The sequence below is a fragment of the Cynocephalus volans genome, chromosome 11 (genome assembly GCF_027409185.1).
Source record: "Cynocephalus volans isolate mCynVol1 chromosome 11, mCynVol1.pri, whole genome shotgun sequence".
Classification (NCBI taxonomy): Eukaryota; Metazoa; Chordata; class Mammalia; order Dermoptera; family Cynocephalidae; genus Cynocephalus; species Cynocephalus volans.
Window position 1 is genome coordinate 86,588,305 of NC_084470.1, and position 72,089 is coordinate 86,660,393.

Here is a 72,089-nt window from a genome sequence, read left to right on the forward strand (position 1 = left end):
GTTCCTTGGCTTGTAGAAGCATCACCCCATCTCTGCCTTCATCTTCATATGACATCCTCCCTGTGTGCGTGTCTGTGTCCAAATCTCCCCTTTTTTATAAGGGCATCACTCACATTGGATTAAAGCCCCATCCAGATGAGTGGATACGGAAAATGTGGTACATCTACACAATGGAATGCTACTCAGCTATAAAAACGAATGAAATACTGCCATTTGCAACAACATGGATGGACCTTGAGAGAATTATATTAAGTGAAACAAGTCAGGCACAGAAAGGAAAATACCACATGTTCTCAATTATTGGTGGGAGCTAAAAATTAATATATAATTCACACACACACACACACACACACAAAAAAAAAAAAAAAAAAAAAACGGGGGGGGAAGAAGATATAACAACCACAATTACTTGAAGTTGATACGACAAGCAAACAGAAAGGACATTGTTGGGGGGGAGGGGGGACGGAGGAGGGAGGGAGGTTTTGGTGATGGGGAGCAATAATCAGCCACAATGTATATCGACATAATAAAATTTTAAAAATAAATAAATAAAAATAAAGCCCCATCCTACCCTACTATGACATCATTTTAACTAATTACATCTACAACAACCATATTTCCAAATAAATTCACATTCTGAGGTACTGGAGGTTACAACTTCAACATATGAATTTGTAGGGGACATAATTCAACTCATAACAGCAATTATATCTAAATAAAACTGTTCAGGACAAAAAAAACAAAAACTACCAAATTAGTTAAACTCAAATTCTATCATCAATGTTATGTAATAGATGATGAACTTTTTCCTTTTTTTCTAAAATTAAGTCACCCCTTAAAATGTGAATGTGGTACTTATGTCCCTCTCTCTCTCTATCTCTCTGTCTCTCTCTCCCTCTCCCCCCTCCCTCTCTCTCTCTCTGCATGTTTAGACTACTCAGTTCTCTTATCCTTCCCCCCCTTTTTCTTCTCCCATCACTTTTAACTCATGGAATTTCTGTGGAATCTTTTTTCTTAGAATGTACTAAAATATCATCTGGCTCTCACCTGGTGAGAAGACATCATTTATACATTAAAACCACCCTATGTTTCTCTCCTTAGCTCCAAATAATTGACATGGTATTGCTTGGCCCCAACATTATTATAAACACAAATGTAGACACTGGCATCAGATGTCATTTATCTGCATTTAATTATACAAAGGGCACCCAGATGATTCATATGAGTTTTTCAGATTATTATGGGAATTAGAACAAATAAAATTTTCTCTCTATATACCCAGTGTTAGGATTGCCGAATCATTTGGTAGTTCTGTCTGTAATGTTTCGAGGAACTTCAGCACTGTTTTCCATAATGGCTGTACTAATTTACATTCCCACCAACAGTGCACAAAGGGTCCCTTTTTTTCACATCTTCCCAACACTTATCTCTCATCTTTTTGATAACAGCCATCCTAACAGATGTGCAGTGATATCTCATTGTGATATTAATGGGCATTTCTCTGACAATTAGTGATTTTGAGCATTTTTTTAATACATCTGTTGGCCATTTGTATGTCTTCTTTTGAGAAATGTCTGTTCAGATACTTTGCTCCTTTTTAAATCAGATTATTTGTTTTCTTACTGTTAAGCTGTTTGAGTTTCATGAGTATTTTGGATCTTAACCCCTTATCAGATGTATGGTGTGTATGAGGTATATATTTTCTCTCGCTCTGTAGGTTGTCTCGTCACTCTGTTGATTGTTTCCTTGACTGTGCAGAAGCTTTTCAGTTTGATGTAGTTCCATTTGTCTATTTTCATTTTTGTTGCCTGTGCTTTGGGGTTCATATAGCAACCTAGCAGACTCTAAAGCGTATATCCACAAACTTATGGGAGGTCTGAGGGTCTCAGTTAAAGTTAAACTTATATCAGAGAAAGATGCCTGGTCTGAAAGTCAAGAGAACCAGATTTTTGGCCTAGCTTTCCTAGTAACCAGTGGTGAGAACCCGGGTAAGAGTTTAAAACCAGTGAAATTTCCCAGAGCTCTGAAGTGCATGGAAGTGTTAGCCTCCTTCAGTTTTCTCTTCCATAAAATGAAAGGGCTGAGCCAGATGATCTGTAAGGTTCTTTTTGGTTCTTTTTGGTTCTTCTGGAATTAAATTGTAATATGACCTTGCTTCTAGTAACTAGATAAATTATCATTTATATATCACATATCTGTCTGCAGTTTTCTTTCTCCAAAGTCACAAAACTCAAAAACTAAGTCTCTTTTCCAGAAGATAGCCTGTATGTGATGCAAGGCTTGGGCAGGGATACAGACTCAAGGGTACAATGTAAATTGAATTCAAGAGAATAAGGTTTCAACAGATGCTTCGTATGGTAGGTGAGTACTTAGTTATCCATGAAAATGGAAAATGGGCAATGTTTTACTCAGGAGAGACTGTTAACATGATCTGAGATAAAAGGTACAAGAGTCCTTTATTATAAAAATAAAATAAAGCACTGGCAAGATGGAGACAAACTTGACAAGAGAAGGTGCTAGATGAAATGTAGAGGCAATTCTATGAGCTTCAGTGTTTCTGCACAATGTGTATAAACCGGTTGTGTCTACTCTATCTGCCAATCTCTCTTTTACAGCCTCATAGGCCCCTAGGACTAAAAGTAAGTGTGGATATTAAATTTATGATAATAAGGGCACTGAATTCCAGTGCAGTAGTCTCTAAGCATTTTCTTATGAGGAACGATTCTGAACTTCCTTAAAGTCTTACCGTTACTGAAAGAAAAGGGAGTAGAAGCTGCTGACAGGCGCAGCTGACAGTCCTCTACCTGCTTAAAGTCTCTGGGAACTTCAGGAAAGCAAGGTGTTGATAGAAATTAGGTTAGCAATCAACCAAGAACAGTTTTAAGAGGAGTGAAGAATTGGAAAGTGCTGCTCTAGTAGCTGTTCTGTACACGTTTTTTTTGTTGTTGTAATGATGTCCTCTTACTTGCAGCATGACTCCGAGCTAGTCAAGTACTCTCTTCTACTTTGTCAGACTTGTAATGAGGACTAAGAAAGATACTGACCAACAGTAGGAGAAATGGCTGTATCTCCAATACATGTTGCTATATTTCTAATACAGATCACTCTATGTTGAAAAATTTCTTCCTCTACTTTCTAGGCACACAACTGGTCTACATTTCCCAGCTTCCCTTGTGATTAGGAAGCTATGTCACTGAGTTCTAGATGACAGAATATAGGTGGAGGTGATAGGAGTCATTTCTTAGCCTGGCCCACAGAATTTTCCCATGTGATCCTTTGTTTTCTCTTTCCCTATCTTCTGTGTGGATGGAAAGGAGTCTGCAGACATAGAGGAGGAAGAACCAAAAGATGGAAGTCATCTGGGCCTGGAATGACCAGGTGGAAGCCACCCAGCCAGGAACACACTCTGTCACATGAATGTGAAATACACTTGCCTTATGTGAGCCACTGAGGTCTTTGGTTTATTTGTTCCAGCAGTTAGCACTATATTAACTAATACGTTAATATTTAGAGAATGCTTGCTATGTGCTAGGCACATAAGCACCGCTTTAGTACTCATAAAACCCAGTGATACAGGTGCTATTACAGGCACAGACAACCAAGTAACTTGCTTACTTTCACAAGATTGTGTTGAACTGGTATGTAAACCCAGGTAGCCCAAACCCAGAGCCCTGGCTCTTAACCATCACACTATAACCACTTCTGTCAATACAGGACACATTCCTGGGTGCAGTACCTGGCACAGAGTAAGTACTTAATTCATGTTAGCTACTATTACACAGATGAAAGAGAATCAAAATGAAGAGCAAATAATTGAAATTGAAGAAACTTGGTTCTAAAATTCTCTTGTCAACTAAAATCTTTACAATACAAAAGCAAAAAAAAAAAAAAAAACACAAACCCAAAATGAATTTTTTAGTAAAGTCTGGCTGGTTAAAGGTAAATAATAATGAAAATAGAAAAGTTGAATATGTTAAATTGATAATCCAAACTGTAGTTTGTATCTATAGTTCAATAACCAAAATGACATTTCTAATCAAGTATGTTTATTAGAATATATGTTATAGCAAATTATCGGTAAAGCCCCTATTTCTCACCAACAGAAGGTTGGTAGAATTATGCAGCCATTAAGCATTATAGTTTCAAAGATGTTTTAGTGATATGAAGAAAATGCCTATGATATAATGTGATCCAATTATATAAAGACATTCATTTATTAATCGATTCAATTCATTCATTCAAAACATGTTTCCTGAGTACTTATTACATGCTGGATGCTGGACTAGGAGTTGGCCGTATGGTCCCTGCCTCCAAAGAGTATATGGCCTAGCTTTTCAGCGCAGGCTTTGTCAACAGACTGGCAGAGTCACTTTTCTAGGGCTTAGTTTCCTTATCTGCAAAATAAGCAGGTTGGATAAGATGATTGCCAAGGTCTCTGCACCAATTAAGTTCTACAAGTGGATGTAGGATTTTCTTATTCGGTCAGGCATAAGCCATTATTTCGTATATCTGCAAGGTTGTGACTCCACTAAAATTGTAACAGTACCATAAACGTATGAATGTTAGTTCCATTTACGGCAACCAACCACCTTGGTTTACCCAAGCCTGAGGAGGGTCCTGAGATGTGAGACTTTTAGGACTGAAACCCGGAGCATCTCAGACAAATCGAGATTGTTGGTCACCTTAGTTCCATGTCAAGGTATTAGACTTAAATGCTAAAAACTAACTTTAATTACAGAAACTTCAATTAGCACCTTTTTGTTGCTGTTGTTGGAATGATTACCTATGCAGAACGAAACTGGAAGAACATGAACTACACATATGCAGCAAACCCACGGAATTGTCAGAAAACCTTAGAGAAACAACACATTTGGTATAAAAGTTAACAATGATCACAACAGTTACATAAGTTGCATAGTAATCAACTTCTAAGAGCTTGGTGGTGACTGTTTTAAAACTATAGTATTAGTCCAGAGATTGGAGAGAACATTGACTACTGCCACTCTATTAATATTTCAATTACAGAGAGACATATTTTCAACTTTTAAAAATTGTGGTTTTAAACAGCATCATTTTATTCTCAAATACAGATGTTTCTTTAAAGATTATTCAAATATGATCATGCTCTAAAGTTTCACCTTTCTTTTTCCCCCTCATTTACCACATAGATCAGCACAATTAGGCTAATACCAATTATAATGTTCCCTCACACCAAAGCTAAAGAACCTCAAGGGGACTGTGGGGGAATCCAGAGGGGTTTGTAGTGTCGCAATACAGCCAACTCTAGAGGCAGGAACTTCTCCTTACATCAACCGTAAGATCTGGCTCTCTTGGGAACTTTTGGGCCCTTCTCTCCTGTTCCACTCTCCTTCAAAGACTCCAAGGTCATCTACAGTGTCCTAAATAAATACATATTAAGATAAAGTGCTTTTTTTACTAATAAATTCAGGACCCCAGAACTGGGTGAGCTCACCGGGAATAATTCACATTAGATCTGAGGACTTTAAGCAAGAAATACGTGAATTTTGTTTAGTTATGCTGGCTCATTGACTGGGTGTTTCCTCTTCATCCCAAGGACAAGGGGCTTTTAAATGTCAATTCATAAAATATTCTTGAAACCTCCTTGCAGAGTTAAAAAATGGCAGTTCCTAAAATGTGGACCAATTAACCATTTAGGCAATTCATCAAATTTTCAATAACTGGACTAAATTTCAGACTCATCATTGTTACACCTCATTCAATTTCTTCTGTCCCACAGCAATCGTTCCAACACACAACAATCCCCATCCTCCCACCAAAGCCCCCTCCCCCATCTCTAACACACACATTTCTTCCTAATGATAATGCTCCTTCTGTCTGGAGCCAAATGAATGCAGTGGTCAAGTAGAAATGGGCAAAGCTTTCTTTCTCACTCTTGCTTTGGGGAAGAGGGAGATTAATTTCAATGAATGATATGCTGATTTAAAAAGAGATGAATTGAACAGCAGGGAGACAGAGCCCATTTCTTTCACTGGAGCTACTAGTGCCTTTCAGATATTCTGACACATGTGTCAGTTCTGTGGAACCATCATCCCACCTGTCTGACCTGATGTCTTACTTTAGTCTTCAGTACTTAGCTAACAACGCTAGTGCTTACATTTGTCCAATGCTTACTATATACCAGGCACTGTCCTAAGCATTTTACAAGCTTACTCTCACTTAACCAGCACAATGCTTTGTGATAGGTACTGTTATTATCCCCACTTTAGAGCCAAGGAAACTAAGGCTTAAAGTGACTTGCCCATTGGGACACAGCTCACAAATTGCGGTACTGGGATTTAAAGTGGTGCTGACCCGGTTTCAAAGCTCATATATCAGTGCCTGACTCCTACCATTCTCATGAAATCTCTTCCAAAAGCTGGAGGCTGTGATAGATCTTGCCTCCTAGGAGTAACTCATCACCATAATTAATTGCTTCAACTGTCCAAGACCTTCCTCTCTAAAGCTCCACCTGGCGGGATACAGCATCCTCTCCCTTCTGCTCCCAGGAAGATAGGCTGGAAAACCTAAAAGAGACTAAGAAACCTGCATTCTGTCTTTCCCTGGTCATTCAAGTATTTCCACCAGAGGCCCACCTTCTTTCAGACAAAATCCATGCTACATACAATCTGCACGAAAAAGTGGGAAAGAGACAAAAGCAAGTTATGAAACATGGGTAAGGTTCTAGACTCAACCTATTTTGAAAGTTCTTAAATCTTAGTTATTTACAGGCAGCAGTGGGCCTTTTTGTCTAGCCGTCCCTCTACTATTCAAATACCTTTAACCTGAATCCTAATATCATCTTTCCCTAGAGCCTTCTAAGACACACTGTGACCCACTGGGATCTACATGACGGTTTGGGGATACCATAAAGCAGATGAGCATAAAATATTTATCAGACTCTTACGAAAGACACCAAGAAATGCACAGGGATCAGGACTATAAGATCATTGTTATTGAATTTATCCCGTGGCTTCAAAGAATTGAAAGGATGCTTCTGTCATAATGTACCTTTCCTAATTCCTCAGAAGTTCTAAGCTTGGACATCATGAGGAAATGTCACCACATTCTCTTGACCAAAATTGTTCAGTAGTGAGGGGCTAATGATGCTCTAGCTTAAAGCAGATTCCCCCAGTACTGAGTATTAAGGGCTTCTCTTGAGCCCTGCTCTAGGCTGGCCACTTTGAAGTTGAGACTCGGGTTCACCTGCCGTTTCCAAAGACTCATTTCCGCCCCTTTCTCCCACCCTTGCTCACAGACACCCTCCACTTCCAAAAGACTGCATTGTCAATCCTCCGCGTATTTAAACACAACTTTCATACCTAACAAATCAGAAATCTGTAATTTAAAGTTTCAGAAGTGTTTTCTGAGAGCCTCCCTAAATCGGAAGTGGCTCGGCCATTCAGTTAAGTGTCCGAATACCACCTCCCGCGGCAAGGGCGCAGACCAGTTCCACGGCCACGCGTGCACGCCCACCCGGGCACGGACTCACAGCCTGCAATCGTGCAATCACCAAGTATTTTAAGACAAAGAGTCACATTTCATACTAAAACTTGGCTCTCTCCTGGGTTGAATTTGGTCTGCTTCTCAGCCGGAGCCCGAGTTCTACGTTGCGCAGAGCTGTGACCCCATTGTGCCTAGCTGGCCTCCTAGCACGGACATTTTTTTTTTTCTTTTGGTCTGTCCTTTGCTAAGACACGGCCCTGTGCCTTGCCTCCCTAACCCAGCCTCAGCCTGTCGTCCCCCAGACAAAAAGCGGCAGCGGCCCGCTGCTCCCTGCGGCGGCGGCGGCGGCGCGGCCAGGCCACCGAGGCCCGCGGCGCTGCGCCTTTGTTGGGCGGGCTACAGATGGTGCCCCCTCGCGGGGCCGAGCCGGGGGCGGGCGGGGGGGGCGGGGGCCGGGCGGGGGAGGTCGGGAAGGGGGTCGGCGGGAGGGGAGGAGACCGCGGAGCAGCCAATCGGCGCGCAGCCCGTCAGCTGACCGCTTTTGCTTACACCAGGTGCACGCCGGCTGCGGGGAGCACAAAGCGGGGCGCACCGAGGGCGCCGGCAGCCAGCCGGGAGCGAGGCGAGGCCCGTGCGCCCGCGGCTGCAGCGCCCGCCGGGCGGGGAGAGGAGCCGGCGGCGTTAGCCCGGGCGGCGGCATCCCTAGGGCGCTTCCCTCCGGACCTGGCGCTCACTGCCCCGCCCTCTGCATCCCACTTTTCCTACCCTCCTTCCCAATCCTCCTTGCCTCTGCCCCGGCCCCCAGGAGCCGGATTGAGCCCAGCCCCGCGCAGCAGCTGTTGCTCGTGTCGCTCGCTGCCTCGCCTCCAGTCTTGGTGCTCTGCCGGGGGTCCCCCGAGGAGCCAGTGCGCGCTGCGGGCTGGGAGGGAGGCGCCGCTCAGCCGCTGTGCCTTCTCCTCCCGCTGCCGCTGCCGCCGGTGCCCGGTCCGTGCGCACCCCAGCATCCCCGCCAGCCGGGCCTCGGGGTAAGTGCGAGGGCCAGCGGGGCCGCGGCGGGAGGCGTGGGAGGCAGCCAGGGGAAGTCGAGGCGAACTTGGCGGGGCGGCGTACCCTGGAACGTCTGGGGCCTACGGGGCACGAGGGGGCGCGGCTGGTGGAGCTGGAGAAAATGACGAAGTCGGGGAACGGGAATCTAGCACCCCCCCTCCAAAAAAGAAAGAGAACAGGGCGGGGAAGAGCGATAGTTCGGAAGGAAGGCCAGGCAGAAATGGGCAAAAGGCAGTGAGTGGAGCCGAGCCGCTGGATTTCAGGGACCGGCCGCGGCGGGGGGTGGCGCCTGGGGATTGGGAGGAAGCAGGGGTGCTGGGATGTGAAGAGGGGGAGCCGGCCGGGGACGGAGAAGAGCGAGGTGGGGGCCCACGGAGTTGGAAAGAGGGTCCAGAGAAGGGAATGAAAGGTGGCAGGTCGTGGGGAGAGAAAAGAGGAAGGCTGTCTTGGCGGTGGCCTTGTCGGTAAGAGGAGAGGGCGAGGGTAATTCACAACGAGCGTACTGAAGTCAGGGCGTTAGGAAGAGTCTGCTCAACTACTGCGCCGCCTCATCAGGGGGAGAACCTCACCCGGTATGTTTTGAGCCCAGAAAGGGTGGCCGCGGGAGGCTTGCCGGGAATGCTGAAATGTTGTCAGGGAAGCCCTGATCCCCTCCAGGCGCGGAGCCGGCGCTGGCTTCCCGGCTCGGCCGAGGTCAGGAGGGAGGAAAGTTTGCCAGCGAGTGTCCTTTGTGCTGCGTGAGGAGGGGTGTGGGCAGCCGCCGACTCGGCGCTCCCCGGGTTCCCTCCCGGGTGCCCGAGGCGACAGCCTCCGCGGAGGGAGTCCCTGCCTGGCAGGCTGGGGTTGGGTGGAAAAGTCCAGCAGCGGGAGGGGCGCCGCGCACGAGGGACAGGTGAGAAAGCCAGCCCCGGGACGGTGGCGACGTAGCCGGCAGGGACACGCCGAGTGGGAGGCTCGGCGGTGGTACCTGCTCCGGGAGGGGCGGACCTTGCCCGTGTTCACCGCTGGAGCCCCGGCGCCAGGGACAGTGCCTGTCTTTGAATGAATGCATGAACGTCCGGGTCGTCAGTGGTTTTGAGGCACCTGAATCACACAGGCAGAGGCCAGGAATCCAGAAAAATGACTCTTTAAATTTCATCCCGCCACTAGTATTTTCATTCCCAAATCTAGACAATAAAGGAAAAGTGGAATTCGAATTCGGGGAAGGAACAGGTACTGCTGACTTGGGCCTTTGCTTGTAGGATTTTCTGAAAGACAATTTGTTGTTTGTTTTGCAATCTGCTTTGCCACGACTGTCTAAATAATTAATATTACTGGAGTATGCTCATTACTTTGTTTTTAAAAGCTAGGGCTAGCAGAGTGGAAAGTTCAGGAAGGTACTTTGATCAGTATAAATCTAGAGTAAAAGTGGTGTTACTGGCTCCAGGGCCGTGTGTGTCCTGAAGTCTCTGATTTGCATGCAAATGTGAGCGGATCCTGGCAGATGTCTGGCCTCATCCATTCACATGAAGGAATTTGAAAAGACAAGGAGTCTTCAGTTAACAATAGACCTTAAGAAAATGGAATAAAGACGCAGTGTGAGTTTTTCTGTTTGGGAATTCCATGGCTTGCTAACACCTTTATTCAAGAGCCAAATTCTTTGAGTGCTATTGTACTGAAAGCTTGAACTACTGCTTGCTCTTTACCTGGCTGTGTGTATTTCTGCAACATTCAAGCTAGTTAGAAAACTCTGAGCTAGTTAGGAAATGTTATATGGAGCAGACAGTAACTTTAATCTACTTCTGGTGACTTGTGATTTCTGAATTGATCCCTCAACTTTTAGAGTTTCTTCTGGTTTTCTTTTAATAATTCCACTTCTTGCTCACGTTTGCTCTCCATCCTCAGAGATATTCAATACAGGAGAAGATAGTTGCCATTGACCGACATGAAGTCTCACTAGAATGTTCACTGTCCAGTCAAAATTGTTTTGGTTCTTAAGGCACCAGACTTGCAGAACTGCAGGTGATGAACCCACCGGAATGGTTGTCGGCTCACAGTATAGAATGGTGAGCGAGGAGGCAGTCATGCAATGGACCCCAAAGCCGGGGACCTTTCTCCCTTGTCTAACGTTAGCTGATTGTGCACTGTTCACCTCCTGGTGTTGTGTGAGGCTGAACAAAAGGCAGACAGTGTGGGCTGCACGTGAGGCCAGCGATTACACCTACTGACAGCCCAGCACCAGTGGCTGCTTCTTTGTGAGGCTCAAACACTGTTGAAGGAGAAAAGAACCTATTCACTGAACAGCATTTGCCCATGTATTCTATAGATTCACTGAAAGGGACATTAAAATACAACCAAAAAAGAAAAAGACAACATTGTTTTGGAGGGCTCAGTGTTTGAGGGGGAGGGGTGGGCGACAGATGTTAGTCTGCTATTTTACATGTTTCCTTAACTTATTTTTGCTGGTTCAGTGCCTTTTACACATAAGGCAGTATTTTCCCAGGAGGGGAAAAATGATTGAGTCAAATTTAAGTAAGAAAATGTTATAGCCGAGTTTGCATTTTCTGTCTTAGAACTATATAGAAGTCAGAAAATAACAAATCATTGTAATAACCTCTTATGGGACTCTTATGCCTGGGATTCTGTCTTCCTGATGGAATTGATGGATAACTATAAAATAAACTTGACATTTCTAAACTAGACTATAAACCATTTTGTTGTAAAGTTATTATCCAGGTATTTTTGAAACAAACCTGTGAAATTTTATCTTTGGCTTTATCCTGCTGGTGTGAAATCTTTATTCTGCAAATCTAATGAAAGGAATGATTAGAGCACATTTCTTGATAAGTAGAAGTAATAAAGTACTTAATTATTAGAAAAGGATCACTCTGCTAAGTAAGAGAATCTCAGACCAGATCTAACTGCAGACTGTGGTTCTGAAAAATAACCACAGGTAGTAGCTCTGGTTAGAATCTGAAATTCTGAAAAGGCCAGAGAAAGCTCAACCATTGATCTTTCTCTGGTTAGATCCTGCTAGGGCCAGCTTCTTGACCTAAACTGCTAGAGCCATTACTACATATTCTAAAGCAGTGACACTCATGGGAATATACCAGGTACTAAAGAAAATCTGTCTCTAGAGACTTATATTGCTACTTCCCAAGCCAGTTGACTTTAAATAATGATCATAAATAATCAGAATGGTGGGCTATTTATGCCACCATAAAAAAGCCATAAGCCATAAATAAAATATGGTAAATTATAGGTCATGGATGTCATTTTTACTAGACATTCACAATGCTCTCTTAAAATTTATTTTTAAGCTACAAAATAATAGTTCTCGGAATGAGTCATTTGAGCACTAATGTAAGGTTGCTCAAATATTGTATCTAATTTTTAAAAATTATTATGCTGAACATCTATTTTAGGCTAAGCCAATCTGGAGATAAAGCAAATTCCATTTTAGAATTATATTTTGGTTTGGGGAACAATGGAAAGTATCTTTAACTCATGAATAGAGTTTTGATTAATATTTTATTCAGGACGAAATTATAATTATCAGATGAAGTCAGAAAAAACATGTATTCTCTCTTGTTTTGCCTCGAAATACAGAATACAGGCAAAAGTTAAACCTTATCCGTAAAATTTAATACTTATTTATTCTAAAAGTCTTCTTAAATGAAGTTTGCTTTTTAAATTTTTTTGTTTTAGCATATTACCACTCACCGACTTCATGGATATATTGCTGAACTTTATGGATGTATTGCTGAGTGTAGCTTCCACGTCTCAGAACATAGATGAATGCATAATAAATAGTTTAGCAACACTGCATTACAATTCATGATAAAATGATATATGTTTCCAGATTTATGGCCACCCTATAGAACTGTTAAGCATATTATTCAATAATTAATATATGTACCATTTTATGTTACAGTGTTTTCTTGAAATAATTTGCAAGGTTACATATTATTATATTTTTTACTTTTTAAATGTTTTCAAAAGCTCCAGCAAAGGTAGGATGTGTTAGCAATATTATCAGTTACTTGGCTGGTAAGCAAACTATTATCCATTCAGGGCTATGTGATCTTGAGTCAGTTTCTTAACCCTGCCAACCCTCCGTTTCCTAATTTGTAACATGACAGAGTTGGCTGAATAGGGCTGGAAGGACTAACTGCCATAGTCAGTGAGATTGCTAAAAGGTTTATGGACGCCTCAAGTACCACAACTAACATGAACGTTTAACTTGGATGGAATCGATGTACCTAATGCACTGAAAATCATCCCTGAGATGCAAAGAAGCTAGGCTTAAACTTGTGGTGATACACACTGAAGGTCCTGTACACTCTGACTTCGGAGGACCCTCTAACGGTGCTGCTGCATCAGCTTATGACACTTAGTTTTGAAAGCTATGGAGTGAAAACTGCTTTGATCATGGCTTACTGCCTTCCATTTATACTCTTTTATAGTTCAGAGGTTGGAATGTTATTTGAAAGCTCTGATTAATATAAATGAGTTGTAATTTTCTGACCCAGGCCATCCTAGCTCACATCTATTATACCACTGGCAGACATGTGGACTCCACAGCTGTCCCCTCATTTGTGTATGAAACACACACTGGTGGCATTTTTTGGTTACCGTGGTTACATGAACAATGTACATGTGACATGACATCCTTCTACGTGAAAGATTTTGGTGGCAGATAGTTTGTAGACCTGGGAGTAAAGGACAACTTTTGAAAGTTTGGGGAACATGTAATGTCTGCCATTGTCTTCAGGAGCCACGATTTCAGTCATGGCAGGAAAGCCATCCTACAGTGGTGTCCAGGAAAGGGCAATCACTAGCCTTTGGCTAACAAAGATTTCCAAAGGTGGCATTTCCAACAGTGCCTAACTTCTACGGGAGAATGTCTGCTAAATATTCGTCTTGAAATATTTGCTCTTCCTATTTATAACTGCCCTTTGTGAGGTAATGTATTAGCGTAGACATTTTCAATTCATATGGGGAAAATGGACAACACCCATATTAGCATCTATCTCAGTAAGACCCAGGAGACAAAAAAGTCAGTTTGCACTATTAAGCAGTAAGCACAAAGAGAATCATCATTTAGTAAAACTAAAAAAGCTTTACAAAGAAAGAAAGGTGGCTTAATTGGTTTCATGCCTGTAATTTTCCCCTCTAGAGAAAAAAATGTGAGCATGGCAGTAAAGAATATCATTAACCTGCATTGTTATTTCACAATAGTCGTAAGTCTTAATTTGCATTCATAGTAATCAGTGTAATCAAGTAGTGTACAGAGAGTTGGGAAGGCGCAGGCTCCGTTCCCAGCCATGACACTAATGACTCAGTGTGTGACCTTCTAGATGTCCTGCAACCCTCCTGGAGCTGCATGGCCCTGTCAGAGTTGTGTTTTAAAAGATCCAGGAAAGTTAATACATGTTTCTAGTACTACAACTCCAAAGAATTTGATTTCTGCCCCAAATGCTTTGATTATATGGAGAGCTAAATGTCTCAGAGAGCCCCCACCTTTTCTGCAAGGTGATTTTTCTGCTTCCTAATCCCACAGCTGAGAGGCTTTTATTGTCGTTCTTTTAAAAATTTTCTATCCCTGATATTGACAGTTCCCCACCACCTCACCTGGGCACTCCTGAGGGAAAGAGTTTTACCAGGAATATAGGAAGCTCTTTATGATCATCAAATATTTGTTCACCTAATAAATATATATTGAGCACCAGCTGTATGCCAGCTTTACAGGGGGCACTAAAACCAAGAGAAGTTAGCTTGATTTTTCTGTAGCTTATATATCAAATCCATCAAAAGCATTTCATTTTCATCAATCAATATTTATGGGGTGTCCAGTATGAAAAAGGCACTCTGCACAGGTGATTTCAACCAGGGGTGATTTCCCTCCCCCACCCCCTTACACCCAGGGACACTTGGCAATATGTGGAGACATTTTTGTCAGTTGTTGTCACAACTGAGGGCAGAGGGTGGTGCTACTGGCATCTAGTGGGTAGAAGACAGAGATGACACTAAATATCCTAAAATGCACAAGACGATCTTCCACAATGAAGAATCATCTGCTCCAAATGTCAGTAGTGCAGAGGATGGAAACCCTGCTCTGGCAGACATCGCCTGTGCCCTCAGTGAACTTAATTAAGTCCACTAGGGATCACAGAAAGGAGATTGACAAGTACCATACGGGGTACGGTGATGGCCAAAGTGCAAGCTACAGAAGAAGGAGCCTTCATTCTGATACTGGCTGTCAACAAAGGCTTTAAGAAGCATAGCAGTTAAGTCACAGAACAGGCCATCCCCTGGAAGACAAGTGCTCAGCAGGAGACAACTTAGATCTGGCTCCACTGAACATAAGTGAGTTGGACGGTTGCTTGGGAGAGGGTAGACTCCTGAAGTTTGTCAAGAACTCTAAACTGGGGAGGGAGTTCATTCCTGGCAGGACTCGGTCAGCATTCAGTGTGTCTTGAGCAAACAGGAGAGGAGGCTAGAAACAAATAGAAAAGTCAGTAGCAACAAGCATAGGCCAGCACAGACTGTGTGAATGGGAGATGCGGCTGAACTGACAGAGTGAGTTCATAATGCCTCATGTTTTAGAACTTTCAACTTTGTGAAATCCTTAAATATGTATCTCATGTAATTGGAACATTCTGGGATACCACATATGATTGTTCTTTCTTCTTTTTTCCAATAACTAAGGGACCAGAGCCATGGAGAGATTCATTGTGACCCTGGACAAGCCACTTAATATATCTCTAAGGTTGTCTGTGAAAGAAGAAGGGTGGCAAGCCTCCTCTTTCTAGCACAAGTTGAATTTGTCTAAGGTCTCACATTAGTGAAAGAGTGCAGCTGGGGTGAGCCTCGAGCATCCCTCCCTGTCTCAGACCCAGTGCCTTTCCCACTTGGACTGCGGCTGCTTCCTGGATGTGGAGTCAGAACAGGTAACAAGATGATGGTAACTCAGCTCTTGGTTGCCAAAGAAAGCAAGGACCAGGGATGCATACATTAAAAAGGATCATGCAGGGAAATTTAAGGTGGGTTTCCCATACACCTAAGGGGTAATCAGGTCCTCTCTTCAGCTGACCTTAGCAGCTTAAAAAGCACCTGTGACCAACTGGGAAGAAAGGTTCATAGGAGAATGATGCTAGGGTTAGAAAATGAGACAGAAAATGAGATAACCTAGAACATGTGGAAAGAGTGGAGGATGTTCTGCCTAGGAAACATAAGTAGTGATATGGTTTTCTGGTTTTGTTTGATTTTTGCTTTTCTCTTTGGCAGGGGTATTTCAACTTTCCTACCAGAGAATGATGACCAGTTTATACACACATGCACACACATGTGCACACACACAACAGAGGAGACAGAGTCCATACTGAGAAGTCTATGTTTTTTTAAAAAAATAAGACTTGCACATCAAAGTGAGTTTTGGAAAGAGAGCCTCCTCTCAAGGCCTCAAATGTGTACTGACTTCTCACTTCTCTGGGACAGTGTGATGTTTTCTTATGAGAAGTCGGACCGAGAAGCCTAATGACCACTCAAGGTTCTTCTCATCCTCTGTGATTTTCAAGATCATGAGTGAAACTTACTTAGGACTTCAGCCATCTCCTGAGAGTTCCCAGGACACTAACAATGTCTACATGAACTTGTCGGACATCACAGAATCACTGACAACAGTGGAGTAGCAATAACTAGATTTCTACAGCTTGTTATTCTAGCTGATTAAGGTTCTGTGTGTTGAGAACATGTGAGGTTTAACCCCCCAAAGGACCAGTTAGCTTTGTTGTGTGCTGTGGGGACACAGCCAACCACCTCACGTATACAGAAACTCATTATTTCCCAACCCAGGAGGTCAGGTGAAAAACCTGAGTCACTTCAAAGCCATCCGAAGGGAAAACACAAAGTATGTGGGCAAATGCTAGAGGGATATTTTTCTCTTCATGCATGAAGGGTAGCACTGTCAAAATGGAACCCTAGTGAAGGGTAATGAACCCACGTGGCTTCACTAGCAGGACTGAGCAATGCAGTGAGAGATTAGCTCCATGCAAATGAGATGCTTTAGTAATTGGGAGGAAAATATTATATAAGGCTCTTAAGTTATATCCCAGAGCCCACCATTTTTGTTAACACAGCATAGTAGTAGCAGTAGGAGAATGATCATGATATCCAGCATCATTGTGCTAGGAACCATCACTAACACCCAATGTCCATGAACTCATTTAATCCTTTATACAGCTCTGTAAGGCACATAGCCACTTTATAGCTCAGGAAACTATGGCAGAAAACCATGAAGTAACTGGTATAAGGTCACACAACTAGTGTGTACTTATTAAATATTTGTCAAATAAATGAATAAATGAATGAATATATTTCTGTTTTAGAGGAGAGAGCCCTTTATTCGAATTCTCGATTTATAGAGTTTCTGCTTTCTAGGCAGGGCACAGTCAACACCTCCCTCTGTGACTTGTGAGTGACAAGTGAAGAGCTGGTATGTGGCAGAGCAGAGATGTGAACTTGGGTCTGTTTGACTCTAAACCTGCACTGTTAAAGCACTTGGCTGTGTTTCTCCTCTCTAATTGCAGCTATAAAACAAATGTACTGGATTAGATTAACTCTCATAGCCTATCTAGCTCTGAAAATCCTATAATTCCATGTTATAGTGTATGTAAAATAAAACATTTTTTACTGCTTTAATTTTGCAGTCTATTATTCTTATTTAATTAATCATCATTGAATTATCCTTTAAAATTATATTGGAATTATTAACAGGGCATATTTTAAAACCATATTTAAGATAAATAATTTTAAATGGATGAAAATGCATATTTAAAGATTACATTTCTCCTATTACCATCATGCTGCATATTAAGTTATATCATCATAGTCTAAATTTAGAAGGTTTCTAAAAATTGAAAAGCATCTTTCTGTCACACAGAGAAAAGACAGAAGCAAAATGATTAATTTTGAAAAAATTGCTGTCTTTGATATTTGCAGAGATAAGTAGATTGCTGAATCTTATGGAAAGTATTGAGTGATTCTTACAAGAGCTTCAAACAGTTAGCTAGAAATATAAAAATTACTCTTTGAGATTTGCTTCTAAACATCCTTCTGACATGCAAGTGATGCATCAGAACCATGTGTCAATCACTGCCATGTGTTACAGGATGTACAGCCCAGGGCAGGGGAAGAGAGTGGGTAACAAGGTCAGTCTTAAGAGCTGGGAAGAATTAGTTTCAAAAGTGTATCTCAGCTTTGTGATCTGGAGTGATTTCACCTGAACTTGAGTATCCTCATCTGCAAAATAGGGATAATAATAGAACCTGCCTAATAGAATCGTTGGAATCATTGAATGAGAACAGGCATATAAAGCCCTTAGCACAGTTCCGGGACCACGGTTAAGTACTTAGCAAATAGTAACAATGAGTAGAGGTGGTATTATTGTGTTGACATCTGACATTTCTGCCTACTACTGTGTCTGCATTCTGAGCATGCTAATTCAGAAGCGAGTGGAGAGATTTTAAGAGACGAGAAGATTCAGATGAGATGTTTTATGAAATCAGTTCACATGGTTGTCACCTTTTGTGGTAGACCCCAAGAGAGCTTTATATTTGTCCAAACGTGCAGGAAATCTTGAGTCAGCTGATGTGCTTTGAAAGAACTAGCAAGCATGAATACATTAGAGCCTTTTTGTTTCTAGATTCTATTCTGTATCTACTCCCTCTTTTCTTGCTCTGAAAATACTATAATGTTTCTAGGTTGTAATTCATCTAATCACATTTTCTAACCAGAAAGAATATAGGTCAGGTTCAGATCTATCATTCCACAAAGAGGAGCTGAGTTCAAGACATTGTCACTAACAGACCCCCAAGCTTCATCTCTCTGTATTCCTTGTGATTATAAAGTCATTGGGGCACATAAAACTCTTAGAAGAATGGTAAATGCCTTGTAAGCACTCAGTAAACAGTGCTGCTACCGTTGTTATTGTTCACTCTTAGTATCATTGTGGTCACACAATATGGTCATCTTGCTTCTTGACCAAACCGCATGGCTCCTGGTTAGAGCACCAGTGCAAGGCAACCAAGAATCTTCCTGGAAGTAGGGTCGGTCACAAGGCAAGAGAAAGAGAAGGTCACCAGGCAAGCCAAATCAGGTGGTAGCCCTTAGGTGGACTGACAGAGGGTAGGTTGCTGTGACTTCGTCTCTGCAGCTCCTTCCTACCCTGTTTCAGCTAGCAAATTTTCATGTGCACATGAAGGGGAGAGTTGAGAATACTATTAATTTCATTTCCTTTGAATTCTTGGTGAGATAGAAATAATAATTATTTACAGAGAACTTCATATTCATTGTCTTGTTTAATCCTCATCATCAGTGCTTCCCAATTGGTAGGTGGCCACAGTTACAGGTAATTGGAGATATTCATACTCTGAGCTCTTGGAGACAGCCAGGTACCACCTGGCTGGTCACCTGGCTACCCTTGCAGGCCAATGAATATAATCCTCTAAGCTTGCTGAGAGGAGCACATAGCAATCCTGGGAGATACTATTATTCCCATTTTAAGGATGTGGAAAAAACCTGAGACAAGGAACGTGCCCAGTGTCTTACAGATAATAAGTATGTAGGAGAAAGGAGTGAGTTTATCTCATAATTGTTTGAGATTTGCTTGTCTATTTAGCATTTCTTTTTGGGTCTCAAGATTTATGAAACAATAGATGTCATTTAATGCTGTGCACTATTTTGAAATCCTCATCAGGTTTTAGAAGTGGGATAAAAATACTTAGAAGCTCATCAAACTTGAAATTACACTGAGCAGCATTAAACATTAGTCTGTCCCAGTGAAACAGGTTAAATAAATCACAGCACCAGCAAATTTGCTACTTTGTTTTTTTAATAATAGGGTGTACACATTTCAGTATAATAAATGTTTTCTGATTGTTTTTCAAAAAAATAAATAAGTATGTGGATATGTGGGAAAAATTACTCTTAACTCTGGTTTTCCGCCAGACTGCGTTAGTTACAGTGTCCTTGATTTTCCCACATCTCCTTATCTTCACTTCAGGTATAATTGAGGATTATTTATTTACACAAACAGCTCCTGAAGGGAAGAGACTACCACTTAGTCTTAGGTCCCTGGCACCTATGAAAGCACTTGGCACACAGAAAATGCACTTAGCAGATATTTGGTGAATGAACTAGGAAAGGAGTTTTCATAGTATACATCTATTTCATTTTGCCACCCTGCTTCTTTTAAATAATTTTTACAAAGTTTTCTACTCTATAGAGTGGTAGAAAATGAGTAGTTCAAAAACATGTATTATACTCAAATGTTAGTATGCTACTATTTTAGAGAGGTTATTATAAAAAGTTGAACTCATTTGGAATGCTTTTATAATGTTATTGCCAAGGAAATGTTATTAATCAAAAAGTATTCATTAAATGCATGTAAAATATCAAGTGCTGTTAGGAGGGTGAGACGGGGGATGAATAAAATGTACGTGGTGTTATTTCTGTCCCAAATGAGCTTCCAGACTCATTGAGGAGAGAAGTGAATAGAAGCAAGATAAAATAATTAAGTGTTCATCTGTGGAAATTCTACAATGAAGTAGAAAAAAACAAAAAATGGGCTCAGACAAGACAAGTCTGGGTTTGAATCTCAACTCTGTCACATATTAACTATGTGATCTTGTAAAATACTCAATTTATTGACCCCAAACTCTGTCATCTGTAGAGTGGAGAACTATCTGCCCGCAGGGCTGCTGTGAGGATATATGGGAAAGCACTTAGAACACGACAGTCATTCACTTCAATCATTTGGCGGTACCACTTGTGTGCAGATCATTTTCTCTGAGCTGGGGATACAGTGGCGAACAAAACAGATGATATGTGCTCCGTTCCCACATGGAGCTTTCCAATCCTATGGGAGATAAAAGCAATAATCCAATGATCACACAAGTAAATGTGAAATTATGGCTGTATTAAGTCCAGTGAAAGAGAAGTAACTGATGTGGAGGTTTCTCAGAGAAGACCCCTCTAAAGAAGGAACATTTAAACCAAAATCTCAAGAACCAAGTGAGTTAGGCAGGCAAAGGGTCTGGAGAGGGGAGCCCTTTGGAAGGCAAGGTCCAGAGGATGGAAGGAGCTTGGTGGGTCTGAGGAGCAGAGAGAACACCAGCGCAGCTTAGAACAGAAAAAAGAGGGCCTTCTTTTCCCCCTACTTCCAAACTACACTTGGAGTTCAGAGAGGGCAGAACTTGTACGAAGTTCAGCAAAGGAAGAGTTAGTGTTATATAGAGAAGAGATGTGTCGCATGTAGTCCTGGAAGGGGGAAGATGACAGAAGCCTTGAATTTCTGGAGAGGGGATTCACATGAGCAATTCTATTGAGTCTTGGCTGGTTGTGTGGCATGCCAGTGTCTGATGTGTTTGGACTGGTATATGCCCACTTCCAAGAGCTAGAGGGCAATCCAAGGAGAAAATCTCTCCTTCATTTCTGTGTGGCCTTGAGCATGTCGATTAACTTCTCTGAATCTTGGTTGTATAAAAAAAAAAAAAAAAAAGAAAAGATGTTGCATCACAGGATATGTAAAAGTGACATATAGTTAGTGTCTACTAAGTTAGCTTACCATCTTTTATTTTCAGCTTTCCAGCCTTTTCCACCCAGTAATATATTTTCCTTTTATTGTAGAAGAACTTCTGATTAAAATACTGGTTAATTGACAACACATCACCTGTGTTGCCCGCAGATGTAAACTTTTTTATACTAGTTTGGGGATATCTCAAAAAAAATCTCTGTTGCTTGGTATGCAGATGCTTCATGTGTGGAATATCATTCTTCCTCATGATCTCCATTGTGCACAATGCATTAGTTACATCTGGCTGGTGTTAACATGAAAGAGGTGACTGATGTTGGGTGTGCAAGGTCTTCCATGAGATTTAGATGGTGAGTAATTTCATTAGGGCTCTAAAGACCATAACACTTAGTTGTTATGATTTGTCCTCAGTGGAGAGATCTACTTTTCTGCCTGATCTCAGTTGTTAATGGTTTGTAATACAGAGATCATTTTAACACTGCGTTAGCATTTTGCCTCAGTAATAATTTTAGTTCCATCTTTGTATTGACTTATAACTAAATTCAGACACTATCACCAAATAGTTGTCAAAAGAGATGGTGGAGTTAGAGTCAGTTATTTTTCAGCAAGATGCAGAGTTACCCTTCATACTTGTACCGTGCTTCATAGCAGTTAATCTCTGGCTCTCTGGTGTCCTTTTATCACCCACCTGCTTTTCTTTCGATGCCCCTTGAGGTCTTAAGTCTTCTGCTAGATCTTGATGAGGCAAACTCCCAAATTTCTCTTCAACCATAACCTCACTCCCAAACTTCAGCCCTATATTTCCAAATGCCTGCTGAATATTTTTGCCTTGGAAATCAGAACATCACTGAAGGGGCAAGAGGAAGCAGTGGTTTCCAAGATCCAGAATGAATTGTGGCTGTGCACAAGGAAGCCGTCACCTTCTGCAGAGGAATGTAGCAAAGCCACCGCAAACTGGCCGAGGAGGGAGCAAGTACTCAACCTTTCTCTTCCCGCCCTGTATTCACTCACATCCCACTTACGAAGTGAGCTCTTGCTCGTGCCTGCCCCTATCTTATTTGGGGAACCAGTATCACCACAGTTATCTAGGCGAAACCTCGGCATTATTTTTAACTCTTTCCTCCCCTTTCCCCACATCTAGTCAACTGTACTATCTAGTAGATGCTTCTCTAGTTGTAGTTCCCTGATGTCTCTTACATTTGACTACTCTTTGTTCCTATCACCATGACCCCAATTTCAGCTCTCATTACCTCTTGTTCAGCTTCCTATAAGTGCTTCTTAACTGGTTTTCCCATATCCAATATGTTTTCTCTCTGATCTATCTAACACACAGCTGGTGGATTACTCTTTCTGAATTATAAAAATGACCCCATAGTTTTCCCGTAAAAGGCATTCAGTGGTCCCCGCTGGCTATGGGAATATGCTGGATGTTCTCAGTGCCCCTCGCAATCCACTCAACACCTTTCTCTACTTTGCTTTGTACACTGGGAGTCAGACGTGTATGGACTGTATCCAGGAATGGGTCCCTTGACATTGGGTTTCTTGTAGGGTTCTGTTTCCGGTGGTAGCTAGCTCAGAGGTGCTTGGCCATCTTTTGTGAGTTTACCTTAACCTTGCACATCCCATGTGCAATGGTTTGAATGTATTTGACCCTCCAAAATGCATAATGTTGGAACTTAAAACATAAGCTGGTGGTATTAAAAGGTGGGGCCTTTTGGGAAATGATTAAATCATGAGGGCCCCACCTTCAGGAATGAATTAGTGCTCTCATATGAGGTTGAAGGGAGTGCTCTAGTCTTTTTTTGCTCTCTTTCTCCATGTGAAAATGCAGTACAGAGGTGCCACCTTGGAAGCAGAGTGCACTCAGCAGACGCAGAATTTGCTGGTGCCTTGATCTTGGACTTACCAGCCTTCAGAACTGTGGAAAAATTAATTTCCATTCCTTATAAATTACTAAGTCTGAGGTATTTTGTCATAGCAACAGGAATGGACGAACACCTTGTAAATGGTCCTTTTTAAAAACCTTTCTTTATTCACTCCCTTTTGAGTATACCACCTGTTTTCTTCTAGGTCTCTAACAAGGATAAGAAATGAGAGAAAACTCCATAGCAAAACAACAAAGGCCTCCCACATCTAGCCACCATGCTATCTTTTGTCTCGATTTCCATCCCTATCTTGGCATTATTTAAATCTCATTCAAAACAAAATCATTCCTACTCAATGTACCTATTCCAGGTCTGCTGCCTTAGTGCCTTTTCACCATGGCATGCTGGTAAATATTTAAGAGTTAGCCCTCCAAAAAGACACGCCCTGATTTGTATGACCAGTTTTAAGCTATCAACATGATGTCTCTGAGTTGGATTTGGAAAGAAAAGCTCACAATTGGCTCAGGATACCACTGCTTTGCGTACAACTTTCCATCCACCTGGGATGTGTGGCAGCTCCCCTGCCCTCGCGTGCATCTCCAGTGCTTTACACAGAAGAGATGCTCAGTGAACTATCCTGATTCATTTCTGTCACTCCTGTGAGCATTTGGAACAGTACAATAACCTAATTACCAGCCACATATAATGGTCATATTTCTCTACCCAGAATTTTTTTTTTTTTTTTTTTAAAAAAAGATGACCGGTAAGGGGATCTCAACCCTTGGCTTGGTGTTGTCAGCACCACGCTCAGCCAGTGAGCAAACCGGCCATCCCTATATAGGATCCGAACCTGTGGCCTTGGTGTTATCAGCACCGCACTCTACCGAGTGAGCCACGGGCCGGCCTTCTACCCAGAATTTTTTGGTGTTAACACAGAAGCTAGTTAGATTTTTGAGACTTGAAAGCCCTGAAGTGAAAATAAGCTGCTTGTTCACATTTTATGCCAAGTTGCTGAAGTTTACTGCTTAAAGCTGCTGATTAATTCTCCAAGAAAATAATTCTCAATTTCTGGTCTTGTTTTCAAGTCATGTCTTCATTATCCTCATTTAAATATAATTTGAAGTTATAATAAAGGACAATTAAAATATATTTTCTCACAGCTATAAATATTTGAACATTCTATAGTTTAAACTATGCCCCCTTAAACCTAAAATTCTAGAGAAAATTTCTAAGGTGAATTTTAGTCCCAGGTATGAAACATTGCACTGCAGTTTATTCTAAAATGTATTTTATTAAGAAATAACCCTTCTATTTAGTCAGTCTTTCTAAGAGATAACTTTAATTTTGCATCATTAAAAACAATGCTTCCTATATTTAAAGTTCAAAATGTAACTGCAATTTCTATTAGAAAAACTAGGAGGTAAGTAATAAAGATGATCTGATAATAAATACCATTTTATATTTTAATGGTTGTGAATGACAATATTGATATTCGACTAAAATTATTTTTCCTCTAATTTAATAAAATATATGAATTGAAGAGGAACTATACAGTGCACTATGATTTATAATGCCTGTAGGCATTTTAATGTTCTCAGCTGTTGTTTTACATTATTTGATTTCACAAGGCCTAAACTGTATGATTAAGAACCATCTCACTAATGTGCACTGGTGGGTTTATGGTGTCAGCTCATCAATGATCTGAGCATTTTTAGTATTGGACCATTAGTTTCAAATACACATTAAGATCAAGGAACACATGGCATCAAGGAAAATCTACAATAAGAAACTATTTTAAATTCATGGAGGTAGATTTCACCTGATTCTAATTTACCAAAATAATTTAAAAACCTGATTAGCAGAAATTTTAATTAACTAGATTTTTTTCCTCCCTGGAGTCCACTTTTAGAAGAAGAGGGAAAATTGGAAGAAAATAATTTAATAACCAGGGCTTTGGATTTGAGTAAAGATTTCCAATTTTAGTTCATTATCAGGACCTTGAAGAAAAATGTCTTTTTTTAAAAAAAAGAAAAGAAAACATGTAGCCACCCTTATCAGAGGCAAGAAAATAGATATTAACATTTGAAATGAAAAGCTTTCTAAGAAACCTTCAGCTTACCAGGCAATTATATTTGCAAATTCTCTGAGCCTAATCTTCTGGTTAACCAAGGATTTACTCTACAAGTTAAGTTTTCTTCTATGTATCTATGAGAATGCTGCAATACACTCGGTATTTACTAGAGGTCTAATAAGACGGTTGAGGCAGGAGGGATGGCAGAAGTGGCCCTTAATCTCAGCTCTTTCCCAATAGCTGTGAAAATTATGACAAGTCACTCTTACATATTAGTTATGACTCTCCAGAGAAACCAAACCAATAAGATGCATGGATGGATGGATAGATAGATAGATAGGGAATTTATTATGAGAGTTGGCTCACGTGATTATGAAGACAAAGAAGTCCCACCATCTGCCATCTGCAAGCTGGAAAACCCAGTAAGCAGATGTTCAGTCCGAGTGTTGTAAGAACACAGATAAAGCACCTGCCACGGTTTTTGTTTTGTGTGTGCTCACCATCTCTGCTTTTGGCCATTGTGACACTTTTCTTAGAGAGCCACCATGGCCCCCAAGCCTTCAGAGGGAAGGTTTGAACTTCATTCTCTTGCAATAATTAAGAAAATCAAGTTCTTTAGGTCCTTATTAGAACAAATAGTCATATAAAAATAGTTTAGAAAAGGAATTTGAAACCAAGTTTATTTTAAGAGTTCAGGGACAGATGGGTTTATTTTGCTTCTTTAAAAAAAGACAACATTCAATGTGCTTAAGTTCTATCAAGTCAAAGGACAAACACTGTCATTCACCCAAACACTGCTGTCTTTAACCTTGACTAGCAGGGACTTTTATGCTAAAGATATGTATGTTATATATCTGTCTTCAAATTATAAAGGAACATTTTATTGTGGAAGGGAGCTGTTCTTGACATTTTCTCAATCTAAAGTTTAAACAGCACTTAGTCTTCTAGCTGGCAAATTCTAAGCAGTCAGACTCTTTACAGAAATGTCACTAGATCAGAAGTATGGGCTCCCATCCTAGGGACATTGGATGTTTTATTTTTAAACTAAAAATGTTAAAATGCCAGATAATTAATAAAGATTATTACTGGATTCAAAAAACATAACATGGTAGAGAGCTCTAGTCGAGCAAGGAAAAATGCAATAAATGTTCTGAAATGGATGTGAAAATGTTTGCCATTTTCCTGATGAGGAGAGTTATTTTTACTATTACAAACTAAACCTTAATTTGGTCTGGGAGCAAAAGCAAATCTGATACAGTCTAATGGAATTGCTTTACTTGGTTAGCATCCAAAAATCTAAGGCTTGGTATTAACAGCCTACATATTGTCACTTTCAGTACAGACCGTGATGAGTCTATTTTTTCATTGGTGTCTCTGTCGTGTTGAATGTACAGTCCAGAGTCATCGTAGCAACAGAGTCCTTATGCAACATTTACTAACGCAGCGTGGTGAAATCTATGTCTGAAGTGAAGATACTAGCAATATACTGTGAAATACTTAAAAAAGAGGAATGAAACTGGGCCTTCTAGGCATATTAAAGCTGCGAAACTAAAGATTTACCATTTATTTAACATTTAATCATGCTGCTCATTACAAAGCAATTATTTCATATAGACATATTACAGGAAGAGAATTAAAATAATCTGTAAAGACTAAAATTAATTGATTTCATGGTAGTTTTTATATCACTACAGTCGCTGGTACTAAAAAGGAACAATAAAAATAGCCCAGTTGTTGGTTGATGTTTTATTCTGTTTAGCCTTCTGTCAGTTTCTCAATTCAACAATGTTAAATTGCTACTTTATGATTCCAGCTATGCAAATAGCCTATTCCTTACAAAGAAACAAACAAACTTTCTTGATTCTACAAGTGTTTTAAACAGGAAAAATATTTTTTTCCTTGTCCTACTTCCTTTGCCTGGCATAGAATCTCAGGTTTAAAAGGGATTTGAAACACCAAAGGTTCAAGAATTCCTCACACTGTATCTGGTGTGGAACTTTCAAAACACTGGAGGAAAAATGAATTTGGCATAGAGCTGAGACCGTGCACAAATAATTATTATTAGTCTAGCCTGCTAGATCCTGGAAGCAGCAGCTGCAAAGATCGAGTTTACCACAGCTTCTAAAATTAAGAAATGGGTATCTCTGTCTCCCTATCCATAAGATTTACAGGCAATAGTAGAAACGACCTTCTTCCATGATCAGTTATGTTTACTAGGAGTGCACTGGGGAGAAAAGGAGTGTAAGAAAGTTCAGTGTGTTAAGTATTTAATAAAATAAGCTTTCATAAAAAAATAATTTAGAAGGTAGTTAATACACATATTAACTACTTTAAAATCATATACTTTATTGGTTTCCTAGGGCTGCTATAACAAAGTACCACAAACTAGGTGACTTAAAAGAACAGAAATTTGTTGCACAGTTCTGGAACCTAGAAGTCTGAGACGAAGGTATCAAGTGTCGACAGGGTCATGCTCTCTCTGAAACCTGTAAGAGAATCAGTCGTTGTCTTTTCCTAGCTTTGGGGGGTTTGCTGGCAAACTCTGTCATTCCTTGGCTTGCAGCTGTGTGGCTTCAATCTTCACAATCTTCCTTGTCACACACTATCCTCTGTGTGTCCCTGTCTTCAGATCATCTTCCCTCTTTCAAGAAGACCAGTCATGTTGGATTAGCAGCCCAGCCTGCTCCAGTATGGCCTCATCTTAACTAATCACATCCGCAACAATCCTGTTTCCACAAAAAAAGGTCACATTCTGATGTCCTTGACATTGGGGCTGCAACATATCTTTTTCGGGGGGAGGACACAGTTCAATCCGTAACAAGCACTTTCTTCCAGATCATGGGACTCATCGTGCGTGTTGGGGCATTTTACGTACATTAACTCATTTTATCCTTTTAACAACCCCATGAGGAAAGGACACCAACGCCACTCTCAAAGGCATGGAGACTAGAAAAGTAACGTGTATGCAGAGCTGGACTTTCATCTCAATCTGTTGGCTCCGGGGCCTGTGCTTGTTCTCACATTCTGAAGAGCTGCCTTCTCGGGTATCAGGTTTTCCCATCCTCTTTTCTTCTACTGGGGAGTATAAAGATAATTTCCTGAGTTCTCAAAAACCATTTCCGCCTTTCCCATACCAATATTAATCTGACCTGCTAGCTTTTAGGAATTACTTCTACCTCATATCTTCTGTAATTATCTGGCCCAAGAATATGATTCAGAAATGACAAGTGTTTTTGATGGGTATTAACTAAAATGCCTAAAATACAAAACAAAGAGGTATGCTGTCACCTAAGAAGGCTTACTGTTCATTCAACAGCTGTCTCTGAGCATCCACTCTATGCGCAGCGTTCTCCTAGGCCCTGTGCAGTGAACTTGCCATCAGGAACTCTTAATTTTTAAAAAGCTTCAATCAGCCTTTTCTTTAGGAAATATGCTAAGTCATGACATTTGGTATAGGGTTGGACATTTTTTGTTTAGGTTATTTTCTCTGCAAAGTGTTCTTCACCAATTATTACTTTCAAATACAGTAGTAGGAGAGCAATGGTGCACTCCGATATTTGGCTTAAAAACACGAGCTCTGTTCTGATGAAAACTTGTTTGCCTCATCCTGAGAGTCTGGGCAATGAATTTCCTTCTGTATTCAAATTATGAACTTTTAAAGAGTGCATTGGCTTTTCTGTTCATAATCCTATCTCAGATGGCCTTTGTTGTTTCTGGTGCAGCAGAGACAAGCCCAGTGAATGGACGACTCTCTTAATGTATCTGTGACACACCTTGCTTGTTTCAGCTAACGTTCATTGACCACTTGCAGGCTAGTCACTGTGCTAAAACATAACCTTGGGCCTCAATCATTATATATTAGCTTAGAGTTTGGGTCACCTCTGAGAACACCATGATGAGTGAGTGGAGGAAAGAAACAGAGTGGCTTAGAGCAAAGTTAAATGTAGCTATGTCTTTGCAGTTACCAGGCCCCGGCCAACGTGCTTGCCAGGCCTTTTGAGCCTGTGAGCAGTGGCTGGGCAGAGCCACATCAGGATGGCCTGAGGCTGGAGTATTTAAACCTAGTCTGCATTGTAGCCCTCTGTGGAGCTTAGTAAAATACACACATATTTCCAGACCCCATCCCAGACCTACTTCATCAAAATCACAGTGAGGCACAAAAATTTGCATTCTTAAGTTCCCTGGGTAAATAAAAGCTAAGTTTGAAGGTCCAGGGCTGTACTGCCTCATATGGTAGCCTCTGATCACATCTGGCTATTTAAATTTAATTGAAATCAATCGAAATACAATAAAATGTAAAAAATCCATTTTTCATTTCCTCCAGTCACATTTCGAGTGCTCAATAACCACTCAAGAGCTACCATAGTGGGCTGTACAGATACAGAATGTTTTTGTCATTGCAGGACGTTGTACTGGGTAGGGCTGATGGAGCGATCACAAGTTGGCAGCTCTCATCTCTCCTTTCCAAAGATTCACGTATCTCTTCACTCCTCCCTTTTGACATGAGTCTTCTACAGTCACTTGTGGCCTTGTTGTATTCCCTCCCCATAAGATTATAAACTATGTAAGGACAGGGTCTGGTCTTGTGGCCCTGTGACACAGTAAACACTCACTGAGTATTTGTTTAATTTAAATTAATCTGATCTAATTAGCGTGATTTTATTGGATCTCTTTTGCAGTTAGACTGACTCCAGTTTTCATCAGAATCTAGAGAAAAAGATGGATCAGAGAGCAGGTTTTTCTCAATCACAGCATTAGGATGTATGGGGAATAGATTTATGCTAAATTGAATTTGCTTTTTTTTTTTTTTTTTTTTTTTTTAAGAGTAAGGCTTTTAAAAGAACAAGTTTGTATCACCCCAAATGTAGAAGAAACCCACAGGACCATTAATATTTGCAGGCATAGAACTATTGTCATATTTTGGCACCTGGAAAGCACATTTTAATTGATTCAGTTAGTTACTTGATTTATGTATTGAGTGTCCACTATTTATTTATTTACTGCCTGGCCCTGGGATGACTCACTGTGAACAAGACAGAAGTGGGTTCCTTGCTCCATGAGATTCACACTCTCTTACTGGCAGATGGAAATACTGACAAGGACTCCACCCAGACAGGTTGAGATAGAAGAGGGTTACGGGCTCCGGCATCAGATGCCTGGATTCACATAAAACCTCCGCCACTCTATTGTCCTGGCTCCGAGACCTTCGCCAGGTTATTTCATTTTTCTGAGTCTCCACTTCATCATCCACTAACGTAGGAAACAATGGCACCCACCTCATAGGGTTGTGAGTATTAAATGAAATAATTTATGTAAAGCAGTCAGTGCAGTGTATGCTGCATAATAAGAGGTATTATCCTTATGATTGCTACTTAGCCAAAACGACCCAGCAACGAACACTAATATATAAAAAATGGGAAATCTCTGCAAAGTTGGAAAATACTTTATTATCTGGAAAGGATGCTTCCTGTCTTTCTTGGGCTAACAGTTTAATTCCCTCAGCTTATTATTTATATCTTTGCACCCAGAATAACTGAGATTGATATATAAATGTTTTGCTACATTCCCATCTCCTGGTGTATTTTTCTGTTTCTTTGGTGAGGATTTATCTTGTTTGCAACACTTCCTTTTAAGACAACTAGGGATATGGAAATGCATTGGATGTCATTCAGCCTCACTTGGTAGAGATGTGTGCACTTTTTAACATAGTGCTTGCAAGGAATAATCTTTTATTAAAGAGACTCACCATTAAACTGCAAAATTGAAATCCTAAGTAACCAGAATGCAAAGATTTAATTTGCATTGTCTTCTTAAAGTAAATGTGTGACTTTTTTTCCTTACCTTCAGAAAGGACATTGCCTTTGCAAATACTTTCTGGAAATAAGCTGGGAAGAAGAGGGTCGGATTTCAAAGTCAATCATGTGATACTTGGGGAGTTGGCAAGTTGAGTCCTGCCCATTGTTTTGTCTGAGGGAGAAGGTCACCTGCTTGTGTCCCTTTTTTTTTTTTAGATTCCACATATGAGCAACCTGCCATATTCTTATTTAAGGTTCAGTGAAAACTAAACTGCCTTTGTTTTAAAATCTTTCTAGTATTCTAGGGCTGGCCAGTTAGCTCAGTTGGTTAGAGCAGGGACTTGTAATGCCAAGGTCAAGGATTCAGTTACCCACACTGGCCAGCAGCCAAAAGAAAAAAAAAAATTCTTTCTAGTGTTCTAGAAATCTCCTCTATCCTTACCTGAGGGATAGAGGATGTCTCTGTGGTACCCAAGCTATTGGAAAACAGATGAACCATCCGTCGGTCTTCACCATGATTTGTTACTCTCAAATCATTTGGGAAGAATCTGTATTGCCTTCAAGAGCTATAAATGCTTCCAGGCAGCCTATCTATACTTCTGATACTTCACTGATAGTCTCATTCACTTGATTCAAACTTGAAGATTTTGGGGATGATCCCTTGATGTGTGGGAGGTGGTTCTTACAGCATGCGCTTTAGAACCAGTATGACTTGGTTTGAATCCTGCCTGCATCACTTTCTAGCTGTGTGTCTTAAACAGGTTACTTAATATCTCAATGCATTGGTTTCCTCAGTGTAAAAGGTGACAATCATAATACCTACGTCCTTGGGATGTTGTAAGGAAAAACTAAAGCACCAAGTAAGTGTTAGGTTAAAAAAAAAAAAGCTGTTCCAGATAATTTTCAAGAAACACATTAATTTCCTTATTGGAAGAGTAGATATTAATTTAGGTTTTCAGCACCTGACTCTAATTGTCTAAGGTGGGAACTCCAGTGGAAATTTGTTTGTTGAGATCCTGCTGTGATTCACTGCTCAGGACATGTCCTCTCACTTACTCCTCAGAATATCCAGCTCAGGTAGATATGACTATGCCCTTCTAACAGGAGGAACCCAAGGTTCAGAGAGATGATGTCATTTGTTCCAGCTGCCATTGTTAGTACCAGAGTATGGTGCTACCTATGTACCAAAGGCCCTGTCTGCCTTTTAAGACTTACTTTCTTTTTTAAAAATGAAACAAAACAGTTTCTCTTAAAAAGCCAGGATCAATTGTTTTGCTTGCAGTCACAAGGAGTGCTGCCTACATGGGTGTCTTTAACAGGAGAAATCCAAGAAAGAAGCATCAAATACCCAAGTTCCTGGTGCTGGAGGGGCCCTTAGACATAATCTAGTTTCAGTCCAACCTCATCATTTATAGGAAGGAAAGATAGTTTTGTGTTGGAGGCAAAACCAAAGGTAAGGACTTGGATTCCCTACCTCTTGTTCTAGGGCTCCGTCTCTGCACTATGCTGTTTCAAACCACCTGAGAACCAGGTGGGATTCAGAGCTAGACAGTATTAGGACACAGGCCCTATGTCCATGACTTACTGGCTCACTTGGGAGGAGTGATTTGACCTCTCCATGATCATACTTTATACCATATCCATATAAGTGACTCAGTACAGTGGTTAGTACATAGTAAGTCTTTTATTAAAGTAAGTCTATTAGTAAAGTTGGCTACATTTATATTATTATTATATTATTCACGTGGCCTCTCCTATCTTGAATGCCCCCATCCAACTCTTTCTCATTTTTGAAATCTACTGTATGCTTCTTTCATTTGTATTTCTACGCTCTTACAGAGTTTGCAACACATGATCCATCATCAAATTAAGAGAAGTTTAATTTATGCATTTTACAAATTAAACTTGCAATTTGGCTGTGCTTATGTAGCATAGATCAAACATTATGATCAATTCATTGCTATATTAAAAAAAAAAAAATCAATGAACATTGTTTTGCTGACCTAAATAATTTTTGGAATTAATTGGCCATTAGCATGATCAATTAAGCTATCTACACCACCCCTGATCTACCAAAGGTCAAAATGGAAGTTATTAAAACAGGCCCCTGAACTATCCCTAGATTGAGTGATATTTTCCTATGCTACTGATAAATGGTTGATTAATGGAGCACTGAAGGCCAGTGTCCTTCAAAGAGTTTTAGACTTTGCCCAAGTGGTAAAGAATATGAATTTAAATTAACCCTTAAGTAGAGAAGCAATGCAGGGTTCTGTAAAGGACAGCATGTTTGAAGACTGGGAAGGGAGTCAAGCTAGGCCTTGAAATGTGTGACCTCACCTCTCTGAGTGTCCTGCTCTGTAAAACGAGAAGTTATTTTTGACATGCCAGGAGATCTCTAAGGCCTTCTCCAACTTTAACAGTTTGTGCTTCTGCATATCTCACAGGGCGGCTAGCCTGCTTGCCCTTTGATCACCTGAAGCCAAGTCAGAATCCAAGGTCAATGTTACCCCCACAGCTCTTCCATGAGTCCGCTTTCTGACCATCCCAAACCACCTACTTGGATTTGGATTCATGCCAACTGGCTCTAGGCTTTTGGCTTTTCATTTGTCTTTTGTTTTTTAAATTTCCTTTTGTAATTCTTAAGTCCATCCAGTGCAGCCTGTCCTGTTTACCATGCCTGGCCAACCCTCCTGAAAGAGCTAATGTGCTGTCCATGCCCAGTTCCTCTTAGGAGCTGAATGAATTGGGACCCCAGCTTTTATGCCCAGCTTGGAGACCAGCTGCACCTTTGGGCTTTTCCCAGAGATGCTGGCCGAGACTGCACCTGCGGTGTGATGGATTTGCCCCAGCCAGAAAGAGGAAGGAAAATAAGGAGAAATCAAAAGATCACTGTGTCTATCCTCTTCTTTGTACATTTATACCACCCAAGCACACCAGAGAATTTTTGAGTCTCTAATAATTAATTATTAATAATGATAGCAAACACAAGGAGGAGAAGGAGAAAAAGAAAAGAAAATGGAGGAAAGGACAATCATATTTTCTTTGCAAACCAGAGAAACCACCACAGAAATTTAAAGTGGTCAGATCAAGAAATGCTGAATTGGGGATCAAGACGCTCGGGTTTTATTTTACTCTTCCGTCAATTAACTGGGTCAACTTAGGTCACCTAGGCGATCTCTAAGGTTCTGGTCTTCCAAAAGAAAGGAATGTAAAATGAATTTTCGTGGAGGTAATAATGCTTTTATTTATTTATTTATTTATTTTTAATTTTAACTTCTCAATGTACGTTGTAGATGATTTTCGTGACCCTTTACCCATTCCTCTTTCCCCCCTCCCTCTAATAATGCTTTTTTAAAAAAGCACTAAAGAAGCTTTCTTCAGAGCAAAGATTTATGCCATAATAAACAGAGTATAATTATAGGTTTTCACATAGGGAGTATTTGCCAATAATATCTGAAAATTTATATCTAATCATCTAGTTATCATATATTCCCTTTACCTGAGCATTATAGGTGGTAATTTTATGATGCAAACTGGCCACAGGCCATAAAAGGCCTAAGAACACAGATGGGTTTTGATCAGCCTGCACAGCTAAAACATTTTTGGATGCCTTTTGGAGAACATACCCTTCCCAGCTTTTTACAGGACCACTACTCCCTGCTGTGCTAGACTCAACTGCCTTCACCTACCTAGACCTAGAAAGCATCGAGTTTTGAGATCCTTGGCATAATCAAACTCCATCCCTCTGTACCAATTTCATAAGAAGAAAGGAAAGAAAAGGAGAGGAAAGAAAGAGAAGGAAGAACGCCTCTGAAAATGGCTGGAAGTACAAGGTCACTTCAAAAAAGTTCATGGAAAGATTTGTATTATCTTTGAATTCTATTTCTCCACGAAGGTTTTGAAGTACCCTCCTACAGCTTTCCCAGACACCAGGGGAATGAGTGGATGACTTCCTGAAGTTCCTTTTGACCTGAGAAGCTATGAATACTTTTCTTCTCAGCTCACTTACACTAAGATAAATAAAATAGGACATAAAGTTACATGACTTGTTCAAGGTCATCCAGGGAGTTTGTGGTGAAGCCAAAACCAAGAATCCCTTCCCTGGCGGATATCCTCTTTCTGCTGCCTGGTCCACTCACACACGCTGCTACACTGCCTGCTGAGGAATAATGTGGGCTCTCAGGAACAGTTCCTTATGCAAAAGAGCCTCAGCAAGCTCCATTATGTCCTCGCAAGGGGATACACTTTAGTGTTTCCTTAATGCATTATGGAGACGATTATAGCTCTTTCTCCCATATGGACCTTCCATCTGCAATCACTAACACACACTACAGGGTGTTTGGCTTTGGATAATGTGTGAACCAGGAAAATAATTTTGGGAAATGATTGGAGAAAGAAATCTCAGAGTCAGAAAGGGTCAGGGGCCAGACAGAAGTCCAAGAAACTAATGTCTTTAAAAATAGTCCATGCAGATTTAGTGTTCAGAATATATTTGCAAAGCATTCTTTCTTTCCCAAGAGAAATAAAATATACTCTCCCTAAAGAATTTGTTATAATCTCTCTCTCTGGCTGCACCCACACAAGCCATCTACATTATTTAAGGTTTAGAACTTGTAGTTCATAATACCAAAAAAGGCACCCTCTACTGATTTCAACTACCCCTTCCTTCCTTTCATGGTCAACATGCATAGAAAAGACTCAGATTCAATATGACACATCAAACCTATAAATAATAATAGTAATGTCTATTGGGCACTTGCTGTGTGCCAGGCCTTCTGCCAAAGGCTTTACATTTAACAGCTCATTCTAATTTTTCCACCACCATTGCGAAGTAGGTTTTATAATCTCCATTTTCTAAAAATGGAAACTGAGACTTAGCTTCAATAACTTGCCCAAGGTCACAGAGCTGACTTTGAAACTAGGTCTTTCTCTCCAGAAGCCACACTCTTTTAACTCTATGTCATACACTTGTTCCAAAAAGCTTAAAGCTCTTGTGAGTATAATGATACCTGGTACCTGCAGCACGGACAGGGGATCTTTCTGGGCGCTCAATTCAGAGTGGAGTCTGGCTCCTTGCTCCCCATGGGAGTGGCCTGAGGGAGTATTTGTTGAGGCAATATAATTTTTAACCCTATAGAGACAGAAGGAAAGGTTGTTTCAACAAACATGCCATTTCCCCCCATTCCCAAAAGAAAATAAATTTAAATGCTGCATTAGCCTTGGATCTATTTGGACACAGGAGAGCTAAAAGAGTAATTTTTCTGAACATTATCTGCATGGTATGAACTTGGCCACCAAAGAAAATATGTATAAAAGCACATGTCCTAAGAAGCCATCTTTCTTCATTTTGGGATCAAAATTTTTGTTCTTCATTGCTTTGACTACTATGAGATGATGTTAATTTCTAGGTTGAAGGTTTGTATTTTATAATTTGCTTGCCTGCATAGGGTTTTCATTTAGCTCTAATGCAATACTTGGTCTCTGGATTTCTAACAGTATTAATTCCAATGATACTATTTGAAAATATAATGAAATGATAAGTAATAATGATAATGACTCTTTACCAAACACCTGTGATGCCCAAGAGCCTTAAAGAGATCTGCTCAATCATCACTTCCCAGTAGCTCTCCCAACAGCAGGGTAGACATGAAATTTAATGGCAAACTTGATGAAGTTCCAGAGAGTCAGATAAGTATTTAAGGGTTCACCATGTGATGGACTCTTTTCCAGACCTTAAGCTGAATACTTGCTGGTATGTTATTGTATTGTTATCGAAATTTTCATGTATGAAGCGTGTACAATTAGCCTTAATTTTAGCCATGGAAACTGACACAGAATTTAAATAGTTTGCATTAGGTGACATCTAATAAGTGAAATCAGAATCTGAATACAGATCACTCGATCCCCCAGGACAGAATTTTTCCTACAACCCCAGAGCTGCCTCATTTTTTTTTTTTTTTTTACAATAACAAGAATTCACATAACTATCCTGTTATTATGAGTCTTTATTAACTTAATGCATATGGGTCCTAGCCCTAAGTCCTACCAAATATTGTTGTTTTGTTAAACTAATATCCCATCTAACATGATCCATAGAGAAGATGAGAGTCAGTTCCAAGTTCACTGATGGTGATGACTGTGAAGTCTATTTCCTTTGGAGTTTCATGTTCAGATTAGAGTGTGCCAAACATATCTTGCTGGAAAAAAGAAGCATCAAATGTAATCAAATGTGTAATTGTTTGTGGGCCACTCTTGAATTGCATCCCTTGTCTATTCAGAGACTTTCAAGCCATTGTTTGTTATTTAAGGGATTGTTTATTTATGCTGCCAGACTTGTTTGTGGAACATCATTCTGGTAATTAGCAGGACTTTTTCTTCTCACATTTGACAGATTTAGCCAGTCAGCTCTAGAACCAAGCAATTTCTTTTTTTTTTTTTTTAAATCTATGCCAGTCATTTTTTATTTGTTGCGAATTTCAAATAATTAATTTGTGTGTGTGATCAAAGTTAGTCTGAATTATAATGGACTTGCTTTTTTTATTGTGGTAAACATCACCTGTATTAGTCCATTTCTGTTGCTTATATCTGAAACTGGGTAACTTATAAAGAAATGAAATTTATTTCTTACAGTTCGGAGGCTAGGAAGTCCAAGTCTGGGGGCACATCTAGTGAGGGCTGCCTTCTTAGTGGGAACTCTGTACAGAATCCTGTGCTGACCAGGGTGTCACATGGCAAGAACTGGCTGAGCATTACTCTCTTTATAAATCCATCAGAACCACACCCGTTTACTCCATAAGTGGATCTCTCCATTCATGTGGACACAGTCACCACAATCTTCAAAGGCCCCACCTTTTAATTATTATAATAGGATTTCCCACCCTCTTAACACTGTTGTAATGGAGATTAAGTTTCCAATACATGAACTTTTGGGGGACACATTTGACCCATAGCATCATGTAATATTAAGTTTACTATCTCCCATTTTTAAGTTTGCAGTTCGGTTGTATTAAGTACAAGTATATTCACATTTTTATGCAACAAATCTCCAGAACTTTCCATCCTACAAAACTGAAACTCTATACCCATTAAACACTAATTCCCCCCGCCCCAGCCTTTGGCAACCACCTTTCTACTTTGTGTTTCTATGATTTTGACTACTTTAGATACTTCATATGAATGGAATCATACAGTATTTGTCCTTTTGTGAATGGTTTATTTCAGAATTTTCTCAAGATTCATCCATATTGTAGCATATGACAGAATTTCCTTCTTTTTCAAAGCTGCGTAATATTCCATTGTACATATTCATCACATTTTCTTTATCCATTCATCTGCTGAGGGACATTTGGGTTGCTTCTGCCTCTTGGCTTATTGCAAATAATGTTGCAATGAAAATGGTTGTACAAATATCTCTTTGAAATCCTGCTTTAAATACCCAGAAATAGGATTACTGGATTGTATGGTGATTGTATTTTTGATTTTACTCCATACTGTTTTCCGTAATGGCTGCACCATTTTACATTCCCAACCACAGTGCACAAGGGTGCCAATTTCTCAGCATCCTTGCCAACACTTGTCATTTTCTGCTCTTCTGATAGTGGCCATCATAATCGATAAGAGATGATATCTCATTATGGTTTTTATTTGCATTTCTCTTATGATTAGTGATGTTGAGCATATTTTTATAGGCTTATTATTCATTTGTATGTCTTCTTTGGAGAATTATTTAAGTCCTTTGTCCATGTTTTAATCAGGTTGTTTTGCTGTTGTTATTGTTGAGTTGTAATTCCTTATATATTCTGAATATTAACCCTATATATGAATATGATTTGAAAATATTTTTTCCCATTCTGTACATTGTCTTCTCACTCTTTTGATTGTTTTCTTTGATGTGCAGAAATGTTTGTTTGTTTTTAAATATAGCTTAAGCCTTACATTTAGGTTTTTATTGCGTTTTGAATTAATTTTTGTATAACATGTAAGATGAGAGCCTCACGCTTGTGCATGTGAATAGCCAGTTTTCCCAATACCATTTGTTAAAGAGACTGTCCTTTCCCCATTGCGTAGTCTTGGCACCTTTGTCAAAGATCATTTTACCATATACAGAACGATTTATTTCTGGGCTCTGTGTTCCATTGGTCTATATGTCTGTCTTTATGACAGTACCATGCTGTCTTGTTTTCTGTTACTTTATAGTATATTTTGAAATCAGGAACTGTAAGGTCTCCAAAATTGTTCTTTTTCAAGACTATTTTGGCAATTTAGGGTTCCTTGATTCCACATGAATTTTAGAATTTTTTTTGCCCTTAATTAAGTTTATTTTTAAGTATTCTTTTTGATGGAACACATATTCGAAGTGGGATTGTTTTCTTTCTTTTTTTTTTTTTTTTTTAATAAAAGATGACCGGTAAGGGGATCTCAACCCTTGGCTTGGTGTTGTCAGCACCACGCTCAGCCAGTGAGCAAACCGGCCATCCCTATATAGGATCCGAACCCGCGGCCTTGGTGTTATCAGCACCGCACTCTACCGAGTGAGCCACGGGCCGGCCCGGGATTGTTTTCTTAATTTCCTTTTCAGATTTGTCAAAGTTAGTTTACAGAAACACAATTCATTTGGGTGTTGATTTTGTATGCTGCAACTTTGCTGAAGTCATTTATTAGTTTTAACAGGTTTTTTGTGGAATATTTAGTGTTAACTATATATAAGATCATGTCGTCTGTGAACAAAAATAATTCTACTTTTTTCTTTCTAATTTGGATGGTTTTATTTCTTTTTCTTTTCTAATTGCTCCGAGTAGGACTTCCAGTATTATGTTGAATAGAAGTGGCAAGAATAGGCATCTTTTCTTGTTCCTAATCTTAGAGGAAAAGCTTTCAGTCTTTCACTGTTGAGTATGTTGTTAGCTGTGGGCTTTTCATATATGGCTTTTATTATGTTGAGGTAGTTTCCTTCTATTCCTAGCTTGTTGAGTCTTTTTATCATGAAAGTGTGTTGAATTTTGTCAAATGCTTTTTCTGTATCAATTGAGATGATCATGTGTTTTTTATCCTTCATTATGTTAATGTGGTATATTCATTGACTGAATTTCATATATGGACGCTTCCTTGCATTCCAGGTATAAATCCAATTTGGTCATGGTATATAATTTTTTTTAATGTGCCATTGAATTCAGTTTGCTAATATTCTGTTGAGAATTTTTGCGTCAATATTTACCAGGGATACTGGTCTCTAATTCTCTTTTCTTGTTGTGATAATGCATTTACCTTTAAACACTGTTAGTGAATAGCTCCCAAGAAATGCCCTACATTTTAAACATCTAAAATGGTTTTAAGTACGTGATGAAGCTTTGTTCTATGTATAATGTCACATTTGAAAATTAGGCTGATGAAATATGCTAAAGAGAATTCAGAATGGAATACAAATATAAAAATCTTAAACACCTTTTGAGTGAAGGAAGTTTTATCCTTTGCTCCCAAAAGAGTCAAATTCAGGTTTGGGAGAGGAAAATATCTTACCTCTGTGTTTGTTATGATATTTGACATTCTGAGTTCTGTGATTTGTTTGTTTAAAGAGGGGTATGCATGCATCAAAGATAAATTTGAATATTTCAGTACAATTATCTCAAATTATGTAATTTAAACTAAAATAGGGGTATTACCCATGGTAATATTTAAACTACAACCCACAAAAGTTATCTTTCAATAGTAATAGACTGTTGCCAGTGGGAGTCTTTCATATAACATTAATACATATTTTACTACTTGGTACATTTCCTTAAACTCAATCAAAACATAAAAATTAGTTGAAATCCCATCTCAGAGTTATTAAAGGGAGATTAATTCTTTTGGTTTTCTATTTTGAATTAAGATTAAGAAATAACCTGTGGCCAAAATTTTTTTAACATTTCTTGTGACCATTGCACGTGTTTTTGGATTACTCTAAATAAAACAAGACTGGAATAAATGTATGGAGTTAATAATATTCAGAAAATGTTATTCTCTGAAGTACATTTTCATTTTATAGAATTTCCTGATAAAAGTCAGAGTCGGGGAGTTTTATATTATTGAAAAATTTTATAAATAGATAATAAATGGTAAAGTAACCAGATTTGGGGGGTAGGGGAGAGAGGAATGCCAAATGTGTTTCTCCCCACAGAGACTAGCAATCTTCTGGTATCATGCAACATATTCATTTCCTTCTCCTACCGCAGACCTGCCAGAATCCAGACTGGGTGATTTTTACCTTGTTAGATCAGTAACACGATTTGCATATTTTGTAAAACAAAAAAAAGTTGTTGGACTTTTCTTTCTTTCCACTAAAGTATGACTTAAATATATAACTTCTAGTATTGGCTATTTGGATTATTATATTTTTTGGTCAATCACAAGGATAACCATTTTTACAAAGTAAATAGATGGTGATAGCAGCTAACATGAATTGAGAGCTTGCTATGTGTTGAACACTGGGCTTTTAAGTACATTATATGCTCTATTTTATTGAATCTTTATAATATTTTTATGAAGGTTAAAAAAAAAAAAAACCCCAAAAAACACTAGACACTGAAATTCCTTCAGTACTCAAAGTTGAAGTGCATGATAGCAAGACAAATGTAACGAAACAACTTTTAACACCTTAGCAAGTTACTGGAAAAGCAAGACAAACACTGGATCCATAATGGTTTTTTATACCTGATTAGGATCCAGAAAACTAGAACCATTAACTACCAATATTACCTTTATGAGCAGGTGAGCAATACATATCTGCCCTCAAGGATCTTGTTAAAACCAGTAGAAGATGGTTAATAAAATCAAAGATCTTCAGCTGGCCTTCTTTAGCTTGTCCTCTTACAACCACTATTTAGCTAAAACTAAAATGGATGAGAGATATAAGAAGAAGATAATAAATAATAAATATAATTAACTTCTATAAGCATTTGATATTTGTCAGTCACTATGCTAGGAGCCTTACATAGATTTCTTTAATTCTCTCAACAATTCTTTGAGAGAGGTATTTTAGGACCATTGCTAGTATTATAGTTGAAGAAACTGAGGCTTCAAGAGGTTAAATAACATGACCATGGTCTACAGCTAAGTGGCCAGTGACATTCCCCTGAGGTTAATGAAATCATGTATGTGAGATACATATACATGTTTGTGTTTCTAATGAAGACCAGTGGTATGGTGGAATAGAGTCCTTTTATTATTTTATTCAGTCAAGATTAGATGTGGCTATTAGAATACAGGAAAAACTGATGTTTTCCTTTTGCAGTTATGTTAAATTAACTTTTGCATAGGAATAATTGAGCTAGAAAGGCATTGGCTGAATACATCTACACAGTGTACTATTTGGAAACAAAAGAATTTCTGGAAACAAATGACATATTAATTAAAAAGTAAATAACTAAAAATGAGCTTTGTGCCTTTAATAAACTACCTTTCATGACTTACTTTTATTAGGAATGACTTTTTAATTTTGGGGGGCCAGAAATATATGTAGTTTCTGAAGTCATATTTGTTTTTAAAGAAATGGCATCTATGGGCTTTTCTGAGTGTTCCTAGTAAATGTGTGTATTTGTGTGCATTTGTGTGTATGTGTTTAATGACTTTATCCAGTAGCACATACAGTCCCAATTTAATTGTAAAAGTGAAAGAACATTACAACTTGTTTTAGTGTAGCAAGTGGGGTAGTAAGAGTGTTCTGCAATTTAAATGCTTATTTAGTTACTTTGAATGAATTTTGAACATTTCTGTTATTAGATTTGTGAGTGACTATGCCTTTTTAGTAATGAGAAGAAAGGCTATAATGTAGAAAGTATATGGAATAAGCATAACATCTGTCCTCATCTAATTTTCAGGGACATCTCCAGACTTTGATCTGGTCGAAGTAACTCATGCCACACATCTGTGCACATGCCTGGACCCAAGAGACACAGTTAAAAGACTCCAAATTGCTTCCTGGCTTTTGGAAACTCCAGAAAACCACCCCTTTGGACTCTGGAATTCTACACATCTCAACTGAGACTGCCTGAATGTTTACAATTTCTGCTTGCTGGCCTACCTGTCACCATATAGTGGTCACATTTTGCTAAACCTTACAAGTCAGGAATTGAGTTTGCTCAGTGAGCCAGCATGGCTGGGATGAGCTTTGTTGTAGCAGCCTGCCAGTTGGTCCTGGGCTTGCTGATGACTTCATTAACCGAGTCTTCCATACAAAATAGTGAGTGTCCACAACTTTGTGTATGTGAAATTCGTCCCTGGTTTACCCCGCAGTCGACATACAGAGAAGCCACCACTGTTGATTGCAATGATCTCCGCTTAACAAGGATTCCCAGCAACCTTTCTAGTGACACACAAGTGCTTCTCTTACAGAGCAATAACATCGCAAAGACCGTGGATGAGCTGCAGCAGCTTTTCAACTTGACTGAGCTAGATTTCTCCCAAAACAATTTTACCAATATTAAGGAGGTAGGGCTGGCAAACCTAACCCAGCTCACTACTCTGCATTTGGAGGAAAATCAGATTATGGAGATGACTGATTACTGTCTTCAAGACCTCAGCAACCTTCAGGAACTCTACATCAACCACAACCAGATTAGCACTATTTCTGCTAATGCATTTTCAGGCTTAAAAAATCTTTTAAGGCTCCACCTGAACTCCAACAAATTGAAAGTTATTGATAGTCGCTGGTTTGATTCTACACCCAACCTAGAAATTCTCATGATTGGAGAAAACCCCGTGATTGGAATTCTGGATATGAACTTCAAACCACTCTCAAATTTGAGAAGCTTAGTTTTGGCAGGGATGTATCTCACTGATATTCCTGGAAATGCCTTGGTGGGCTTGGATAGCCTCGAGAGCTTGTCTTTTTATGATAACAAACTGGTCAAGGTCCCTCAACTTGCCCTGCAAAAAGTTCCAAATTTGAAATTCTTAGATCTCAACAAAAACCCTATTCACAAAATCCAAGAAGGGGACTTCAAAAACATGCTTCGGTTAAAAGAACTGGGAATCAACAATATGGGAGAACTAGTTTCTGTCGACCGCTATGCCCTGGATAACTTGCCTGAACTCACAAAGCTAGAAGCCACCAATAACCCCAAACTATCTTACATTCACCGCTTGGCTTTTCGAAGTGTCCCTGCCCTTGAAAGCTTGATGCTGAACAACAATGCCTTGAATGCCGTTTACCAAAAGACAGTAGAATCCCTTCCCAATCTGCGTGAGATCAGTATCCACAGCAATCCCCTAAGGTGCGACTGTGTCATCCACTGGATCAACTCCAACAAAACAAACATCCGCTTCATGGAGCCCTTATCCATGTTCTGTGCCATGCCACCCGAATATAGAGGGCACCAGGTGAAGGAAGTTTTAATCCAGGACTCAGGTGAACAGTGCCTCCCAATGATACCTTATGACACATTCCCAAGTCATTTAAACATGGATATCGGCACGACAGTTTTCCTAGACTGTCGGGCCATGGCTGAGCCAGAACCTGAAATTTACTGGGTCACTCCCATTGGAAATAAGATAACTGTTGAAACCCTTTCAGATAAATACAAGCTGAGTAGTGAAGGTACCTTGGAAATATCTAACATGCAAATTGAAGACTCAGGAAGCTACACATGTGTTGCCCAGAATGACCAAGGGGCAGACACTCGAGTGGCAACAATTAAGGTTAATGGAACCCTTCTGGATGGTAGCCAGGTGTTGAAAATATATGTGAAGCAGACAGAATCTCATTCCATTTTAGTGTCCTGGAAAGTTAATTCCAATGTCATGATGTCAAATTTAAAATGGTCCTTTGCCACCATGAAGATTGACAACCCCCACATAACATACACTGCCAGGGTCCCGGTAGATGTTCATGAATACAACCTAACACATCTGCAGCCTTCCACAGATTATGAAGTGTGTCTCACAGTGTCCAGCATTCATCAGCAGACCCAGAAGTCCTGCGTAAATGTTACAACCAAAAATGCTGCCTTCGCACTGGACATCTCTGATCAAGAAACCAGCACAGCCCTTGCTGCCGTAATGGGTTCCATGTTTGCCGTCATCAGCCTTGCGTCCATTTCTGTGTACATTGCTAAAAGATTTAAGAGAAAAAACTACCACCATTCATTAAAGAAGTATATGCAGAAAACCTCTTCAATCCCCCTAAATGAGCTGTACCCGCCGCTCATCAACCTCTGGGAAGGCGACAGCGAGAAAGATAAAGATTGTCCTGCAGACACCAAGCCAACCCAGGTGGACACATCCAGAAGCTATTACATGTGGTAACTCAGCGGATATTTTGCTTCTGGTAGTAAGGAGCACAAAGACGTTTTTGCTTTATTCTGCAAAAGTAACAAGTTGAAGACTTTTGTATTTTTGACTTTGCTAGTTTGTGGCAGAGTGGAGAGGACGGGTGGATATTTCAAATTTTTTTAGTATAGCGTATCGCAAGGGGTTGACACAGCTGGCAGCAACTCTAGGCTTCCAGTTGCTGTTTGGTTTTTATTCTTATCATTATTATGATTATTATATTATTATTATTTTATTTTAGTTGTGCTAAACTCAGTAATGCTGTTCTAACTAGAATGCTCAATAAAATGATTAATGACAGGTTGGGGTTCCCCTGTGCTTTTAGCAGTAGCATGACCCCTTCTGAAGCCATCAGTAGAAAGCACCATGTCCTCCAAAAAGCTAACATACAGTTTTGAAGCAGCATTGAACCTTTTTGTAGCAATCTGGTCTACAGACTTTTAACTCAAGAAGCTAAGGCCAGACTTGTTACCTTCATTGAATGATGTTAGTTGACTGTACTGTAATGTTGTATCAACTGAACTGAACGTTTGCCTTTGAACAATGACTTTTTCTTTTTGTAATAGTTTAAGAGGCTTAGAACAAGCTAACAGGCAATAGAAATATGTATATCAGATTTTTTAATGTAACAAACTACATGTTAATTGTTACCTTATTCTTTTTATCTTTAGTAGACACTTTTAAAAAGAAAAGACAATAATTTTGTTGTGTTTAACTCACCAACAATATGTGGTGTATGATGAAGACAGAACTATAATAAATTAGTTTTGTTCTGATTTTTTTAGAACCCTTGCAATAATGTATCATTTATAGTTCTTGCTAGTTGCAGTGGTAATATTTTTCACATCCATAAAAACAATAACCAAAATAAATCAGCTATAGCATGTTGCTTTTTAAAGCTAGGCCCTAAAAAGTACTGAATTTTTTTATTAAGGGAAGAAATATCTATTTTAATTAAGTTCTTTTAAAGAACAGAATTTCTGTATTCGAAATATTATTGACCAGAACCTAATGGGGAAGGAGGAGAGGGGAGTTCATATGAAGGAAAAAAGTATATTATTATATCCCATGCATAATTAAATATGATTTTTAAAATGTATATATTTACACACACTCATCACACATACATTTATACATTCAGATATGCCATATTCCTTTTCTGTAAACGTTTTATTAAAACTTTTTTTTTGTAATATCCACACCCTACATCAAAGTATAAAACACAGAACTTATGGAGTGTTCTGAAATGTGTTATATGTTATTCCTTTTTTAACAGTTGTCTATATGCTTAGACCCATATTAGTCTATATATCAGTGTGGAGATGCCTGCTGAGACAAGTAAATGATTAATAGAAAACAGAACAACTTCTATATGGTTGGCATTTTTCATACAAATAATATACATAGACACTTGCAGAATTAAGTGTTTCAAGATTACACAGGAAATGTGTGTGTGAAATTTAGAACAGAAGGAGCTAGGTTTAGATTGAAGGCCAGTTCCACAAAGGGTAGAGGGAGGGGATTTGGAAGTATAGGTAGAGGACAAAGGACTTGCTTGAAAATTCAAATTGATAAAGCAGAGAAATTTTTTTAAAAGGCGTTTCAGGTAGCAGCTGCTGCTAGGGACATGCTGTCACACCAGGAATGATGAGAGTGTAAAAACGGACTAAGAGGAAGCCGGTACCAGATGAGCAAAAGCAAGGAAAAGGGAGCAGAAGAAAGGTTTGGGTGAGCCAGGCTGAGGGATTTTTTTCTTAGTCCAATTCCTTGTCTTGTGAGTCATTTAAAAAAATATTGTCACTTTCCTTCCCACTACTAAGAGGGGGGAAAGAGAATTTCAGATGGCAGAAACAAGTGAGCTGCAACAGAAAACAAACAAACAAACAAAAAACCAAGCCATATCTGAGCTAAAAGCAATCCTTCCCACAGCCTTTGTTTGTTGGCGGGAAAAACCGCGTCCTTGGCCGGGCCTACCACTTGCCCAGGTCAGACTCTCCTCCTGTTCAGCACTCTGCACACCATCGACCGCTATTGCCCCAGCAGAGCTCCTCTCCTACAGTCCCGAACAACCTATGCACTATATCCTCAAGTTCCCCTTTTCCCGGGGTCAATTTTAACACAAGGGCAGACCAGAGGGTCAGGAAAGTGTCTGCTGAGTATGTGAGTATACACGTAGGAAACAGAGAACTGGAGACACAACCTTGGGCATTTCCTGTTGGGGAATTCTTGTCTTCAAACATATGCAGAGAGCATTAGACCATGGAGCTAACACCTTCCCTGCTCAATCTGCAAGCCCTGAAAGGGCGGCACTGAAGCAGCTGCAGGCAGGAGCCATCATTTATCCTACAACGCAAGGATTTGAACCTGGCACAGGATGGGCACTTAAATATATTGGTGGAATAAATGAAGGAAAACAACTCAGTCCTTCTGAATATATAGCAAGCACTGGGAAATCCAGGTTTGTTTGTTTTTTTCAATAATATCTTTTGTCAGGCCAGTTTGGGGAGGAAAATCCCTTTTACTTTTTCCTTCTCCAGTAAAATATTGGAGCTCGTTTTTCCCTGTCTGTGCTAATGGGTTCGTTTTCAGTTGGTAAAAAGCAAGACAGTGGAGTACTTTTTTCCCTAGCCAAGTATTTTCTCATTTATACTTAATTTAATTTGCTGTTAAACAGCCAGTGAAATTAGACATCAAACTAGGTTCTGATTGATAATAGAGGTTCTATCACCTATACCAGTGAAGTGACTATTTTAGGTCATGTTCTAATTTGGTATTTTCCCTTTTGCTTCCTGCTGCCCTCAGGGCATATCTCTAGCCTGATTTTACAAGGCTATTTTTGGAGCAGTTTCTTAAAACAGGCATTCTCTAATTTGCCCATTTAATTAATGAGAAATTGAACTGATGCCATGAATATAAAAATAAATGCAATGTTTGATTATCAATGCTTCTAATGTGGCTGTGTGATTGGTAAAAAGGAATTGTCTCCATTCCTTTGCAAACAATACCAAAGTTTATATTTTCTCTCATGTGGTTTCTATTTATTTATTCAATCATTCATTTAATTGCTAAGGACAGAACAGTCGACCCTTGTTTGCTTTCTTCCTCTGTATTCATTTTCCAAGGCAGTTTTTTTTCTTTGTTATTGTTACTATTTGGGGGGGAAATTGTTTCTCTAACACTTGCCAGAAAAAATCCATACTTTCTGCCTTTCCTTTCACAGAAAAGGGGAATTTAACTACTTCTGATGCATTCTAACTACAACTGAAAATGCTTTCTTCACCTCAATTTTTTTGCTCTCACCCTGCTTGCAAATAGATCTTTTGAATTTTTTTTTTTTTTAATTCAAAAGGGATTGGCTGAGAGAAAAATGTTTCTTTAAAGACAGATTTTTTTAGAATCACCATCCAGAACTCTAGAACGATTTTGGCCTAGAACCTGTGCAGGACTCAGTCTAATCCAACGTGGACATAGTTCCTCTGTGCCTACCCTTTCCCCCTCCCCTATGCACTGATATCAGCTGCTTCTTTCTGTACTCTTAGTTGGGAACTTCAAGTACATAGTAAGAGTAAGGAGATGGCGAGAGAAGTAATTCCCTCATTCAGCATTGCCCAGCACAGATAACAGAACTAAATGAGTTTCTTATTTTGTAAAACTCCTCAGAGCCTTGACGGTACTAATATAAAGGAGACAGCATTTTCCACTGTCATTTGACTATTGGTATATTTCAGGGCACTATTTCATGCTATAGAGCCTGAGAAACTGAGGTTTTAATTTAATTTTGAAAACAGTCTGGTAAGTTAGATTTTCTTTCCGATTTACAGATAAGAAAACTAAGACCCATAGGAGTAATCATTGGCCTGATATCATACAGCTCTGTGAGTGGGTGACCAGGAGGGGGTCCCTTCACTTCCAGTTTTCCCTCCCTCCATCCAGCACCCTTCTAAGGTGACGGGAGGAGCATCTCTCGAAGGTCACAGGGCACGTGGAAGAAGGCAGAGGAAGTACATAAAGGAGAACTAACTGGAGAAGACACTGAAGACTTTATCTTGGTCTTAATGTATTTCTCTCATCTCCATTAACAAACCTTATACGCTGGTGATCAGGGAGAGAGAAAGATCAAAACTATGTTTCTATCAGGCTAAATTTTAATCCTCAACTCCCCCATACTATGCTCTCAGTTACACTCATAAAATTGAAAAATCTGAAGATTTTGCAAAGGAGCTCATTCCAAATGCATTCTTCCCCTAGCAGGAAGCCATGGGAAGCTCATATAAAATTAATGTTTAGCTCCAAAGTTCAAATGGGGAAATGTAAAGTTTCAATAACTGAGCAATTGCAAGGCTGGTGTGAAACACCCAGAACAGCCAGGCACAAGTGGCTCTCGCACAGTCACCAAATTTGTGGAGTTCGGGTACATTTATACTTAGAAAGTCCTTTGTCTCCTCCAGCCCCTGCCAGTCTGTATGGATGCCATAAGACATTGAGATGCTGTGGATTTTTTAAAAAATAAATGCAATTGTTCTACCAACATACCTCATTTTGTCAGTTACATGTGACTTAGTATGAAGCAAAACCAATATCATGCACGTCATGAAAGTAGCTCTGGGCACACATTGGGTCAGCTATGCCTCTCCTCTTCTTTCCACCTAGGCCTCCCTCCCTCTCTGTCTCTTATATGATTATACTGACAAGGTAAATTTCAGCCTGGGCTCTGACAGAATGACCATGAATTCCTAATAAGGGGGGTGTCCTGAATTAATCAGGTGGCATTGAATGCATCAGTCTGCATATTAGCATGTCTCGCTAATACAAACAGAAGACATGGTGGTCATGAGAGAAGGAAAAGAAACCATGTAATCATAGCAGGCAGGACTACATTTTTACAGCAGCAACTTACAAAGGAAGCAGAGGGAGAAACATTTATTGTATTGTGTATCTAGCCCTCTTTTAGGAGCTTCCCATAAATCATTTACATTTAATCCTCTCAGTTGCCTGGGAGGTGAGTGCCACAGTAGAGAAGAGAATACAGTAGTGGATACGCAGCCTCCGAGAGCCACGCCACTTGCCTGAAATCACACAGCTGTTAGAGCAGAAATGGGACTTACAGTCAGGCTGTATGATGAAAGCTTGTAGTTTTCCAACTCTATCATGGTCCACAAGCTAAATCTGGTTAAGGAGAGTAGCCCAAAAGCACATTTGGCACTCGAGAAGGGAAAATGGAAAAGGGAGGCACCGCCCACCAGGGAAGCCACGGGGTTCAGGGTCTAATTTAAGACCCAAACCAGAGATCAATATCTGGGGATCGCAGCAAGCCAAAGAGAGGAAAAAGTAAAAGACAACCCTTCAAAGTTTGTGACAACAGCTGCATACAAACAACTGGAAGAAACTGAAGCTGCAGGAGAAAAAAATAGCAGGAAACTAAATAAAAATGTTAAAAGCAGGGGTGGGGAGTCGGAGTGAAAGTCAGTAGAACATATTGCCATGTATCAAGCACTTGACCTGTGTTATGAGAATCCTTGATAGCTCTGTAGAGTAGGTTTTCACATTCCCATTTTTCACATGGAGAAACAGACTCAGTTCCAGGTAATGGAGCCTAGAATTCAACCCTGGCTGTCAGACTGCAAGACTAACCACTGAACTATTTTCTAGCTAAAGAAGCATCTACAGTACCAGGCTGGCCACCTCATTTGCCTGACTGATTGACTTCCTTCCCTAGAGTGCAGGGCAAGGAAAAGGGTAGGGTCTCATGATCTTGCAAGGACCTTTACAAGTAAGGTTTCTTAATATGGCATTTAATGCCACAGGCTTAGGTAAGAGGGAAAATGCTGCCTCGATCTTTTTTTTTTTTTTTAACTATCCAGGTTAGTCCCACATTTTAATCATTTCTCTCATCTACTTTTTAAAGCTATACCTCATTGTCCAGAGCCAAGACTTGTTCTGATGCCCTAACTAACCTAATCACAATTTTCCTGTAAATTATTCCTGGGGGCGAGGGTGCAAGGAGGATAAATTCCCTGAAGAACTGTTAGAGAAGAGTTTCATGCCTAATTCCATACCTTTGTGATTTCGATAGCACTTGATTTAAAAATATATTACTTCCTATGTCCAAATAGGCAAATTGGTTTAAATATCTCCTATGTGACTGATGAAACTGAAAAGGTCACTATGAATATTAACAAAAATATAACTTTTATTTTCCCTCTTGTTAGAACATCACACACACTAACAATGCTTGATTTCACCAAATTTTATTCTGTCTTCCCTGCCAACCCACATCATAAGTGGTTCCTATTGCCGTTCATTTAAAAATGCTATTTTTTTTCTTCTGATTATAACAGTAATATATGTTTCACCATAGGAAAATTAGAGAAAAATATGTACAGTATTAAAAAATAGCATAAAATTCCACAATTCAGGAAAACCAGGTGAAATTTTGGCGTGTTTCTTTCTAGTCTTTTTCCTTCTGTGTGTGTGTATGTGTGTGTGGAGGGGGGGGTATATATACATATAATTATAAAAATATACACCTTTATAAATATGGAATTAGAATTATGGTATGTATGGTTTTGAATACTACTTTTTTTCCTATCATGCAAAAAGTAAGCATCTTTTCAAATTATTAAATTATCTTGTAAAACATGGTATAAAAGGCCATATAATCATCTATCACATGGATATCCAGTAATAGAAGAGTTCCTTCTTTGAAAGGCATTTTACTTCTTGCATGTCAAGCACTGGGGGCATAAAAATGAGCCTATCCTGCCTGTGCTCTCCAGGGTGCAGCCATGGAGAAGACAGACATCTATGTAAAGGCCCATCCAGTATGAAAATGACACCAAGAGGAGGAAATGGCACGGAAGCGCAGGGACCAAGAGCCCTGGTCTGTTTGGGGGAGCTCAACCTTCAAAGCTTAGTGAGCTTTGAATTAAAAGATGACCTTCAAGGTCCACAGCGAATGTCCAGAGAGAGGGCGTCCTAGGAAATAAATCACCATGATCACAGTGTTTCCAAGGACATGGAAGAAGACTTCCAGAGGACTTGGGGATTCTGGAGGCAATCAGATAAAGGGGAAGAGACTACTATAAAACTTGAGTAACTAAATAGGAAGCTGAGGTAGAGGAGAAATTATAACAAGTTTTTTTTTGTGTACAGATGAAAGGGAGCGGCTGGGTCATAGGAGGAGACTACGGTCCCCGATGAAGCTTTGCTCCCAATTAAAATTTTTTTTTTTTTTTTTTTTTAAGCCATTACACATAATCACTAGGGGAGTGCCTTCCTGGTGAGATAAGAGTAGTTTGCAAAAGAAGCTTGATAAACATTTCCAAGCCCTGGGGCCTCAATGTAGAATCTCAGCTGTGGTAATATGTAAGACACAAACATTAAGCAGATGTGAGATTGCCCTAATTGCTTAAGTCTATCCCAGTCAGTGGCCTGCAGTTAGTTCAGGTTTCTTTTGGTGTCTGTGGTGTCAAGGAAATAGAAAGTGCATGTTTGGAAAATTGTAACTGATTTTGTGGGGTTTAAAAATACAAATTAATCCTCTGCTCAACTTGTCCCTTGCACACTAAATACAAATATTTACTTGTTTAGACAGAATTCTGTCTTTTTTAGTGTTGTAACAAGGCCTTGGGCTAGGAATGGTAATAAAGAACAAGCCGTACTTTGAAACATCTACCCCCGAACTTACATATTGCACCCCTTCTGTTTCCAAAAGTCAAACAGTTCAAAGACATTGTAGCACATAACCTCATACAAAATACTTCTGAATCTAGACTCTATCCCTACCGGATTCCCTTCAGATTTTAATTGGACTAATACCTGATAATAGAAATTTATGATAGCAAGAAGAGATTGACAGAAAACATTCATTTTTCCTGTTCTGCTCTTAGCAAGTATATTGGTAGCCATAACACTTCATGGTGTTTTTATCATTGAGAAATTTATCCAAGCCTGTTTTCAGATTCCATCTTCTGGTGAAAGATTCTAATGACCACAAATATCTTAGTTCCTTACAAATATCTTAATTCCAATCAGATTCCCCGACAGACCATGTAAGTTATTACAGTTAGCTTCCCATTAGTTACATAAATTGAGATAAGCAGTCTGTACACAACGAAAAACACTGGACAATCCAAAAGTCAACAGAGGTTTGTTCAATGAATGAAGTCATTCACAACTTTGACTTTGAAGTGAATAATAAGTTTTTGCTAGAAACAGATGCATCTTCCTGGTTAAATTTTATTTTGTCTGGTAATAGATTTTTAGACTGTTGCAGAGGGCGAGTTGGCATTTGGTTGATTTGAGTAACAGACTGCACTTCTTGAATTTTCTTTCTTTCTTACTTTCTTTCTTTTTTTTTCTTCCATATTAAGGCCTGGGAAATTTTGCCTTACCTTCATTCCAAGTTTGTGGAAATCAGACAACCGAGGACATCTGCTTGGTCTGTGCTACTTGTAATCTCGGGTTGTTTGGATTTGTGTTCAGCCCCCCAAGGTGTTATCCTGAACACACAACACAACAGTTTACGTTGTCTGGGCATCTATCAGCTTTCAGTAGCCATGAATACCCTCCATGAAGATGAGTACCTATTCTTTATAGTTCAGTGGGGTACATTTTCACAATTACCCCAACTCTGGAAGCCTTATTCAAAAAGTATAGCTATCTTTTCAAGTCTGGCATTTGAAGATGACCAGCAGGAGTTATCACACAATCTCTTTCCTGTTCCACAACTACCAATGGTGGGGTTGGGAAGGAGTTTTGAGAGGAGTAATGACACTAGGGGAGAAACGGAGAGAAAGCCATGCAGCCACTGTGGAAATGCCAAGCAGACGGGATAATGTAGACAGAATATACTGCTTAGGGGCAGAGTGGCAGACATCGATCTACCTCCCTAAAAGCTCTGCAACATGAGAACCTGGTAGAAGTGGAGAAATGACAACTCATAGTTTGCTGAAAGAAGAGCCTTTTAAACTGGTCTTTGTGAATCAGTCTCTCCTTTTCTCATTTTTTCTGAGCAGAGCCGTCTGACATTTCTATGATCACTCCTAACCCCCCTCTCATTTAGGTTTTCTTCTTTGTAGGCCACAACATTTCTGGAAAGTGAAGAGAACTTAAAATGGGACCTAGAAGAGTAGGGGCAGGGGTTGCACTCTGAGGGTCCTAGTCTTTAAATTCTAAGTTGTCCTGGCCAGATTGCTCTGTCCATGAATTCTAAAAAATTGCATATGATTGGCTTGAACATCCCCTGGCTGTTTATCCCGGAGATCAGAGAATGGTTGATAGGGTCTAGCCTTTCATACTATGTTTTCCAAGATAATTTAATAATATGAAAAGATGCTTACTTTTTGCATGATAGGAGAATGGTTGATAGGCAGTCAGTAACAGCTGAATGGGTTGGACGATTCAATCCCAGTCCTAGTCTTCGTCTCTTCCACCACAAAAAGTATGATGCTGCTTATCTTTTCTAACTCACTGGCTTCAATTTCCACTCCCTTCTTCTTCCACTTGCTTCTTGTTCTCTGCATGGCAGTCACTCAGGCTGCTTTCAGACCCTTGCTCATACCTCCACACCTTCACACTCACTATCCCCCAGAACGCCGTCTCCTCTTTCCCTTGCTTAATCCCCTCTTCCCTCGGAGCTTCTTAGACAAGGGCTCTGCAACCCCCAGATTAAGTTAGCTTAGCCTGTTGTACCTTCTCTCAGCAGGCTCCTCTCTGCCTCTTAGCAATTGTCATGGGTGCTGACTTTATCCACCACTAGATTATAGAGGGAGGGAAGACACTTGCTTATTCACTACTGCATCTTCAGAGCCTAGGACAACACGGGTAACAATTGTTTTTTTCTCTGCTCCCAAATAATGAGTGAATGTATGTCCAACTTCCAGCCCATGGATGGGGCACTTAAGAAACAAAACTTTAGGGGTGACCCTGCAAACTCTAACTTCTCACCCCAATTTTTTCCTGGCATTCTCCCCCATCACAATAGAATTCCTATTTTCTCTTACTAAGCACAGAGAGATCCTGTATTAGTCTGCTAGGGCTGCTATAACAAAGTACCACAGACTGGGTGGCTTAAACAACAGAAAGTTACATGCTCAGTTCTGGAGGCTGGAAATCCAAGGCAAAGTGTCAGCAGGGTTGGTTTCCTCTGAGGCCTCTGCCTCTCTCCTTGGCTTGTAAATGGCTGTCTTCCCCCTGTGTTTTCATGTGGTCTTCCCACTGTGTGTGTATGTGTCTGTCCTTTTTCCTCTTCTTATAAGGACACCGATCGCATTGGGTTAGGACCCACCCTCATGACCTCATTTTAACTTGATTACATCTCCAAAGATGCTGTCTCCAAATATGGTCACATTCTGAGGTTATTGGGGGGTATAAACTTGGGGGGACACAGTTCAGCCTGTATTAGTCCTGTTTGGGAGGCCTGTTTGGATGAGTACGTGCAGTTGGCCCTCTGTCACTGTAACCCAGGACAGGGCACGTTCTTCATAATGACACACAAAGCGAGTTCTGCTTTCCTCATTCAACAAGTTAGTGCCTCCAACCAGAGGGCATCATATCAAGGCTTACTGATAAACATAAATGCAAGAGACCTTTCCACACCCTTCTTTTGCAGATGGGGAAACTGAGGCCCAGGGAAAGAAAACAACTTGGCCAAGCTCTCCCAACCAGTGAATGGAGAGGCCAAAACTATAACTAAGATCTCCTGAATTTCAAAAAGAGGAAAACTTAAGCTTTCCCCCCAATTTTTCCCACTCTGTATCATCAGGAAAAGTGTCTAAGGCTTATTTTATTTAGACTGCTGAGGAAAAATAATCTTTGGTCAGATATAGTTCGAGCTATAAAAGTCTTTCTGTTAGCTCCTATAACATGTTTGGGAAGTTCCCTTCTGTTTTCACCTAACACCTTGCCTAGATCAATTATGCTGAGCAAAACCACAGGTAGCTGCACCGCCCTAGTCCCATTGCTATTCTTCTTGAAAAAAATACATTTTTTTCAAAACATAGGGGACTTCATTTTGTTCCTGCCATCTTGTGAGGGAAGAAGATGGCAAGACTAAAACAATTCATTATAATCTTTTCAAATACCAAAGCATTCTCTTCCCATGCAAACATTTTCAGCTTCTGCCATGAGTGGAAATGATAGCTGTCGGGAGAAAAGAACTAATGGCCTGAAAAGATTCAGCCCTCACATATAGAATCCCCCAAACCAACTTAAATTCACGAGTCGTAAAATATATCTGACATGTCATGAAATCTTCCCCACACCTAAATGCTTAAAGGCTCTTAGATCTCACCACACACACTTTCTGGGAATTTCAGTTTAGGATGAAATGAGGTCTTCTGATGGAGCAATATGCATGGTAGCCACAGGAAGTTCTTCTCACTGAATAAATATCTATCAGGCATCTACTGTGTGCTGGACATGATCACAGCATGGTTCTGTTTATTGATGAAGGTCCAGACAGCATGGTAGAGGGGACTGACATTACCCCATGCCAGAGATTCATGAGAAAGGAAGAAACACTCCCAGATCTCAGCCACCTGAGTGAGAGTCCAGAAGAATGTTCAAGTGGCTGCCACTTTCACCTCAGAAAATGCTTCAAGGGAATTTAGAGAAAAGAGAGATCACTGAGAACTGTGGAGAGCAGGAAAAGGAGGAATTATTTTTTGTGGAAGGATTTATAGAGGAGGTAACATTCCGACCTGGCTTCGGAGGATAGGGGGAGCATTTGAATTTGAGAAAGTGGAGGAAAGAACTAGGAAAAGCACGAGGAAAAAGAAGTCTGAAGGAAAATGTAAATTATTCAGTACTTGCAACAGCATTTTCAACAGGAATTAGTCCAGTTGCTGGATGAGGAGAGAAAGATTTTGTAAAAATAACAAACTTTAACTGAGCCTTTATAATATCTTAGGCACAATCGTGAACACTTTATTTATATGCATAACTTTATTTACTCTTCAAAACAATCCCATTAGATGGTTCAATTATTTCCTCTGTTTTACAAACAAGGAAACAGGAGGTTAGAAAGGTGACACAATTGCTCCAGGTCACCCAAGAGGCAGAATCAGGTACTGAACCCCGGAATCTATGCTTATAACCACGACACTCCTCTTGATTTAGATTATGAGGAAAACTGAGTGCCGGAGTGAAGACCTGAGACTTCATTCTGCAAGTACTGGGGAGCCAGAGAAGGGCTTCAAACAAAGAGAATGAAATCATCAATGTCATTTTTCAGGAAGGCCAAGGTAGCAATACAATGACCACAGATCAATGTCCAAAACAGTTGCAAGAAAGCACCCCTCCCCCAAGTTCTTACTAAAAGTAAAAATACATGCACAGCTTTCAGAACAGAGGCTATTCTCCAAGTGCAGCTACCATTACAGAACTGATGGAGTCACTAAGAGAAAGAGAGCTTCCGTCCTTCCCCACCCCCATTTCATGAGTTGCTCCAGGTTGTCAGGAGATGGGCCCCAGTGCACAGGAAGCTGGAAGGACAAGTGGGTCAAATCCTCACAGGGTGGCTTTTGGAAGGTTTAACACACAATTGGCCTCATCTTTTAAGCTGGTGTGGAAGCAGAAATCAATCACTCATAGAAGCAGCACGGGGGTTATCTGTGACAAATAATGAATCCCAATGTATACCCCTAGTGCCACCTCATTTTCCTTCTGCCTTCAGTGCTATCAGCCCCTTAGCTTTTTGGACACAAAACTGATGCACTTTTTATAGCAACATAACACAACAAAATGTGAGAGGGTATTCCCCAGAAAAATAGAGGTACACAAATTCCTCCCAAACCTGGAAAGAATTTACATTCTCGATTATCCATTTCATGGCTACCAGGTATACATGCGCAAGTCCCTTAGGAAGTTCATGTTGATATATGAGACATCCACTTGTTCAGCATCACATGTCAACTTATTTATTTGTTTGTATCTTAAAAACCACATGCATGGGAAACTACCTATTTGGCTATGGAAATTCAAATGCTCATGGGCAATTGTAAGTATCTTGGCAAATGTGGTCAAATCCTGTTATTAAGGAGTAGCAAGATTGAATCATGGATTTTGTACCTCATTCATTCAACACTGAATAAGTCCTTACTGAGCCCCTGCTGTCAGGGGATACATGGAGAACAAAGCAGACTTGGTTCCTGTTCTTAAATTTGTGTCCTTGAAGGGCAATTAGATAATAAACAAGTTAAATGATTAGTCAATGATTAGCAGCTTATGATAAGTGCTATGAAGAAAATAAAAGTACTGAGATAAGAATAAGAGGTATGGGAGAGGGAAGGTAGTGTATGCCTTCACGGGGCTGTCTACAGCACTTTCTAGATCAGGGTGTTATGAACAGACTCAGTCCGTTGGTGCTGGCTCTGTTGGCAATAGCTGACTGTACTCTGATGAGGATGCTTTGTTACTTAAATATCTCCCTAGCAGAGGGCACACAGCAGTTTGCAAATGGCATTTACATTCATCACTGCAGCACTCCTGAGAGGCAAGAGAGGGTCAAGCCTCATTACCTCTATTTAAGAAAGAGGAAGGGCAGCGACTAGAGAACTACCCTCAGCCAAACACTGAGGAGAGAGCAGCTGGGGGCTGATGCTGTGGCTGAGCTCGGATCCCCCTATTTCTAGCTTTTTCCACTAGACCATTCATTCTATCCTTCAGTGTAAATTGGGAACTAATGTATGCCCAGAGGTTTTGGAAATAAACCAGCTCCATCCTAACTCAGCAAAGAAGGGCATATTTGTTACACAAAGAAAATTGTTCCCACTAGTCATTAACATGAAGTTTATTTACCTAAACTTATAAAATTTGCTATGTGAGGAATCTAGTAAATGGAATTACAAACTGAATATTTTGTCTGGTGGCTTCAGCTGGCTTTTTCCTTTTTTACAAGAACAACAAACAACAAATAACCCTACAATGGAAATTTCTTTGATGTGAATTCATGGTAGCCACATCAAGTGGAATTTGTTGTAAGGCAGAGCCATCATGAGCCCCATCAAAAAGAGTAGATTCAGTTATTGAAATGCCCAAAGGACATTAGAAAATCATAAATAAATGTTCTGGAATAGCTGAAGAAGAATCGCTTAGTTCAAACCCTTAACGTTCCAGACATGGTTTGAAGCCAAGAACATGGAAATGACTTATCAAAAGTCTCACAACTCCTGAAACAGATTCAAATTCCACTTTCTTGATTCCAAATCCAGGGCTTTGGTACAGGTGCTAGAAACTCCACTCAGTGGTCAACACATCCTTGGGCTTCCCACTGACACACAAAGACAGAGACATCACGGCTTAGGCATTCTGGGGATATTTACTCATAATGACAAGATATCATCACGAAAGTAAGCAGGACAATGACTCAAATGCCTTACATTTTTTACATTTAAAAAATTCTTTATCATAATTAAAGACATACAGGAAAGTTACACGAATAGTACAAAGAATTCTCAGATACTTTTTACTCAGATCTTCCAAATGTTAACATTTCACTACATTTGTTTTATTTCTCTCTCTCTCCTGAACTCTTTTAAGAATAAGTTACAGCCACAATGTCCTTTTATCCTTAAATATCTCAATGTGTATTTCCTAAAAATAAGAATATTCTCCTACATGACCACCATACAATTTACAAAACCAGGACAATTAATATGGATAAAATACTAGTATCTAAGCTATAGCCCTTATTCAAAATTTCACTTTGCCCCAATAATGTTCTTTATAGCAAAAGAAAAACCCCAGATTCTGTGTTTCATTTAGTTTTTATGTCTTTTTAGTTTCCTTTAATCCAGAATAGTTCTTGAGTAGTTCTTGAGTCTTTCTTGGTATTTTATGACATTGGCATCTTTGAAAAGGACAGGCCAGTTATTTTATAGAATGCCCCTAAATTTGGTTTTGTCACATCTTTTCTCATTAGGTTCAAGTTATGCAGTTTTGGCAGGAATGCTAGAGAAGTGATGCTGAGCGCTTCCCAGTGCTCCATACCAGAGGCACATGTTACAAAAACATCCCATTAACCAGTCAGATCATTTGGTTAAGGTGGTGTTGCAGAGCTATGCTAATGTTGGAATCCTGCCAATGTTGCCAATTGTCATGCTCTTTTACCTGCCCATAATCCTGCACCAACGGTGCCAATTGTAGAGCGAAGGCTGGGTCTGGAGCTCACAGACCCCTCAAGCCCATTCACAGACTGGGTCACAAACCCTTCACACGTCAGGCTGGGTTCCCAGACCCCTCACATGCAAGTCTATGACCTAGGTAACCAGCCAAAAGGTCCTTGGAGCCACAGGGCCAAGAGTATGGTTACACATGGTGGCCACCTGAGGCACCCACCAGGCAAAGTGGCAGTGCCATGCATGCATACTAACTCCACCCACACACAACTCGTTTGCAAAGAATGCACTGCACTACCCCCAACTGGACCCAAGACAAGAGGGCCTTATTAAATTATTCTATTTTCCCAACAGGTGTCTATCAGGTTTCTCTACTGTAATGTTGTTCTTTTTCCCTTTGTAATTATCTTGTGGGGAAATGCTTTGAGACTGTAAATATCCTTATTCCTCAAACTTTCACCCACTGGTTTTAGCATTTATTGGATATTCTTGCCTGAATCTGCTATTACTATGATGTTTGTCAAATAATGGTTTTATAATTCTATCTTCCTTTCTACATTTATTAGTTGGATTTTGACTGTAAGGAAGAAGGTTCACTTTTTTCTTGTTTGTTTTTTGTTTATCTGTGGACTCATGAATTCTTACTTTATTCAATAGCTTGTAATCTCTTATGATCATTATTGATTTTGATGCTCCAATTATCCTAGATGTGGCCAGTGGGATTTCCCTCATGCTGGCTACTGTGTCCTTTTAACCTGATCCTGTCATTCTTGAGTATCCAAAGAAATTCATCCCTGTAAGGATTTATAGAAGTTAAGTAACTGAGCTATATAAGAAACAGAGCATGAGAGAAGGATTTGGATTTGGGAAGCAGTTCTGGGAACCACTGGAAGGCAAATGGGACAGTGAGACAAGAACGGGAAGGAAACCAGGAAGAGTACATTATTGAGCAAGTAACCAATGTGAACAGCTAGGGCTGAATTTCACTGGCAAACTCTGAGAACAGCGGAACAGCCACCTCAGGGTTATCCCAACCAGGAGTGAGGGAAGTGGGATATATATACATGGAGGTAGGCAGGACAATGGCACCCAAAGATGACTGTGTCTTTATCCCTAGAGCCTGTGAATATGTTACCTTACAAGTACAAAAGGACTTTGCTGATGTGATTAATAAAGATACTGAGAGTGGGGATTTGACTGGATTATCCAGGTGGGCCCAGTGCCATCACAAAGGTCCTTATAAGAGGGAGGCAGGAGAGTGGGTGTTAGAAAAGAAAATGTGACCAAGGAAGCAGAGATCAGAGTGATAAGGGCCATGAACCAAAGATTTCTAGAAGCTAGAAAAGGCAAGAAGACAGATTCTCCCCTAGATCCTACCGAAGGAACACAGCCCTGCCAACATCCTGATTTTAGCCTAGTGGGACCTGCCTTCTGACTTCCAGGACTGTAATATAATACATGTGTGTTGTTTTAAGCCACTAAGTGTGTGGTAATTTGTTGCAGCAGCAATAGGAAACTAATACATACACCAACTTTCATGAGTCAGTTTTTAAGGACTCCTCCTGGGGTATTAATTCACTGGCAGTTCCAGCCTGAAGCCTAAGGTGGTCAGAGAAAGCCTTCAGGCAGGAACATAGGTGTAGACATCTACAGCTCAGGCTGGTGTGCACCCAATAAAGTGATAAGGGCAGAGCACTGACCACTTCTACTACCAACAGCAGCATATTTCCAAATCCCCTCTCAGAGCAGCAAACACACTCGTGCCTGTTACAACAACCCAATCATTAGATAAACAGTTAGGAGCATTCCTGCAAGAGGCAAAAGCAGCCCACTCTGACCTGTCTCTCTGTGGCTCTCACCTTGGCCTGTTACTTTCTTGCTGTGGCTTCTTGGCAATCTGAGACAGGTGGTCTTGTCTATTATCACTGAAGAAGGTCCCAGATAAAGACAGAGGCTTATAATATCTTGTGTCATTGATAAAACTTAGCTTCACAACATCCTCTGCAACATTTAACATCCAACTATCATAGATAACACAGAAGGTCAGTTCACAAACGTTTACACAGCAAGCCCAAGAAAAGCAAAGGACCTCAATTTATGCTAGAATCAGAAGAGGAGACTGTAAAAATACCCTTTTAAAAATTGGAAAAAGTTATTTTATGGCACTATCCATAGAGGGAAACATAGGATTTAGGCAGTATGGAAGGAAACAACCCAAGGAGGAATGAACAGAGGTGGGTTTGAAATGTCCGCTGTCAACCTTGGATCATAAAGTTAGGAGCCCAGTCTGGATCCCCATAGTTCCTTCTGAGCATCTTCTACGAACCCATGCTGCCTCTTTCTACAGTCCTTCATCTACATACATGCCTGCAGGGCAGCACCGCTGGGAGACAGAATAAATGTTCCAAGGGCTGTAAATTTTACAGCAACTACCATATGTATAAGCCACTGTCATTGTCATTGTCATCCAAAAATGCCACTAAATTTTAATAAATAAAGCATGTTTTTTTCCCCAGAAATTTCCTGAAGGAGAACGTGCATATGTGATTGGAAACTTACCACCGAATCTAATTTCTGTTTTTAAGTCAGTGGAGTTCATGGTATTATCTACCCGACACCAGCCTGACTCTTGGTAGGGGTTTAAGAAAAGCAGAGGAACTATATTATTCTCCTGCCTAAAAACCTGCAGGAATTTCCCATCCCCTACAGGAAACAATCTACCATTCCAGGGATACCATATTATGCCCTTCGATGTGACCCTGTCCAAGTCTTCAGCCTCGCTGCCCACCGCTCCCCATGCCCCTCCCTCTCTCCAGGTGGCTCCTCTTGCCTTGTCCCCTCTGCCCTTGGCCACACCGTTCTCCTCCTTAAACCACTGCAAATGCCTGTCCCTCTGCTGGGTGCTCTCTGCCTCCCGCCCTGTCTGGCAACTCCTGCTCAGGGAGTTTTCTGCACACACAGGGAGGCCTGGGAGGACTCCGTACGCCTCCTCCCCACTCAGAGGATGTGTGCAAGGGACTGCATTGTGGAGGCCTCCACAAATGACTTCTTGAGATAGGAGTATGTCTTATTCTTTTGTGTACATCAGTACCTGAGTATGTGGCACATAGGAGACAGTCTTTAAATGTCTGCTAGATGAATGCAAAAGTGATTATTTGGAAGGAGTTTAAAAATCTAATTTAGGAGGCAAGAGGCAGCTGGATCTAGTGCCCAAAGGCCTCATCTGAGTGAGTAGATCTGCCTTCAGTTCTGGTGCCACCACTTCCCCACCATGGGACCTTTGGCAAGTCATTCACATTCTCCAGGCCTCAAATTCCGCATTTTATAATGAGGGACTTGGACAAATGGTGTCTAAGGGGCCTCTTAGCTCTAACTCTCTAAAATCTTAGAATTTTAGGAAATCTTGCAGCTAAAAAACATCTAGACACCACTGATGCCAGGTACTAAACTGTGAAACCTAGATTCCTACGTCAAGAGTTCAGAGGAGAGAACAGATGGGGAATTTTGCAGAAAGACAAAGAAAACATCAAGCAAGTTTCTTCTATAACCTGCCAGAATCCGCTTTGTACCAAATCGTGAATATAGAAATAGGCCCTGCCATATTTTAGCCTTTCTAATTATCCTGTTCTTTCAATTCCTCTTTCATGCTTTACTTCTCCCCCCACCCCGTCTAGAAACACAGTAGCTCTGGGAGTTGAAAATTAAGTTTTCAAGAAGAGATTAAAAGGAGTGACTTTATTTTCCCTAAAGAAATAAAGTTGAGAGGCAGCAATAACTGGGAAGAAGACGGACCTCTGCAGTGCACATTTCAGCAAATCCTATTTTTCATAAAATGATCTGCAAAGCTGGTATCATGAAACACGAAATAGAGATGCTCAAGATGAGAGTGTTGTATTTAAAACCCTCATTTTAGTAGCTAAGTTCTCAGGAGTATGGGCTGTAGAGTCAAACTGTCTAGGGTCAAATACAGGCTCTGCCACTCACTAACTGAGACCTTGGACAAGAGCTTAACCTCTTCAAGTCTTTTCCCTCATCTGAAAAATAGAGATAATAATAGTAATTATCCCCATGGGATCCTACTGTCAAATTTTAAAAGATAATACACGCACAATAATCAACACAGAGCAAAGCTTGCTTGCAATCTACATACCTGCTATGGTTTGAATGTTTGTTCACTCCAAAGCTCATGTTAGAACTTAATCCCCAGTATGGTATCTGAAAGGTGGGGCCTTTTAAGAGGACTGTGCCTTCATGAATGGATTAATCTATTTATAGATTGATGGGCTAATGGTTTAATGGGTTATCAGGGAGTAGACTGGGGCATTATAAGGAGAGGAAGAAAGCATGTGGAAATGCTCTTGCTCAGCCCTTGCCATGTGATTCCCTGCATTAACACAGGACTCTGTAGAGAGTCTCCAACAAGAAGGCCCTCACCAGATGCACCCCTTGACCTTGAACTTCCCAGCCTTCAAAACTGCAAGAAATAAGTTTTGCTTCTTTATAAATTACCTAGTTTCAGGTATTCTGGTATGAGCAACAGAAAAGGAACTAATACAATACCTAACCAACATTTCTTGGGTATGTTCTACTTTTGAGGTACTGCACTAGCCATTGGAGATACAATTACAAGACTCACCACTGCCCGTAAAGAACCCATCATGTAACAATGAGAACACCTACGTCCCCCACTGTAATATGACATTATGGTCAATACAAATACAAATGCATGTAGGTAATGCCTTGGAGAGTGAACAATGTTTCTCCTTGGAAGAAAGCGGAGAGTAATTTTTAATGAAGACAATAAGAAAGTTTCAAAAGGATGATTATTTTGTGATTTAGGAAAAGTTGAATTTTACCCTTTGGAAATGTAGGGATAAAATGCCAGTTGATAGAGCAGTACAGCTAAAGCACAGAGATGTAAAAGTAAATGATATGTCCTTGGAAATGCAAATAGTCTGCTGTGACTAGAGCGTGGATTTCAAGGTAGGGAGCAGTGAGATATGAGGCTGGAAACGTAGGCTTCCTCCAAGTAGTGGCCAATCGACTGACCAAATATTTATTGAGCACCTTCTGTGTGCCAGGTGTTAGGCTGAGCACTAAAAAGAAAATGGAGACTACGACCGATATAGTCTCTGTCCTCAGGAACTCACCTTCTGACAGTATTAGCTACAAGGCTGCCATCAGAGATTTGGTCTATTTGAGATCTACATCAAAGTTTCATAGGAGGATGAGGGCACAAATTTATGAACCCAGCTTATAAAAACATCAGTTTAGTCAGGTATTTGGGGGGAAACTCATTAAAAATTACTACTAGAGTTAGTAGTAATAGTAATATCAAACTCTCACATGTGAAATGTGTGAAATTATGTCATTTACACTTGTCATTTATTCTTCATATAATCCTGAATTAGGTAATGGAAGTGTTATTACCTCAATTTACAGATACAAAAATTAAGGTTCAGAAGATTAGATGGTTTGCTTAAGGTCACAAGCAAATTTTCTCAGCTGTTGCATAGAGGACAGATAATCCACTAGGCCAGCCTGGAGAGGAGGCCTATCAGGGATCAGGGAAATCTAACAGGCCCTCCCTCCCCCTGGTGGCAACTGTCTGAATTACAAGTACAGTACCTGAGAGGAACCAACCAGTTCCCCATGTAGGGAATGAACGCACTTTGCAAAGTAGATCTTAAGATAAACGTCACAATATGAAACTTAACGACAGTGGCAAAAATTTACCACATACATTCTCCATTCAAAGTCCTTAACATAGATTATTTCCTTTAATCCTCACCACCAAGTTGATGAAGTAGATACGATTATTAACTCTGTTATACAGGTTTAGCGATTTGCCCAATGTCACACAGTTTGTGCAGAGAGGGGAGTCTGCATACAGGTTCTCTGATCCTGGAACTGAAACCTTTCACCAATGGGCCATGCTGCCTCTAGTATCGACAATCCTGTGTCTATTCAACCTTGAGACCCAGGAATATTATAAGCACATGTATTGTTCTCAATGGACAAAAATCATGGGCAATACCAACACTGTCTGGTGGCAAGCAGACAGAACCCAGCCCTTTCCCCTCACCCAGAAAGAAGCCTGCATTTACGGTAGTCAGGTGAATGCAAAGGCATTTAGAGAAAAAAATAGGTATAACTGAGGTGGCCTGTGCTTCATTCTACGTAAAGGTAATCCTCCTTCCCTCCTCCATAAAACACCCCAATATCTGGTTATATCACTTACTACTCATTCTCCCTGTTACTGGCTTCTACAGACCATGTCACTCCCCATTATTCTTGGAGATCTTAGGTTCTGACTCACTGTTACCTTCTCCAATACTACTCCTGTTATAATTCCTGATGACCTTAATATCCATGTAGATAGTCCTTCCAATTGCCTGGCATCTTGATCCCTTGACTTCCTTCCTCTCTTCCAATGACCTTATCCCCCATGCAACTTCAGCCACTCACCCCCACAGTCTTACTCTGGACCTCGTCATTCCTAACAACCCTCCATACACTCAATTTTAAACATCCCACTCTGGAAAGTGGATCCACCATCTCTTATCATTCTGGCTCACTCCCATTATTTTCCATGTCCAACCAGGACAAGTCATTCATTAGTCCTAACACCATTTCACTGTCCTTTAAACCTCCCATGTCCTCACTTCCTTCTTACCCTGCTCACATTCCTGGTTTATCACTACATCCTTTGATATGCATCCAACCTCTACTCCCTGCCCCTTCTTGTTTTCATACTCTCCAGCCAAGCCCTACCCTAGGTAAACTCAACTCTCTACCAACCCTGAATTTATACCTGCATAGCTGAAAATGGCTAGGGGGAAAAACTACAAGCATTAGAAATGTTCTGCCTTTGAGTTCATGACCACTGACTCAAAAGAGCTGCAGTGGCACCCTGTAAGTAATCCTACTGCATTTCCTGATCCATTCCCTCTCTCCCAATCCCAAGGGAATTATTTCATGTTTCTCTCTCACCCAACCTCCCATTCCCTCACTCTTGGTTAATAAATGACCTTGTTCCTTATTTCACTGGGAAAATAGAAGCAATCAGAAGAGAAATCCCATATGTTCTCACCCCCACATCTACCCAGCCACATGCATTTCTGTCCATATGCTCTGTTTTCCCTCCTGTTACCCCTGTTTGCTTCCTGGACTAACCGTCCTTGCTCCAATCTAAATTCATTCCCCCCAGTTGTGCACTAGATCCCATCCCCTCTTGCCTACTTTAGGATATTTCCCTAGCAATTGTTCCTTCTCTTTCATGCATAATTAAATTTTCTCTCTCTACTGAATTATCCTTCTCAGCATTCAAGTGTGCTGTGATTTCTTTCATCTCAACAAAACAAAACAATCTTGACCCACTTCTCCCTCTAGCTACCACCTCATTTCCCAGCTGATCTTTACAGCAAAACTCTTTACTTTCCTTCCACTTTCTTTTGAATCTACTTCCCTGAAACTGGTCTAAACAAAGACACCAATGGCCTCCATGCTACTAAATCAAACGGTTGATGTCAAGTCCTCATCTTACTTGAATTGTGAGCAGCATTTGACACAGTTGATTACCCCCTCCTCCTGGAAAGTTTCTTCCTTTGGCTTCTGCAACTGCACATCCTCTTGATTTTCCTCCTATCCTGCAGACCTTCTCAGTGCTTTTGATGGTTTCTCCTCATCTCCCCTATCTCTTCACAGTGGAGTGCCCCAAGGCTCAGTTCTGACACCTCATCTTCATCCACACTCACTTTGGTCTCAGCTCATTAATGACTCCGAAATTTATATCTCCAGTTCAGACCTCTCTCCTGAATTTCAGTCTTCAACACAGAACCACCTATTTATTTTTCTACCCTGATGTCTAATAGGCATTTCAGTTAACATGTTCAAAACCGAACCCCTGATCTTTCCCCCAGGCCTGCTCTACCCAAAATCTTTCCCATGTTAGTTCAGAGCAACTCCAGCCTTCATTTTTTTTTTCCAGGTTCCTGGACTCCTCTCTTTCCCTCTTACCACTCATGCTCTACTGGCAAATCCTGCTGGCTATACCTTCAGTACAAAATCAGAATCCAACTGCTTTCACCACCTCCAGTAAAACAAACCCAATCTACATCACCATCACTTCTTACTTGAATTATTGGCAAATTCTACTGGCTCTATCTTGAAAATACCGAGAATCTGGTTGGTTCTACCTGGATCAAATCACCATTGTCTCTTGCCTGGTTGACTGCAAGAGTCTCTTAACTGGTCTCCCTGCTCCCACGCTTGCCCCCTACACTCTGTTCTCAAAAGAGTAGATGGAATGATTCTCTTAAATATGAAACTCAGCACATAATTCCTTAGCTCAAAACACTTCAGTGGTTTCCCATCTCACTGAGAGTAAAAGGCCACATCCTGACAATCGCTTTCAAGGCCCTATATGAGCTCCCATCACTTCTGACTACCTCAGAGACTTCAAGATCTCCAATTCTCCCACTCGGTCCTCTGCAGCTGCCACACCAGTCTGCTTGCTGTTTTCACTCACTCCACAGCCTCTCTCGTCTGAAGGTCTTTGCACACTAGCTAGTCCTTCTATCTACCCAATAGAAGCTTCTGTGATAATGGAAATGATCTCAATCTGTGCTGTCCAGTATGGCTGCCACCTTGGCTAATGAGCACTTGAAATATGGCTAGTGCAACCAAGGACCTGAATGTTTAATTTAATTTAATTTATTTAATTTAAATCTAAACAGCCACGTGTGGCTAGTGTATACCACACTAGGCAGAGCAGGTCCAATGTGCTCTTCCTTGAGGTACCCACATGGCTCACTTCCTCACTTCTTCCAGGTATCTGCTCAAATGTTACTTTATCCGTGAGGCTTTCCCTGATCAAGCTACTTAAAATAGCAAGTCACTCCCCACCTGTCACACTCCTCATCCCCCTCCCTGCTTTATTTTTCTTAATTTCTGCATGGTGGTTAGAAATATAAGACATACTATAGATTTTACTTGCTCATTTATTTGTTCTCTGTATCTTCAAACTAAAATGAAAGGTCCTAAAGGCAGAAATTTTAGACAGTTTTGTTTTCACTGCAATATCACCCGTGCCTGGTGAACAGTATCTGGTGCATAGTAAGAGCTCAATAATTACTTACTGATTCAAAGAACAGACTTGGTGTCATCATGTTGAAGGGATACCTGCACTCCCATGCTCATCGCAGCTCTATTTACAACAGCCAGGTTATGGAACCAACTTAAATGTCCATCAACAGACAACCAGATAAGGAAACTATGGTATATATACACAATGGAATACTGCTTAACCATAACAATGAATGAAAGTCTGCCATTCGCAGCAACACGGATGAGCTCAGAGAAAATTATGTTATGTGAAATAAGCCAGCCAGGCACAGAAAGAGAAATACCACATGCCCTCACTCATAAGTGGGTGCGAAGGCAGGAAGGAAGGGAGGAAGGGAGGAAGGAAGGAAGGAGAGGGAGGGAGGAAGGGAGAGAGAGAGACAGAGAGAGAGAGAGAGAGAGAGAGAGAGAGAGAGAGAGAGAAAGAAAGAAAGAAAGAAAGAAAGAAAGAAAGAAAGAAAGAAAGAAAGAAAGAAAGAAAGAAAGAAAGAAAGAAAGAAAGAAAGAAAGAAAGAAAGGAAAAGAAAAGAAACCACAATAATACATTGAACTTTCAGAGAGAATAAATCTATGGTTACTAGAAGTGGGGGAGGGGAGTTGGGGAGAGATTGGGTAAGGGGCATAAAGAATAATTATGATTTGTAATAATGACCATGCTAATAATATTGATTTGATCATCATATACTGTACACAGGTGTTGATAGTCAATGCTGTACCCCCAAAATACAAATAATCAATTACGCTTCGATTTTTTTAAAAAGGCAAAAAAACCATATTACTTTAAAAATATTTCACAAAGAACAGAGTCCTGTCAACCACTAATGTCCTGAGTGGTTGTGAACAAGTCATGGCCCATCTCTTGGCCTCGGCTGTCTTCCTCCCCCTGTTATCCTCCAATACTGCACCTTGTTTGCTTTCTCCTCAGTATTTGCAATAATTCATAAATTCTCTATTTGTTCATTTACTTGCTTTATCACCTGTCTCCTCAATGGACTGTAAACTCCCAAAGGGCAGAGACTACATCCATCTTCTTAATTTAACACCATGCCTGGCACATAGCTGTTGCTCAATAAATAAACAGGCTTTCTGAGTTATGAGGCAATAAAGTCTGCCACACAACAGGTGTTCGATAAGTATTTGTTAAAGATCGCATTACCTATGTCATCTTCAAAATAAAGGGTTTTAACTACTTGGAATGGGTAGACCCTCTAACTTGGGCATCCTGTGGTTCTTAGAGACGTGTCCAAACATGGGTCAACACCACTGCACGGACATCATAAAAAGGCCGATTCTGGTGTGGCTTAGTCTTGTAGGACTGTAGGATTGAAAATCCATGGGGAACGTGAGGGTACTCAGGGAGAGCTGGCATCACGCCCCTGTCACATGTGCCCGGGGGCTCCAGCCTAACTCTTCTCTGCTCTCTCACTGTCCTGGGTGGTTTTTGCAGTGGTGACTGCTGTTTTGCTGTAGTGGTTTTGAGAAAAGGCTCTGGAGGGCATTTTCGTGTTAACACAGCTGTCTTCCTAACACCTGCCGACTTTGTTAAGGGGCCATCTCCTGCTCAGTCTCCTGCTGTCTTTCAACCCCCATCCTTAGCTCCAAAGGGGCAAGTTCATGTTAACAGACCCTTCCTTTCTTCACTACATGAAGCTTTAGAAAGGGGCAGAGTAAACTTCTCCATGCACCTTTAACATTTCAAGTCCATGAAATATGCTTTACTACTAGCAGAGAGTGGGGGATTTTCCTTCTTGCTCGAAAGAATTTCATACAGGGATTTAACATTTTCTAAAAGACATTCGGTAAGCTTTCAACAGATCTTCTGTAAAATAGAATTGGATGCTAAGATTATTAACTTTGTTTAGAAATCCAGTTAGTCAGGATCAATATCATAACTTGCTTTGTCGTTTAAGAAAAAATGTACAATCACCTTCCAATTATCTTATTGTATGAAAAATTACACTGGGCCTTATTTTGACATCTCCCAAAGTTACTTTTCTTCTTCTTATGACCTTAATGCTGCTAACAATAATCAATAATCGAGCAGATATTTGTGACAGGATATTTTTTTAGTTAGTGTCAAATTTTAAGTTTACTTTATAAGTTGGTAATTTATGTTTCTAATTCTGAACTGAAGCTCTCACTTTCAATGGTTAAACCAGTCTATCAAAAGGTCAAGGTTTCAGGAAACCTAAATTTTGTCTTTGATGCTATATTGATGAATTTCAACCTAAGTAACAGTTTTCAGAGACAACAGAAAAGGGCCATCACTTATACATGTCCATTTTCAAAGGGTAATTTCTGCAGCCATCCCTCCTCACTTCTGAGAGACTGAGTGGCAGCCTATGCCCTCGGTTAAACAACCTCAGGGATGGCTGTTGGCACTTGTGGTTATTTACTGTCACTAAAGTGAAAGCCATCTTTTAAAAAGTATCCCTATAAATCCTAAGAAGTATCTGAGCTTCTAAGTCTCCCGCTGGCCCCCCTTCTGATTCTCCTCTGATTTCTTATTCTGACAAATTACTGACAGCAGTGTACTAATTAAGTTTTTAGAAAGGGAAAAAAGAAAACCTTAATGATGAATTAACTTAAGATAACATTGCTTCAGTCTTGCTAATTACTAGTGGCTTTAGTCTACAATGAGCTCAGTGATCCTAAAATACATTTAATATTCTCTCTCATTGGCAGTAAACCTTACAGAGTGGAAATCTTGGTGCACAAAGTGAG

The 72,089-nt window shown here is 40.2% G+C and overlaps 1 protein-coding gene across 3 annotated transcripts; it reads left to right on the plus strand.

The window, feature by feature from the left end:
- Positions 1–8,040: 8,040 nt before the first annotated feature.
- LRRN1 (leucine rich repeat neuronal 1) lies at positions 8,041–45,919 on the plus strand. 3 transcript variants are annotated; one of them, XR_010024873.1, is made up of 3 exons: positions 8,041–8,489; positions 15,202–15,443; positions 15,781–17,111. XR_010024873.1 is itself a non-coding variant. In XM_063113988.1 (3 exons), exon 3 carries the CDS (start codon positions 42,946–42,948, stop codon positions 45,094–45,096), a length of 2,151 nt encoding a protein of 716 aa, XP_062970058.1. In that variant the 5' UTR covers positions 8,041–8,489; positions 15,202–15,443; positions 42,672–42,945; the 3' UTR covers positions 45,097–45,919. The 3 variants fall into 3 exon arrangements, 2 of the variants coding, with proteins under 2 accessions (XP_062970058.1, XP_062970057.1); XM_063113988.1 differs by lacking the exon at positions 15,781–17,111 and adding an exon at positions 42,672–45,919; XM_063113987.1 differs by lacking the exons at positions 15,202–15,443; positions 15,781–17,111 and adding an exon at positions 42,672–45,919.
- Positions 45,920–72,089: the final 26,170 nt, after the last annotated feature.

Excerpts from the sequence above, each read along its gene's own strand:
- LRRN1 (XM_063113988.1), top strand. The coding sequence starts at position 42,946 with ATGGCTGGGATGAGCTTTGTTGTAGCAGCCTGCCAGTTGGTCCTGGGC.